Genomic DNA, 72,089 nt, shown 5'->3' with positions numbered 1-72,089 from the left:
GTATTTCTGAGAGCAGTCCTTGGCTAGAATAATGTAAAATTGGAAATCCAGTGATCTTTGGTGATCGATTTGGCTTTTATTTCCTCTCTGTAAGAAACGCGACAGCAAACCTGCCAGAACCTTCTGAGCTTTTCCATCTTCCCGCCCGCTCCCTGCCCCCGCACCCACCCCGACGCTTGGCCGGGGGCACCTGCGGGACTCCTAATCTTAGGCCTACGGTGGGCCCTCCTGGCAGGCACTACTACCTCCCGGGGTGTCCCCTGACACCTCTCACGGGTGCCGGCAGCATGGATGCCCCCTTGTCCCTGGGAAGTTCATAAGCTTACTGGGGAAATGGAGACCACAAAATGAAACCACTAAAGAGCAGTGTGGGAGACCGAATAGTTAAAGCGTATTTAGGTGGACCATTCACCACGGGCTGTAGGAGTTCAGTGGAGAGGCCACTGGGCATCTTCCTGGAAGCAGGGAGCCTCGCGTGGAAACATAACACGGGGGTCCCTAATTCTTCTGTTTTGCTCACCAATATTAGTAAAAATTGGGGGACACACCGTCCATAAATATTTGCTTATTAATAAATCCTCTACAAGTGTTAACATAATTAACAAATATCTCAAGGCACAAAATACACTAAAGGCAAGGTTCATTGTCAATGATAATGAATTATACATTGTTATTTTAAGTAACCGTCTTAATAATTTTTATTTTAATGGTTGGGGGCGGTTGGGGGGGGACTACCTTGTCAGATAGGATTTGATGACCACTGTTTTGTTTTGTTTTGTTTGTTAAATCAACACGCCCACTTTATCTCGGGGTAGGAGGTCCTTAGCTCCGTGATTTTCCAGTTGCTCACTTACGCTCCCATTCCGCCTTCTGCGTTGAAACTGCCGTCTGTGAAATGGGGCGCTGGAGCTTTGAGTTGTCTGAGTGTTCAGAAAAGTCATGAGCCTGAAGAAGGTTTTAGCCATAGGCAGAGAAAACACTAGCCCACTGAGAAAAGTTAAAGGAACAACAGAAGAGCAAAAGAGAGTTGTTCATGATCATACGTCACAAGTCATGCCTGTGAAACCGACCAGATACATACATAAAATCAGAGATTTAATGTTTTCTGCCTGCACGCAAATGATTGCTGTGTGCCCATGACCATCCGTCTCTGGAAATCCCTCCTGAATAAATGTGTCAAATTTGGATGGATAATTGAAAAAAGAAAGTACTTCCAGTGAGGCTTAAGAGCAAACTCAGATACCAAAGGCAAATTCAGAAAATAACCCACACTCCTTTAGAACCCTCAGATGTATTTCCGAAGAAAATGAATCTTCCCGTTTTACACAAGACGCCGATGGGCGCTGGGGTTGTCCACTGCACCCTGGCCTGGTGCTCAGGGCCGGATTCACTGAGGTTCCTGTCCCCTAGAAGTGGAGGAACTAGCAGCCCCTGGAAAGCTGTCTTTCCGGCTTTCAACAAGCATCACCGAGCCTTGAAAGCGACATACCCTGACTCCTGTCATCGTCCGTTGGTCACACAGACCAACCCTCAGCCAGCAGGAAGGAGCGTGCCAATCTATGAACACCAGGCGGTGGGGGTCATTGGGGGCTTCCTTGCGGACTGGCTACTACCGTGAGATAGGCATTATCACCACCCCCGTTTTATGGAGGAGGACACCGAGGCTCTGATGAGTCATTTGCTCAAGTCACTTAGCAGGGAATCAGACGCAGGCAGCGGCCCTGTCGAGCACATCCTTTCTGAGCTCTGCCCTGTACCCTGGCCTCCCCACAGGCCTTGTTCTAACTTCCTTTCTTCCCCCTGCTGCACAAAACATTGCGAATGAGATATATTTCCTTTGGCTTAGACCATTTTGAAAGTCATTGTTTCTTAAGGGTGAAGATTGGAGGGTTTCCAAAGAATGAAATATAATGAGAACATCTGTTCAAAGCCCCTAATATGTACACACTAATAAATTAATCAATAAAGAAAATATAACTCGCAGACTATGAATAACAAGACTATGGACCCGATTTCAGAGCCCAGTCTTGACAAAATGAACACAAGGCAACGTGTGCACATTCCATTAAATTCTTTTCCTTTGTGAGTCTTTGCATCAGGTGGTTGTCCCATGAGGCTGGGTGAGCTAAATTAAGCAACTGTTTTTGCAAAAATAAGTCTGTAAGATTAGACCTTAGGAAACAAAAGACGGAAAGAGAAGCTATACTTTGTATAAAATGTGTAACTGTGGGATAACAGTTTCCAACAGTATGCCTGGATAGCAGGCAACTTATATAGGAGAAGGATTGGGATTCTATATGACATATAATGTCACTATAAATGGCCAGGTGAAAGGTCAAGTTTTATTTTTCTTTTGTTGTGATTTTTTAAAACCAAATTTGTACTGCATTACCCAAAATAATTATAGGCCATTATTTTAAACTAGGTTGTAGCAAGCATTAATCAATAAAGACATTTTATGTTATTCAATATATTTTTAGCACTTTCTATGTATTAGGCCCTATTCTAAGTGCTTTAGGCAGTTAGACACATTTTAATTAATCCTGATAACAACCCTGCGATGTAGGTCCTATTACTTTTCCCATTTTATAAATGGGAAAACTGAGGCATGAGCCCTGCCCTGGTTTGGTAACCAAGTTAGTTAAGTTGCTAAGTAACCTAAGGTTAAATAACCAGCCGACAGTATGCAACTAGTCAGTTTCAGAATTGGAATTAAAGTCAGTCACTATGGCCCTAGAGCCTGGCTTTTATCAAGATTTTGCCTGCTACAAAAATATGGATACACAGTTTACGCTCTTTTGTGACTGCTTGGGCCCTCTTCACGCCTTCTCCCGTCTGTCCAGCAAACTCCTGCTCTCTTTTCGAGAGTCAGCTCAGGCTGACGCTCTGCTATTTCATCTACTGTGGCTTGCATGCAGATTCGGACACCTATTTCTTCATGTTCTCAATTATGTCTTGTGCATACTATTGAGACATTTGCTGTTTGTTTTTTTTTTTATCTTCTTAGCTTGTAGTCTTTCGTCTCCGGCTGCAGTTCTGTGATCCACTTCATTTCAGGAGTAGCCGCGGGAACCCAAGTCTCACCGATCAGAGCACCAAGGAGCCCCAGTTCAGAAGCAATGCTGTGAGCCAGGTCTGTCTAGTCAGAGGGAGCCCTGGAACATGGCAGGGACTCCTGGAGAGAAACATACCCGTGCTCATGGCAGGCCTGAAGTGCCTGCAGCCTTCTTATCTTCATGTTGATCCCAAGAAGGGAGCCAAAATGCAGAGAGCCAGAAAGGAACGAGACAGTGTCGAATATCACTGCTGCTGTCTTGTTTGAGCTTCTGGATCACGCCCCTCCTAAATTCAAAATATACACCCTTGGCCTTCAGGAGCTAACACATTCCTGTTTGCAGCTTACGCCAGTTGGATTTTTCTCTTATGTGTGACCAAAAGAATATTAACCAATAGATATATCCCACTATATGCCTACATGTTTATATCTATTTCATTATACCAGTGTGTCTCCCTAGTTGATTATAATAATTTGAGGCCAGTAGATGCTCAATGAATATTTGTTGACTGAATTTAGTTGAAAAGTGTTTTGGAGGGGACTGAGCCTTGAGCAAGGATGCTTTTAGGGAGGCTCATGAACTTGGTGGAAGAGATGAGCAAGGGGCCCAACCACGCTGAAGTGTGGGGTTGAAAGGGAAGGGACAGACATCAGACAAAGAATTAATAAGGCAGTGGTACGAGTGGAGCCAAATGGTATTTGCTTGGGTGCTACCTCGGTCTGTGTGTTTGTGTCTGTAGGTTTTAGCAAGCTTCTCTTTAGCAGCCAGCCTAAATTAAAATTTAATTTTACCAGCTGATTATTGCCTATCTAAATAACCCATCTCTTCCAGTTTATCACAAGTAGAAAAATTAATGTTAGAGAATCAGAGGCTCACATACGAGCAAATAAGCATGACTGTCACACACATAAGAAGAGCTCTTGCCCTGGATGGTGTGGCTCATTGGACTGAGCACTGGCCTGCAAACCAAAAGGTCACAGGTCCAGTTCCCAGTCAGGACACAGGCCTGCGTTGCGGGCCAGCTCTCCAGTAGGGCGTGTGTGAGAGGCAACCACACATTCATGTTTCTCTCCCTCTCTTTCTCCTTCTCTTTCCTTCTCTCTAAAAATAAATAAATAAAATCTTTAAAAAAACCCCAAACTTTTATTAAGCACCTTCAGACCTTCATAGGGGCAGAGCCAGGAGTCCAGAGGCCCACATGAGTCAGTGTGCAGGGACGGGCAGCTTTGGGACAATTTAATGGAACATCAATTATGAGAAAAGGCCCTGAGCAAAAAGGAGATTGGTAGGTGAAGCGGTTCGTGCCTTTTCTAACCACCAGCCGTGTGGACACCAAGAAGGAGACCCTTGGCAGGTATGAGCACCCTACAACCAGCTCCAGAACCCAGCCGAGGTGGGGAACAAGGCCCCCTTCCACTTTCATCACCTCACCCAAAAAAGGAGCCAATCCTATTGCGACTTAACATCTTAGCCTGCCGGGGGACAGGTCAGCAGGAAGGAGAGGAGCCGTGTGTTTCAGTTCTGCTCTCTGATGGTCGCTGGCCTGCAGACTTCCAGCTATGAGACGGCCTCTGGGCGGCCTATGCTTGGCTCCATCTTGGGGAGACCCCATTGCCCAGGATAAGGGTTCTAGAGCAGTACTGTCCAATGGAGCTTTCTGTGATATTGGAAATGTTCTATATCCATGCAGTTCATTATGGTAGCATCAGCACCAGCCATCTCAGGCTACTGAGCGCTTGAGATGCGCCTAGTGCAACTGAGGGGAATAAATTTTCAATTTAATTTAATTCATTAAAATTAAAATTGAAACAGTGACTAGTGGCTGCATACGGGATAGCACCGCTCTACAGTTTTTCTCTCTCCTTGTCCGCTCTGCCTTCCCCTCATTTTCCCACCCACCCTTCTCCCTCTTGCTGAAATAGCTCCTGTGAAGCGTGGACTTCCTGTTTTTGAAAACCCTCCCAGGGTGGGCCAGCCCCCTAATGAGTCGGGTGAATGTGGCCCCTTTTAGTGGAAGAGGAAAGTTTGTGATGATAAATCAGAAACAGAATCTGTAAGGAATAACCCACGGACACAGGCACACAGAAGGAGGTAGCACCCAAGCTGAGTGCGGGTTGGCCCCACTCGTACCACTGCCTTGTTAATCCTTTGGTGTCTGTCCCTTCTCTTTCAATCCCACTCTTCAACCTGGTTGAGTCTCTTGATCATACCCTGCACCAAGTTCGTTGGCCTCCCTAAAAGCGTCCCTGCTCTAGGTTCAATCCCCTCCCAAACACTCTAATTCATCCCATCATATGCAGCCATTTCAAATTATTACTATTTTACACAATTTCTTTAAACTGGTTACTTACCTCTTATTAGAAAGAAACTGTAAGGACAGGAAATGCATCTGTGAAAAGTTCAGGATCCAGGCTCCCTGGATCATGAGCTGACTCTCTCTTTTAGTAGCTGTAGACTTTTGGGTAAGTTATTGAATTTTTCAGTATCTCTGTTTGTTTCCTCCTCTGTAAAAAGAGATAATAATGCCCAAAGGATTGTGGTGAACCTTAAGTCATTTTTCTATGTAAAGCACATTGGATAAAGCTTGGCAAACGGTAAGCATTCATCAATTGTTCACTAATAATAGCTTAGCACCCTTCCTGGCACACAGAGGGCACTCAATAGATGTTTGTTGAATGAATGCCTTAGTGGGTTAAGTATGTTGCCACCAGGTGGCAGTAGTGCCTCATTTATAAGGACTGAACCGCTATAACTGGGACTATCAGAGTCATTAAAAGTCTTTCTTGAAGTCCCAGATGAGCAGTATGAAGAATGGAACGGAAACTCTGCTCTCTTCTGCTCCTCCTTTTCCTCTCATTTCTGCCCTCTCTGTACTGTAGTGAACCTTTTCTCTTTTCGCACTGTATTAGTCTGCTCAGGCTGCCATAACAGCAGACTGGGTGGCTTAAACAACAGGCATCTGTTTTCTTACAGATCTAAAGGCTAGAAGTTCAAGATCAAGGTGCCTGCAGGGGTGGTTTCTTGCGGAGCCTCTCTCCAGGCTTGTAGATGACTGTCTTCTCACTGGGTCCTCGTATGGCCTGCTCTCTGCCGTGCACAGGGTGAGAAAGCTCTTGATATTTCTTCCTCTTCTTATGCAGTCACCAGTCAGGTTAGATTAGCCCCCCTCCCATGACCTCATGTAACCATGGCTAACTCCTTAAAGACCCTACCTTCCAACACAGTCTCGTTGGGGGTTAGGACTGCCACATCTGAATTTTGGGGTTGAGGGAATACAATTCTGTCCCAACATCACCTTTATTTCTAATCTCCAGTCTTACACTTTGTACCAATGTGGCTTTGCTTTCTTATTCCCTAATATTCCCCATCCCTTAACCTCTGTATGGCTTTTCTAGGACTGGCTGTACAGGCTGTAAACTGAACACCTGTAGGGAGCGCCATTCATATCACATCAGTCGGCGTACATTTGTATATATTGACAATATTGAGACAGGTGAGAGGAACGTGTCTTGAGAAAGGGAAGTCTTTCTCTAATTCACACAAAATCCCCTCTTTTCCCTCCATTGTCTTCCTTTCCTCCTCCCCATCATTTCTTTGGCTTCTCTCCTTCCTCATTCTCCTGTTCAGGATGAACCTACTTCATGTTCATAAAGACATTACTTAATTCATCACGTCGCACGTTCGTTCGGTGCTTTGGGTGAGCCAGGCTCTGCATGGGTGCCAGATGGTGTACCCTAACCTTGCACCTTTAAACCAGTCAGTCCATCCACACCCAGGAGGCAAATACCTAATGGAATGAGACTCCAACATCCTTGGATCACTCATGCTGTACATTTATTTACCTTGGGGCAGACCTAGGACCCAAGCATGGAGGGGAAGAGGGAGAGGCCTATGAAGGGGGACCCCCCCCCAAAAAAACGGACCTTATGTATAAAAATTGTGTATTTATTCTCAAATGTTTCAACTTCACTCACCTTCAAAGTACTCTCCATTTCATGCATACACCTATCGAAACGTTTTTTCCTCCACTCACATGAGTTTTTGAACTGGTTGATTTTGATGCCTTTTAGAGCTTCTGCCATTTTTTGTTTCACGTCTTCCACACTGGCAAAACGTTTCCTTTTAAGGACTTTTTTCATCTGGGGAAACAGAAAATAGTTTCTTGGGGCGAGGTCAGGTGAATAAGGAGGGTGGGGCACGGGGGTCATGCCATTTTTGGTCAAAAACTGCTAAATACTCAGCACAGTGTGGGCAGGTGAGCTTGTGAATCACCCGTCATGAAATGGGCAAACATGTTGAGTCTTCAAAAAAGATTCACTAAAGCAGCACATAGCCTCTTACAGCAATGCTTGTACACTGGGGCACTGGTACAGACGGGTTCCTAGAACACTTGCCTACTTCACAAGGGGCCTGCCCTTCAGAAGATAATTCCAGTCTGGGGGAGTCCCCCCTCATATATTACTATAATATAAACTAGCAATTTGTTGAATACTTACTATGTTTGGCAAATAATTCTAATCCCTCTCTATGTATTACATTTAATCACCAAATCCACTACATTCTTATTTTGTAGATAACAAAACTAAGCTGCAGAGAATGTGGCAGAAACTCCTAATTGTTCCCTAACACCCAGTTTTTTCTTCCTTTCTTTAACTAATAGAAGCCCGTTAATTTTGACTGAGTTCCTGGCTGCCTTGTGGTTTAATGTGGCCATGTGACAACACTTTGGCCCATTGGATGTGAGTAGAAAATAAAAATGACGTCTGCAATTTCAGGGTTCTATTCTTCAAAGGAACCTGCTTGCCCACTGTATCCTCTGTTCCTTGTCGCCCTGCTCAGGCAAGGGCAGCACAGTAGTGAGCCCACTTTCCATGACAGCAAGGACGATAAGCTGGGGCAGAGCAGAATGCAAAGTAGAAGGAACACGGTCCTTAGATTAGCTTCTGGGACAAAGCCACACGCCTGCCCTAAACCTATCTTTAGAGTATCATGTAAATAAGAAACATCTGTCTCTGAGTCACTATATTTTGGGGTGCCTTTGTTACAGCACGTTGGCCTGTATTTTAACTAATATGGAGATGTAGAGTCACATGCCCAAGATCACACAGTTCATACGTGACAGCAAAAGGCTTTAAACTCAGCAAGATCTGAAACCAGAGCCCAACTCCTAACTACTAACTGTGTGATAGGGTCTTGTTCCTCCAAACATTCATAATCTCCAGGCTTTGATGGACAGTCAAGGGGGCCCTAAAACATCAATTGCACCATCTCATCACTCAGTACCTGAAAGTCCTCTTACCAGTCCCTTCTCTGGGGCTTAGAGATCTGGTTGAAATGTAAACACAATTTGGGAGGGGCAGCACAGAAAGGCCGTTATTACGCATGGACTTCTTGGTACAAGTTTTCTTTTGCTTCCCAACCCATCAGGGTTGAAATAGAGTGGGTCATGGGATAGATAAAATTTGATGGAATGTTGTTGGGAAGATTGGTGAAATAGAGTATGGAGGGTGCAGAGTATTGGAAAGAAAACAGAAGGATCTCTTGCTTTGGAGAAAGGTGTGGTAGACAGATTAAAACCCCCCTCCTCCAGAGATGTCCATGTCCTAATGCCGCGAACTGTGAATAAATCACGTTACATGACAAAAGGGACTTGTGTATTAAGGACCTTGAGATGGGGTGATTGTCCTGGATTGTTTGCGCAGACCCAATCTAATGCCAGGGGGCCTTACAGGGAGGCAGGAGAGTGAGAGTCAGAGACGGCAAGATGATGAGGGGAGCAGAGGTCAGAGAGAGAAAGGGAGAGAGAGAGATTTGAAGGCGCTACATCACAGGCTTTGAGGACGGAGGAAGGCGCCATGAGCCAAGGAATGTGGGCAGTGTCGAGAAGCCAGAAAGGGCGAGGAAATGGATTCTCTCCTGGAGCCTCCAGAGGAATGGAGCCCTGCCGACATCTCGATTGTAGCCAAGTCAGACCTATTTTGGACTTCCAACCTCCAGAACTATAAGAAAATAAATATGTGTTGTTTTTTTTTAAAGCCATCAACTTTGTGGTAATTTGTTAGGGTAGAAATAGGAAATACTGCAGGGAATGTGGTTGTCAGGGTCCTGCAGGAAACAAGTGGCACATGTACAGGCTTAAGTGACAGAGAATTTAATAGAGAAACTATGTTTTAAGGAGGTATGGGTAGGGTTAAGGGCACTAAAAAAAAAAAAAAAAAAAAAAGTTAGGAGGAAGCACCAAGAGGTTAACAACAGCAGGAAGCCAGGATCTTCCTGAGGCCTGAAGTGCACAGGAAAAAGAATGGTGTCACTAGGGACCAGGGAGAGCTGGAGTATGAAGAGGCCACCCGACAGACGCTCTGGCCACGATAGCCGGACTGTGGGTCGGGAAGATCCCCTGAATGTGTCTGTTATGTACAATGAGCTCCGATGGTTAAAAAATTAAAAACAAAAAACAAAACAAAAAACAACTTCTTTACAAAAGACTTTCGGTAGTAAGAAAAGATTCACAGTGAATTTTTTACTCAGCCTCTGAGATCAAACCAGATAATATTCACAGCTGTCTTAGCGAGGAAGGAACTCCATTAGACCTTCTTGTTTCTGTGTCTTTAACTCTTGTTATAACTTTTACTTCACTTTGAATAGGTGAAAATGCTTTCAGTGATTATGGCTTATGCTTATTTCAACAGATATTTTTAGTGGAAAAACATATATAAATGGATCACAGGGTATAAAAAGCAACGCAGTCACCCATGTGTGCAAAGCCTACCTAATGGGCCAAAGCCATAAGCTGAGCACCGCCACGCGCACTTCGGGGCAGTGGCCTGTATTTCAGGCGAAGTAGCAAGGGGAACATTAAAAGTTCCTCTAGTTTTAATATAGTGCTGCTTACCCTAATCTCACAGGTCATACCTAGAATCAACTGGGAGAACGTGCAAGGGGGAATGGGTGCTTTGATCTTTTCATAGTTTCCTTCTTGGTAAATAAACTTGTGTTTTCAAGCCAAATCCCATTTTGCAATTTCCTGCCAAATTCAGTTCTCTGGAAAGTTTACCTTTGCTTTTTCCACCTCTGCCCTCAGGCGTTCAACAAACACTTTACCTTTTTATTTTCCCAGATTTAAATGAAACATTTTAGAGGCATGAGGCATGTGATAACAGTCCGCGCAGCCTTCCCGACAGCAGGGCATTAATTTGGGCCTCTGCTTTCTCTCAGACTTTTCAGTTGCCTCCTGATTTATATTAAATACAGTTACATTTGAAGATTTAGAAGTAATCTAAGTGGAAACAGCTTGATTCGCTAGAAAAAATAATAGAAGTCAGAATAAAATAATTACCAGCAAATTGGAAGAACAGACTCAATTTTGTCACCAATAATTTTCAGAATTTGTCAGATTGTCATTTGTTATTATTCTGTTTCCACTTCTTCAGCCAAAACTAGTTTTAAGCAAATTTGAATCTATTTTTATAGATGAAGTCAATGAATTTAACATGATAGCCTAGAATATATATAAAACCCAGATAAATTACATAGCGAAATTCTGTTCATTTGGATCCGGCCCATATTTGCCATGATTTGATATGAGTTGGTTTAAAGTTTACCTTTCTAATCCATAGGGGAAAAGGTTTATTAGGAAAATAATATAAGCAAAATTTCAATCTTTTTAAGAAATCAAATAACTTTCAAGTATTTGAAAAAGCTTTGAGAATTTTAATTTGCATATAATTCTTTTGACAAATGATTATCAGTGTTCTTGACTTCACTGACATTTACATAGGATTTCGTACTTTACAAAATATTTTTGCTAGTCAGAATTTTTGTTCTCACTGTATAGAGACCTTTCAATCAACAAGTATTTCATTGGGCACCTATTATGTGCGAGGCTAATTCAAATGCTGGAAAGAAAACTGTAAGCTTAAACCAGGACCTATACCCAGGTTGTGTTCATTTTCTCACCCCTACCCCACCCCAGTGCCACCCTTCTAGATATTGAAGTTGGAGGACTTTTTAAGGACAATGTGTATGTCTTAATTCTCCAACTCTCCAGGATACCCAGTATCTAGAACTGAGTGTGGCACATAATATATGCTCAACAAATATTTGTTGAATGAAAAACTTCTGACTCCCAGCTCAGTGAGCTTTGGCTACAACACAGCTAACACTTATTTCAGACAATTGCTGAGCTAAGGAGTGTGTATTATTTAATCCTCAGAAGAAAACTGAAGAGGTGGATAGTACTATTATCATCATTTAAGAGATAAGAAAAATGAAACTCAGAGGGTTAAAAGTAGCTTGTCCAGGGTCACATACCTAATAAGAGGCAGAACCTAAATTTGGGCCCAGGAGTGTTTAATTCTGATTCCGATCCTTCACTACTACCCTACACCACCTCCATAGCAGACATAACCATCGACCAGCCATGTGCTAAAATACAAGGTCTACAAAGGCAGAGATGGTGTATTTGGCTTTGTTACAGAGCCTAGACTACTTGGAACACTTTGGTATCAGGTATACTCTTAAAACATACATATGTCCTAAGTAAATAAACAAATTATTTACTAAAAATGCTTTGATAGAACCTCCATTTGGTAACATGTTGTTTGACGTTTGTCCCATGACTGTTCACTGTTAGACTATTTCCTCCATCACTCCTGTTAGGGTACCTCTGATTTGTGTTCATCTTTTTCAAATAGGAATCAAAGAACAGGCATCCTATTCTTGTTCCAGAGTAAAATCTTGGTTGATCTAAACCAGGGATTCCCAAGTAAAAGTAGTTTGGCATGTCTGGAGACATTTTTGGTTGTCACGATAAGGGAGAGGATTATGCTACTGACATCTAGTGGGGAGAGCTCAGGGATGCTGCTAAACATTCTACAATGCACAGGGCCAACCCCCACCCCCTGCACCCCCCAGAACGACCCAGTCAAATGCCAGTGGTGCTGAGGATGAGAAGCCTGGGCCTAAGCCAACCACGCTGGTCTCACTTCTCAAGTAGTGAGTGGTTTGGGTCTGATCATGTGAAGTAACTCTGGCCAATGAGACAAAAGCAGAAATCTACTAGGGGAGTGTGGCAGAAAAGGTTAATTATTTCCCTTTTACTCCCCGCTTACTCATTTCCCTTTCTTTTTTCTATAGCAGCATTCCTCCTCTGTTGGCCAGGCATGTGCCCAACTGTATAGACTATACTTTGCAGCTGCCCTTGCTGCAAGGTGTGACCATGTGACTGAGTTTTGGCCAATGAGATGTGAGAAAAAAATGAGTCTAATTTCCAGATCATGTTTTTAATAAGGTGTTTGCTATTCTTTACTTTCCCTCTTCCCCCCTTTCTGTAGAATGAAGGTGGCGTTGGTGATCCAACTTGAAGAAAGAGCATGACTCCAGGAAATGGCAGAGAAACAAGAGAGAAAGCTTTACATTGGGACTGGTACAGGAGAGGTAAACAAATTTATTTCTTGTTTGAACTATCATATTTTTAAGTTCTTTGTTTTAGCAGCTTAATTTATATTCTAATATGGAATACTTCTGACTATAGTTTTCTTCTCAGATAAAACACACACACATACCTGCACACACACGCAGGAAAGGACTGCTTGTCCAAAGGATGCTATGTGGTTTGTGTGGAATATCTGGAGCCATGGCTGCCATCTTGTAACCATGAGACGGGGTAGCCCCAGGGTGAAAGCAGACATGCTAAGTGAGAATGGCTTGAGATGGTTGTAAGAAACCTGAATCTTTCTTGACATTGTTGAAGCATTGAATTAGCTAACTTTGCTTCTCCCCTGTTTCAGGACTTGTTAAGCAAATACTAAATTTTCCATTTCATTTAAGCCATTTAGAGTTTTTTTTAAATTGTAGCTCTATTCTGATTTCCTTTATGTACTCAAACATACAGATATCATGTTGTTATAAGTATGCTCAGACTTTTTTTTTTTTACTAATTTACATTGCCTTCCTTCCTACTTCCTTCTATCATGTTCATTGGAATCTATGAGGTTTCTATACCTGAAGTCACCAAAGTATGTTGGGAAAACAAATACTATCAGTCCCTTGTGGAAATGAGGGTGAAGGGCAGCAGCTACTGGCCCCTGTAATGCTTTCTGCTTATAGGAGACCCATTGAGCAGGTAAAATGAAGTTGAATGGGAAGCTCAGCTTCCAAGAAGTCAGGACTGCAGAGAATTGTGCAGCCTGGTATCTGCAGAGGCCTAAGGGATGCCATTCACATGTCAATGGTGCCCCCTAGCGTTTGATAGTGCACACCTTCATGAGTCGAGGTCATCGCCGATTAGAGGGTGCCCATGTTATGTAAGCCAATTATTTCCATATATTTTGCTGCCACTAGAGCCTCACTCATAGCCCTTTCCTAGTCATACTGTCCAGACACTCCCTGAAGCCACTAAACTCATACTAACAGGGTTGCAACGTGGGCAAACTCCTTAGATGAAATTGAAATGAGAGCGAAGGCTGTCGTCCGCTGGAGCACCTGTAAACGCTCTTTGTTCCCTTCTTGGCAGGTGATATAGAAAAGGGCCTTTGCTTTCACCCTAAGGGTTCTGCTTTTCACCATCTGTGCACCTACCGCTGAAGGGCCAGTGCAAAGGTGAATTTCCATTCACTTCCTGCCAGCATCTGGCCCCTGCTTTTGGACTCATCTTGAATTGTTTGCCAGACCAGCCAATTAGTCTCCTCGCCCTTCCTGAAGCTTCCCAGGAAGCAACATCCCCACCAGCAACCCCTCATTATCCCACTTCTTCTAAGCACTGTGCTTCTAAGCGCCCTCAGTTGGAGAGGAGCTAATGTACACATGACTCTTTAACCCTTCGTTGAAAGACTTCAATCACACACACACACCCCCGATCAACAACTTGATCCAGAATAGGAAACAAGATGAAAGTATGTGGCATTCAAGAATAGTTTAAAACATTCAAGGATAGTTTAAAAGTGAGGCATAGTTTCAGATGGAGCGTAGTTTAATGGTCTCATTATTTAAGTACAGTATGAAAGGAAAAACCCAGAGACTGTATTTTCTGATCTCCACTGCAGGACACAATAAAGATTTTTTCCTAATTCATGAATTTGTTAAGATGAAAGAAATCATCTAACAGTATGAAATAAAATTGTGTTAAGTTAGACATTTCACAAGTTATTCTTATTAGGAAAGGGTACAATTACATTGGCAGAGTCCTTTGTCCCCCAAACCCAGGGTGAATGGTTACCTTCCAGGCCAGGCCACAGAGATTTTTTTAGTTCTGTTCATAGAAACATCAGCCTTGTGACCGGTACTAGGGTTTTTCACCTTTCAGCATGTTTGCCTGTTGCCCAAAGCACACGTATTTGTTCAGGGCATCCATTTGACTACTGTTACTTCTCTGATCCCTGAGCGAAGTGTCCAGAGGCTGGACAGAGTGGCTGGCTGTTTCAGCTCCTTGGGCCATGGCAGTAATGGAGAGCTGTCTGGAGTGTGAGGGCATCTGTGTCCTCCACGTCTCCGTTGCTGTTACCGCAGCAACTTCGCTGCATCCTGTGTACAGGGGGAGAGGGGAGGGGAAAGGTTGACTTGCTCTTGATAATTGGGGTGGTGGGTAAGGCCTGGGCACAGGGCAAACCTCATGGTGGACAACTCCACCCTGAGAGAAGCTCGTTTTCACCTACATAACTGCAGGACTGTTGTACTTCAGTGAGTTAATATAAGGGAGGCACTTAGAATGCAGCCTGGTGTGTAGACCGCAATACCTAAAGGTCAGCGGTTCTCATTTGCATCTTCTAATCCAGTGCCTTGCAAAAACATGCCCTCCATAGGTGTCTGCTAAGTAGATGACTGTTAAACTCTGTGTCACCCTGGCAACTCAGGCTGTCTCAGGAGGATCTTCCTCTTGGTTCGTTCTTTTTCTTACAGCCTTTACGAAAAGGCGGTATTAGCTCAATAGCCTTGAACAAAGGGGACTACTCTTGCAACTCTGTTTAACGTGAGGAAGCTTCAGTTTTGTGGTGAGCTGCAAACCCCTGTCGGCAGCACAAGAATAAAGGAGGCTGGGCCCAGCTGGATAATAAAAGTGCTACAATTCACTGCAGGAAGTAGCAGCTGTCTCCAAAAATGCAGTTGCACCGGATTTTATGTACAATAAGGAGGGTTGGTCCCAGTAGAGAGGAGAGAGTCAAGGGATCCTTTGAGAAGGAACTAACTTTTTCTGTAAATCAGGAAACCTCAAAGGACTCAGTGGCCAAGGGGAAGTCGGCCCCTCCCCGCCGTGATTCATTTGCTCCCTCTGAACCCGGAAGCTCAAGCCCATTTGGGCACCTTTTTGGTGTCCCTTCCCTTCCCCTCTACCCCAATAATTTCACAAGACAGTCTTTCATGCCAGGCCGATGACCTCCTTCCCTGTTGTTTCACAGCCTGGCAGCTTTGGCCAGTTCTCCCTGGTAAGCCCTGCCCTGAAGTGCACCCTCTTCTGAGGACCAAAGATTCCTTCCATTTCCACACCCGTCTTTCCAGGACCCTTTCATTGAGAAACCTGTCCTTTTACAACCCAGTTAAAGATGTGCAGTTGGGCTTGTAAACCAGTCCGGTCTGTGGGCTCCAACCTCACGGAGGGAAGCCCTCCATTTTTTTTTCTGTTACTTTTCAGTGACAGTTTACATTCAGTATTATTTTATAATCGTTCCAGGTGTACAGCCCAGTAGTTCGAAGCCCTCCATTTTTGAAGAAACCAAAAATGAGTTGCTGGGAACTGACCACTTCATGGTTATGGGGGTTTCCTTCAGGGGTCATACAAAACGTTTTGGAACTGAATTGAGGTGGTGATTGCGCAAGACTGCAAAGGTATTAAATGCTACTGAATAGTATGCTTTAAAATGGTTAATTATATGTTATGTGAATTTCACCCCAATAGAAAAATTAAATGTTGGGCCAGATTCTCAGGCAAATAGGGTCGAGGGAATACTGTAAGTGCTGGAATGGGGAGATAGATAGCCAGGGGAGCCTGTGAGGCCCGCTGTCCTCTCTCCTGCAATTCTCAGGCTACGAGGGCAAAGCAGAAGGAGCACACGCCCAGCTGCACACTGGGTGTACCTGCTCTGATGGTCCAGGAAGGGCGGGGCAGAGGTGGGTGGCTCATCACTAAGGCATCAGCTTGCCATGGAGAGAGTTACCTGAAGGTGTAATTTTTATTGAAGGACGCATTTCTTTTTTGTAAAAAGTTTCTTTGGCTGGGTTGATGACAACTAGCCATTCGGGTTCCCTGCGTTAAATTGTTCATCCCGTAAGCAAACATTGCTCACCCTGACAACCAGCCCGTATAAGGGTTTAAAGGCTAATTACCAAATAAAGAAGCCAGCATTTAAGGAGGGCTGGTTTCCTTTCACTTCTGCCTTCAGCAGGAGCATCTGGAGGCCTCCTGCACCTGGGTTAGAGTTGTCAGAAAGTACAGGGTGCCTTGTTAGATTTGAATGTCAGGAAAAGGACAAATACTTTTTAAGCACAAGTATATCCCATGTAATATTTGGGACATAATTATACTAAAAGGTGTTCACTGTTTATTTGAAATTTAACTGGACATGTTGTATTTTTATTTGCTAAATCTGGTGACACTATGATGTGATCTCTGAAATTCTGGCTGATAGGGTTACAGACAACCGACAGGTTGTGAGTTCAGATAATAGGTGGTCTCCTTTGAGTCATGTGACTATCCCATCAGCCTTATCCCTGCAGATACCCGGTCTCCCAAATGATTGTGCAGCCTCAAACACCACAAGCTTGTTTTTTTCCTAACAAGGGGCCCTGGATCTGGTTTGTTGATCCCTGATGGTGGCAAAGGTAGCCCCTATGACTTAGACCAGGTGGGAAACAGCCTACAACATCGAACCTTCCAAATGGAAACAAGTGTGAGCTGATGGAGCGTGAAAGGGGCCAAACTCAGCCTCCTGAGCTCCTGGCTCCTTAAGGGGAGCTCTGTGCCGGCAGAACCCAGTTCTGGTAGAAACTTTTCCAAGAGTGGCTAGAAGTTGGTCATTCTGGACTTGGACATTCTTCTGCTGATTGTGTTCTTCTGGGCTATTTTAGGGCAATGAGAGTTCTATGAGGAAGGAGTCTAACCACAGTGGAAAGTAGACTTTTATAAATAGTTAACTCATATACCTGATTTTGCTCCCCTGGCTGCAAACTAGACAGCTATTATTTTTCTTTAATTTCTTTTCAAAAATTGAAGTAAAACTGATATATCACACTATATTAGTTTCAGGTGTATCACATAATAGTTCAATAGTTGTATATACTGTGAATGATCCTCACCATAAGGCTAGTTAACATCCATCACTGTACAGAGTTACAAAAATTATTGTTTTCTGATGATGAGAACTTTTAAGATTTACTCCCTTAGCAACTTTCAAATATGCAATCGAGTATTATCACCTATAGTCACCATGCTGTGCATTGCATCCCCACGACTTACTTATTTTATAACTGGAAGTTTATACCTTTTGACCTCCTTCACCCATTTTCCCTCTCCACTCTCACCCCAGCAACCACCGACGTGTTTTCTGTATTTATGAGCTCAGTTTATTTGTTTGTTTTTGAGATTCCACATGTAAGTGAGATCATACAATATTTGTCTTTCTATTCGGCTTATTTCACTTATTATAAGTGAAAATAGGTCAATGCATTTGTCACAAATGACAAGATCTTGTTCTTTTTTTAAAACGGGATAATATTCCATTGTATATATATTCCATTTTCTTTTTTTAATATATATATATTTAAAATATTCTATTTATTTATATTCAGAAAGAGGGGAAGGGAGGGAGAGAAATATTAATGTGTGGCTGCCTCCCATGCGCCCTCCACCGGGGTCCCAGCCCGCAACCCAGTCATGTGCCAGGACCTGGAATCAAACTGGGAACACTTTGTATACCATATTTTCTTTATCCATTCACGCATTGATGGACAATTAGGTTGTTTCCATATCTTGGCTACTGTAAAAAATGTTGCAAGGAACATGGGCGTGTGTGTGTGTGTGTGTGTGTCTGTGTGTGTGTGTTTATTTTTTTGAGCTAGTTTTTTAATTTTCTTTTGATAAATACCCAGAAGTGAGATTGCTGGATCATATGGCAGTTCTATTTTTAATTTTTTGAGGAACCTCCATACTGTTTTCCATAGTGGCTACATCAACCTGCATTCCCACCAACAGTGCATGAAGGTTCCCTTTTCTCCACATCCTCACAAATTCTTATCAGTTGTCTTTTTTGCTAATAGCAATTCTAACGGGTGTGAGGTGATATCTTATTGTGATTTTGATTTGCATTTCCCTGATTATTAGTGATGTTAAACATCATTTCATGTACCTGTTGGCCATCTCTATGTCTACTTTGGAAAAATGTCTATTCAGATCCTCTGCTCATTTTAAAAATCAGATTGTTTGGTTTTTTGCTATTAAGTTCTATGAGTTCTTTATATACTATTTTAGATATTAATACCTTATCAGCTATATGGTTTGCATATATCATCTCCCATTTAATAGATTGCCTTTTCATTTTGTTGATGGTTTTCTTTGCTGTGCAGAAGTTTCTAGGTTGATGTAGTCCCACTTGATTATTTTTTTCTTCAATTGCCTTTGCTTTTGGTGTCAAATCCAAAAGATTCTCATCAAGGCTGTTGTCTAGGAGCTTGCTTATGTTTTCTTCTAGGAGTTTTATGGTTTCATGTCTTACATTAAAGTTTTTCATCCATTGTGAGTTTGTGTATGGTGTAAGAAAGTGATCCAATTTTCCCAACACCATTTATTGAAGAGACTGTTTTTTCCCCCCATTGAATATGCTTAGCTCCTTTGTCATGAATTAACTGATTATACATGTGTGGGTTTATTTCTGGGCTCTGTTTTCTGATCCCTTGGTCTGTGTCTGTTTTTATGCCAGTACCATATTGTTTTGATTACTACAGCTTTGTAATATATTTTGAAATCAGGGAGCATGATGCCTTCAGTTTTGCTTATCTTTGCCAAGATTGTTTTGGCAATTTGGGGTCTTTTGTGGTTCTGTACAAATTTTAGGATTTTTCTGTTCCATTTCTGTGAAAAATGCCATAGGAATTTTGATAGGGATTGAATGGAATCTGTAGGTTGCTTTGAGTAGTGTGGGCATCTTAACAATATTGATTCTATCGATCTATGAGCACAGAATACCCTTTCATTCATTTGTGTCTTCTATTTATTTCATTAATGTTTTATGGTTTTCAGTGTATAGGTCTTTCACCTCCTTTGTTAAACTTATTTCTAGGCTCTTTTCTTTCTTTTCTTCCTTTTTTTTTTTTTTTGTGCATGGACAACCATTATCAATGCCCACTTGCCTCAGCTAAGACCTAGACTCAATGTTGAACAACAGAGAGCAAAGGTTGACTTCTAACCCCTGGAAATGATTGGCAAGACTGGTAATAGAAGCTCACCTCCACTTCCTCAAGCCCACCATTCAGCATCTTTGCTTCATTTGCTTAAAGATTGAAGGAATAGGAAAAAAAAAAAGGCTTGGCCCTTGTGGTGGGACTCACACCCATACTCATCCTACCCTGCAAAGTTCAAACAATCAGCTGTAGGCTGGGGTGGCAGTCTTGTCATGCATGTCTCCCTTGGCGGAGGCAGTCTGCCAGACCCCCTGAAATACACAATGCTCTGGCTCCCTCTCAAAAACACCGACATTCATTGCTGACAATGTCCCCACTTACCACCCGTCCCTACCCACCCCTTCCTGGAAAATGTGATGGAGGAGAGGTAGTGGGCCAACTCCAACACCACCTGGCCCTCCGCAGCAGACCTGGCCGCTGGCCCGAAAGCAGCCTGGCTCCGTGCACAGGCAGCTCCTCCGGGACGTGCGTTGGGCAGCACATCCTTATTCTCACAGCTTTAGCTTCCTGTGAGGCTATGGAGTCACCTCTGTTGGCTTGGGTCTCTCTGACCTGAGATGATATGGGAAACGGAGGCCAGTGGGTGAAATTGGGAGGCCGAGCTGTGATATGCCACTATCCAGCTTAGGGTGGGACACGTTGTCCCCAAAGAGGAAGGGTGACTTCCCACCACACCCAGCAATGGCACAGCCTTTTCAGGGGTACCGGGTCCTCCCCTTCTCCCCACGTAGCCCTGAAAATATACGCCATGTACTGTGGCCCAGTTGCCGTCGGAGGTAACCCGAACCTGGCCGAGGAGCTATAACACTCAATTCTTTGTCTACTGCTTCAGGAAGTCTTAGCTCCCTTTAGAATAGCTGGGTTTTGGAGACTTTTCAGGGGAGGGGGTGTGGGGAAAGTATAAAAGCATACTTTCAGAGGTTTGCTCACTCACCAGTGCCGTGCTGAAAACTCACGATGATTCCAGCAGCATGAACTGAAATTGTACCCTCAAACTGATTTTCACTAATCCAGAAATCTCGTAAGTATGACATGTTTTTCTCAAACAGTTCACACTGGAAGTGACTCTATCACATTTGCCTAGTCAGACACAACACCTGGCGGCCTCCGCCAGATCCCAAAGGGAAAAGACTGCAAACGAAATTTGGCTCACTCAACGTGGTCCTTGAAAAGACCAAACAAAACAAACACTTAAATAGTAGGAGAACCTGATGATAAGACAGACCTTCCTTCTTTCATGGACTCAGCGGAGCAACTGAATTTCCTGCTCACACACACTGTTTGAGGCCATCAGATTACTTAAGTGACACAAGAGAGGCTATTTCGTCTCAGGTTTTTCCCTCGCTGCGACCCTTTGTGGAGTGTCTTTTATGTGCCACTTGTCAAATTTCTCCTTAGCCTGGTCATTCCTCTGCTCAGGAAAGTTCCAGGCCTGACAGTCTCCTGCAGGCCTCAGTGTAAGAGTCCCTCGCTCAGAGAAACTTGTCCTGACTACTGTCAACCTTTGCTTCGCTTCTCCTGTTATAATGTCTTCCTGTTCTTGTTACCTCTAGTAGAGTATTTACCCCAATGACATTTTCATGTTTAAGTATGTGATGATGCATTTACCATATAGCACCTTCTTAAGCTATAAGCTCCATAAGAGTAGTGTTATGGATTGATTTGTGTCCCCTCACCCTGAAGAAAGATATGTTAATGTTCTAACCCCAGTGTGAACCTCAAAATGTGACCTTACTTGGAAATACAGGAGTTGCTGATGTAATTAGTTAAGCCGATGTCACACTGGAGGAGGGTGGGTTTCTTGTTTCTCATGTCAGTAATGCCTCCCTTCTGTAATTGTTCCCTGTCTTCTTATTCACATGGTGCAGCATTTCTTGTGACGCTAGGAAGCATCTCATATATTAAAAGCAATGCATTCTGAAATTGTGATATTTTGCAGGGCCAAATATACTTGAAGTGGCCAAGCACACACTAGGACCTTAATAAGTATTTGTTGAGTTGAATGAAACAAAACTTCTCAGAATATCACAAAGGTATGAATTCTGATATAAAACAGTAAGCTTTAGTTTTAAAAATTTGTTTAGAATGTAAGCAAAATGTGTCAATAATTGACCGTTCCTTTTAGAATGTGGTCAAAAAAGTTATGGCATGCTTCCCCTCCTGCCTCCTCCCCTGCTCTCCCTTCCCCTCTGCTCCCTCCCCTCCTCTTCCTTCCTTCCTGCATTCCTTCCTTCCTTCTTCTTAGGTTGATAGGACACCAGACTCAGCTAATTCTGCAGCTATGCTCTTGGCTGAGTTAAAAATGCATCTCCATTTTCTTTTCCAGTGGCAGGCAAGTATTGAGAGTCTCCACCTTTCATTTAATTCTAGGAAGCTAAACTCTTAAAGTTAGGGGGATATGTGTATACCACACATTGTCCTGGGTTTGTTTGAGGGATTCTAAAGCAAATAAGTTTTTTGGCTTTCAAACATACATGGCACCAAAGGAATGGAATTTAGGGTTGGCCAGGAGACGGATCAGACTGGGTATTTATTAATACCTGAGTGTGCCCTAGGATTAGGGTCTGGCTCTCATACTCCAAGACTTTCCAATTAAAGTTGGGAACACTATCCTGAGTGTAAGTTGCTTTTCATAGCTGCTACCGCTTTCTGCCAAGCGTAGTTTATGACATATTTTTGCCTGTTCTCAAGCAAATAAGAGTAGCCAACGTTTCTATAATACTGTTTTTCATGTTTTGGGCACCAGGCACCATTTTTCATATTAACTCGTTCAATCCTGACAACAAACCTCTTACGTAGGCTGTATGAGGGTCATGATAGGCATTGTAGCAAAGAAACCCTGAAATTGGATTGGCTTAGTCCAATAGAGGGTTATTTCTCACTACATACAGCTCATTGACAAGTGTCAGGGAGGAGGTTCAGGGTCCCAAACTCCTTTCATCTTGTGGCTTTCCTGCACCCTAAAACCCCGAATCCTTCTCTTCCAGCCAGCCAATGAAAACAAACATGGAGGATTTTCCATTGAGGTTTTTAATGGGTGGGGCCCAAGAGCTGTGCACATCTTTTGCCCGTGCCATTTGCCAGAACTCAGACTCATGGCTTCATCTAACTGCAAGTGTTGTTAAGAAATATAGTCTAGCCCTGGCCCATGTGGCTTGGTTATTTGGAGCGACATCCTGTGCACTGAGAGATTGCAGACTTACCGTATTTTGCCATGGATAATGGGCACCGATGTTTTTGACCCAAACTTTCAGGAAAAAAAATCTTTCATTTTAATTTTTTAATTCAATTTTTTATTTATATTTAGAAACAAAACCGATTATTGTGTTCCAGGGTAGTATTTCGCATATGGATATTGTTATTGCTTTCTTGGGTTGTACTTTTAACACATAAGCATAGATAAAAGAAGTAAAAACATTTATATAGATATGAAATTAGTACTGCCGATGTATAATGCACATCCTTATTTTGCCCTCAAAAATGAGGGGAAAAAAAGTGCACATTATACATGGGAAAATACAGTACATACCTAGGTTTCGGGTTTGGTCCCCAGTCAGGGCATGTGCTAGAGGCAACCCATCGATGTTTCTCTCTCTTCCTCCCCCTCAACCACCCCTTTCCATTCTCTCTAAAAAAATCAGTAAGTATATCATTGGGTGAGGATTAAAAAAGAAGAGGAAATATAGTCTAACTGTATTTACAGGTAAGAGAGGAAGTGGTTTTGGTAACACGTTAGATTCCGTCAGTGTCCACCCTTCAAATTACTTCACTCACCTAACCCTTCTTCCCACACAGACAACACACTTGTTCCCTCCCCAAAAGAGACAACCCAACGTCCCTTACAGCTACTGCATTCAGCAAAAAATGCAGGACCTTTGGGCCTTTGCCATCAGGATGGAGTGTTTGCTTCATTGTCCATTGACCTCTGAACTGAAAGGACAAGCCGCCTTCCCTGCCCCTTTCATATGCAATGTGAAGGGTGAGCAGGGATGGGATAACGTGATAAACATGCCCGTTTGGAAAAGGAAGAGTGGGAGACACGGGCAGACAGCACTGGTGATGACGAGGTTCCTGCGGGAGGTGTTGTACAGTGACCTCTCTTGCAGTAGGAATAAGTTCGCGGCTGCACCCTTTTTATTTTTCCCCCATTTGCCTCTCTGGGAAGAGTTTCCTGTTCTTTGCTCTCTGGTCCCCCTCCGCTCTCCAGAAGGTTCCTCCTTGATTGTTACCCTCTGTGTGGCCGCCTGTGAGCCTATGCTGTGGGCGTTAGGAAGCCTGTTCTCTCTGAGGATGGCACAGCTTTGGAAGTCCACTTCCCGCTTGCATGAGTTTAGAGACTCGAGGGTTGGCTCAAGGTTCTAACTGGCAAAGATCTTTCAAATCAGGCTTATTTTTAATTTGGTCATACAATTCCCTAAAAACCTAGAAAGCTCTAACCTTGACTTCCCAACAATATCATGAGCAAAAGTTCATACCCTAAGCTTTTTCCCATAGTTACTTTTCAAGCTTCATTTGTTTATATGCTTCCTCATTCATCTCTCAGTCTCTCTCTCTCTCTCTCCCCCCTCCCCAACCCCTTTCTCTCCCTCATTAATAGCAGGTGTCTCGAGACTGTCTGAAATAATAGGCATGGATGAGAAGGTCACATCCTTAATCAGATCTTCGTTAGTAGGCCTGAGTCAGAAAGGGCATTTGTCTCTCAAACAATATAGTTTTACTATTTGGATCCAGAAGTAATAGGCTTTTATAACCTGAGACCCTGTGTTTCTGGACTCGCCCTAGCCTCTTTCGTTTCTCTTTGCAAACCAGCCCATCTTTCCTGAACTCATCTTGACCTTGCTAAGAGCAGACTGTGCAAGTGACTGACTCCTCAGTTTTGTACCCTAGGTGCCTCACTCGCCTCACCCCAGGCCCTGCCCTGGGGAAGATCAATATCCTATTACTCTGACTCTTAACCACTTCCGCTAGAACTATAGGCTTAGCAGGCATGCTTACTGCCATTGAAGAAGACAGATATTTTGCCACTTTATAAAACACATTTCCTTTTTTTCTAACTCTTTATATCACTTTCCTAACCAATTGCTACTCGGCTGCTAAGCCAATGCCATATTATTTTAGGCTCTTGTTATGGCACCATTCCACCTCTGGGGTCCAATTTCTGTATTGGTTGGGGTGACATTAGATACTGTAACAAACCCTAAAATTTCAATTGCTTAATCCAATGAAAGCTATTTCTTGTCAGTCAAGATGACGTAGTCACATTCCTTATGGTGACCCAGGGCCTCAGGCTACTGCCACCTTGAGTTCTGCCACATCCTGGGACCATGGAGTCCTTTGCTTCTAGCAGTGGATCTGTAGACACACAGAGGATGATCCACAGAGGGTTTCGATGGCCAGGCCTGAAAGTGGCGTACGGCAGTTCCGGTCACATTCCAGTGGCCCAAGCTCAGCCACGTCCACACCTAAGGCAAAGGAGGCCGAGGACTATAATCCAGTCATGTGTCAGGGAGAAGAGGCGCCAGGCCCTGGCGAGCACACGAAACCTCGGGATGACCGGATACAGCACCATTCATGCTGAGTCACTGAGACAAGCGAGTCCGTTGTGCCTTCACAGCACGATGGTCTCTATAAGGTAGGGACGTTCCCTTATAGTGGTCAGGGCTTGCTTGGTCACATCCCAGGGTGAGAGGAAGGCCTTTGTTTTGTTTTGTTTTTTATCCCACTTAAGGACATTCCTTTTCATTGCTTTTAGAGAGAGGAGAAGGGGAGAGAGAGAGAGAGGGAGACATCAATAGATTGCCTTCTTGTACATGCCACAGCCAGGGATCAAACTTACAACCTGGGTATGTGCCCTCACCGGGAATCAAACCTGGGACCTTTTGGTCTTGGGGACAATGCTCTAACCAACTGATCTATACTGGCCAGGATAGGCCTTTGTTTTTAAATAATGGGTCACTGCAACCATCTCCTGGGGGCTATTTCTCCAGGGTAGAGGGAAACCTAGGATAAACTTGATGTGTACCTTGCCTCTAATTTCTGTCTCTGCAGATAACCAAGTGTTCCTCATCTGCCTCTGTTATTGACACAGCTGATGCCACGGAGCGGGCACTGGCAGACCACAGGGAAGATGTATCATAGTGGGGTGCATATAGGGCTTTTCTTCAGTCTAAGGGGCTAACCAGCCATTTCTTCAAGAATGTTGGGCAATAATGGTTCCCCCACAAATAGGACTTGAGTGCATGTCATTTGGGGGAGTGATTCCAGAAAGCACAATTACAGAAATGGGAAAATAAATCAAGAAAGAGAGAAAACCCAAAAGCAGGTTGGGGCAATAGGGACTCGGTCCCACAAAGGACCTTCAGAGGAACCACGAGGAAGGCGCCTCAGGATTGTCCCCTGGAATCCAAGGAAGCTGGGGCATTTTTCCAACAGCTCCCATGCATGTTAGCTAAGGATTGGCCCCAGGGGCATGAAGTACCCTCTCCTCCAACTGCAGGATGTGTTGACAAGCAGCCTAGTAAGCTCCTATCACAGGCGCGGAGGAAGACGTCTGGAGCCCCGTGGGATGGGAAGCTGTCAGCCCGGGGCAGGAGCTCTTCACAGCTGCAGAAGAACTCAAATGGGCCAGGGCCCACGGGGGACCTGCTACAGATGGAAGGGCACAGGCAGCAAGAGACAAATCACAGGCTCTTGAAACCCACCTCGCTGCCCTTGCAGGTTGTAGCTCTCCTCTGCGTGGAGCTGAACTCCACCTCCCTTGCGTGTGAGCTGGTATCAGCAGCCAGCATGGACAGAACATTCACTCTGCCTGGCACTGTACTAAGGGCTTGACATAAATTATCCCATTTCATATTCACTGGCCATCTACCAGGCACCTTGGGAGAAGCAAGAGATGAATAACACTCACTTCCTGCCTTTAAACACATTAAACTCTGGCAGGAGGGATAAGATGGACATGAAGATTTTACATAGCAAAGAATGGGATGGGGGCCGGAGAGTTTCGAGTAATTGTCAGGGCTCTGGGATGTGAAGCTGACTTCTGGGAGGTGAGTCAGGCATCCCTGAGGAAGGAGGAGGCACTGGACGCTACCCTGGAGGGGCGCATCAGGGGAGGTACGTTTGTGGACAAAGAGATGGAGAGTCTGGGAAGGTGGAGGGTGGGAGACAGGGTCCAGGGCAAGTAGGAGGATAAAATGGGCATTTCCCAGAAGCTGTCACAACGTGATCATAACCCAGTAGTGAGACAAATTTGCAATCTAGTTGCGGCACCAAAGGTAGAGGAAGCCAGGTCAAGCATAAAATGGGGGAATGGAGAATGTATCCAGGTGAAGCACCAAGCGTGTGGGAGAGGACAAGTTTTTGGGAGGGGCGAGGGATGGACGCAAGTGACTCAGAAATAATGCCATGATTGCCAGATGTCTGCAGTAATCCATTCAGTCACTCAATACATACCCCTCCTTGCTTTTGTGCACTCAACAACTATTTATTAAATGCTAGGTTCTAGGGCACCCACTTATACAGTGGAGGCACAGTGGAGTAAAAATCTGTGGCTTCATGGGGGAAACACAGACAATATCATATAGATAAAGTACCTCATATATCAAATGATAAGTGGCACGAAGACTAAGCAACTGGGGATTGGGGGAGGGCGGGGTTGTGGGCTGGAAGTGCTATCTGGGGAGAGAGGTTGGTATTTTTTTTTTAAATCCTCACCAGAGGATGTGTTCACCAACCTTAGAGAGAGAGGAAGGGAAAGAGAGAGAGGGGAAGAGAGAGAAACATTGATTTGTTGCCTTCCTGATGTACCTCAACTGGGGATGGAACCCGCAGCCTAGGTATGTGCCCTGAAAGGGCATGGAGTCTGCGACCTTTTTGGGGGCATGGGATGCGCTCCAACCAGCTGAGCCACCGGCCAGGGTGAGAGATAAGAATTTTAAAGAGGGTGGACAGGGATAGCCTCTGCTAAGAGCCAAAGAGCAGGAGGGAGCACATGGCTCCCTGAAAGAGCAGGGCAATTGCCAAGGCCCTGGCAGGAAGGTGCCTTGCATGGAAAGCGTGGGGAGCTCAGGAGAGGCTGGGGCAGAGTGAGCGAAGTGCGTGATTGGTGTGGAGGTCAGAGAGAGGAAGGCAGACCAGACGGGGAAGTTCAGTGGTTTCCAAAGGGGTGGCGTCATCTGACAGTGGGAGTTTCTGAAATTCATGGAAATGTTTTTGCCTGAATATTTACATGTTAAAATACACATTTTGTTATGGATTATGGTCTCTATTTCTGCTTTATATTTTAGATAAGGCATCATATTGTTCTTTTTATTAATTGAGTGTGGAGGGAGGTTATATGATCTATGAAATCCATTTCTGGATTATGAAGGAGATGTTATACAATATTTGCTACTACGAGGAGGCTTTGAGTCTGACAGGGTTGAGAGCTTCTGGAGAAGGGCCACAAAAGCTATTGTAAGGATTGGGGATTTGAATCCACAGCAGGATGGTTTGAGCAGAATGGAACAGAGGAATGCCATGATCAGATGTAGAATTTAAACAGTCTCACCTGCTGCCCTGCAGACAATAGACTGTAGGAGACGAGAGGAGAAGCTGGGAGACTGGTTAACGGCAGTTCCTACAGTGCCTTAGTCTTTCTGGGCTGCTAGAACAAAAAGTCATAACCTGGACAACTTATTAATAACAGACATTTATTTTTTACAGTTCCAAAGGCTGGGAAGTCCAAGATCATGGCGCTGGTAGATTCAGTGTCTGTGGAGTGTCCAGACAGCTCTTTTGGCTGTAACTTCACTTGGTGGAAGGTGTTATAGAGCTTGATGGGGCCTCGTTTGTAGGGAGCATTGATCTCTCTACAAAATTACCTCCCAAAGTCCCCACCTCCTAATACAGTCACACTGGACGTTTTGTTTCAAAGTAGGAATTTGGGGAGGACACAAACATTCAGATGCGGTCTGTGGGAACGGGGCGGAGATGATGGTGGCTGAATTAGGATGGTAGCAGTTGCGGGGAGTGAGAAGTGGATTATATTTTATTGGATTATATTCTGGATTGCATTTTAAAGCTGGGACCTGTAGGATTTTCTGACCGATTTGATGTGGAGTGAGACACAAGAGTCAAAATTGACCTTACACTTTTCACCCAAGCAATGAAAGATATCAATGTCATCAACTGAGAAGGGAATCCTATGAGTAGATTTTGGGGAAACACCAGAAGTTAGAGGACACCAACTCTGTGCCAGACACTATTGTAGGCACCAGGAACTTTCACGGGTCTGATGTTGAACATTCTGTAAAGGAGGTCCACCAAAGCTGACACCAGCCAGGCCCAGGCTTCTACGACATGCAGGATTCCAGCAAGAGTGGAAGCCCTCTGAGGTCAGGGGGCACGGTCTGGCATCTTGATCATCTTAGTCACCCACTTAGTGCATGTCTGGTAAATACCTGCACAGTGAAGAGGGTTCACTCTTTCTAATTCCCTGGGTGATTCAAATCAAAATGGAATAAAAGTCCACCCTTATGTGCAACCATAAAATTATTACTATACCTGTTTTGATTTTAGACAAAGGTTTCTTTCAGCTCATTCTAAATGTACATATAAGACTGCAGCACCTCCAGTCCAAGCACAGTGTGTTTTATCTCTGAAATGGATATTTGTTGAATGAATACATTTTTTTGTATTTTTAAAGAATTTTTATTTGGTATATTTTTATAGCATTGTAATCACAGAATCCATTTCATGTTCCCTAATTTTTACTTAATATTTTATTATTTATTAATTATTATGCACATATTTTTTGTTAATTATCATTTTTGTGCCTGTGAAGTAATCTTTTGTGTATGGATAAACTACAACTCCATTATCTATTTCCTCATTATTCAACATTTAAGATTCTTTCAATTTATCAGAATAATAAGTAAGACATTAATGAACATTTTCTCCAGTACCTTTCTTTTAGAGTTTAGTTTCTCCCAGTAAGGTGGTAAGATTTCTTGACCAAGGATTGTGGTAGGCATTATTAATATTTACCAACCTCTATCTCTACTCCTTTGGGGCATGCAGAAAACTTCATTTCTTAGTCTTCTTTCCATTGGCAGGGCCATGTGACTAGTTCTGTCCAATATAATGCGAGGGGAAGTGACATGTAAACCCTACCTCTCCACCACTCTGAGGTAGGTATGTTGAGTGAGCAAGAAGTGAACCTTTTTTTTTAGGTATATTACTAGGATTCCAGACTTAATTTGTACCACAACTAACCTAATCTATCCTGACTGATACATAGACTTTGAACCTTATTGTGGATTTAAGTATATATTGGATAATTGCACAATGGCTGGTATATAGTAGTTACCCAATAAATATCTATGAAATGAATTAATGGGACTGGTTGCCAATAATACAAGAAAGTACAAATTTTATTGCTGTATTAACAATGATAGGTTTATTATTTGATTGTTCTTGCCAATTTAATGGGCAAAAATATTGTCTTGGCCAACAAAAAATTGGCCAGTTTCTTTGCTTTATTGGTAAGGTTGAACAGTCTTTCATCTGTCATTAATTATTTCTTTTTTGCGTGTGTATTATTTGTTCAAAATCTTTCACTCATTCTCAATAACTATTGAATGCCTTCACTGTTCTAGATTTGAGGGCTGTAGTGGTAAATAACCTTGCTATTATAGGACTTCTATTCTAGGAGGGAAGAAAAGTGGCATTTCAATGCTTAAATATTTTAGGTAATGGTAAGTGCTACGAAAAATAAAGCAAGGTCAGTGGCTTAAAGATAGACTGGGTGTGTTCAGCATACGCTGGTCACACGGCATCTTTCTGATAACATCACTTTTGAACAAAGGAAATGAGCCTAGAATGTATTGGGAAAAAGGATGTTGTAGCTGAGGGTCGGCACATACAAAGGCCTAAAGGCAGGGACATCCTTGATATTTGGGGGATACAGCGAAGTCTGGCTGAAGCAGAGTAAGGAGAGAGGAGTAGGAGATGAGATTGAAGATGTAAAAGGCTAGAACATGCAGGACCTCCTAGGCCATTATTACGTCTTTGACTTTTCTTTGGAGTGACATGGGAGCCACTAGCGGCTTTGGAGCTGAGGAGCGACGTGATGTGACTTACTACCTAAAAGGATTACTCTGGCTTCTCTGTAGAGGAGAAGATAGGGGAGCAAGTAGGAGGGGACCAAGTCAGAGGTTATTGCAATATTCTGATGGCAGACGATGATACATTAGACGAGGGTGACACTGTGGATGAAGTGAGAAAGGGTCGGATTCTAGGTCTATTTTGTCATAGAACTAATAGGGTTTGATGATAAACGGGATATGGGAACAGGTGAGAGAAATGAAGGATCAAGAATGTTTCCAAGGTTTTTGACTTGAGCAACTGGAAGAATGTAGTTACCATTTACTTTATTGCTTTATTGAATTATATCTGGTGTTTTTAATGACTCTAGGAAAAACCACATCAGAAATGGAAGGAACAACACACTGGAGTGGACATAGTGCTTCTTTCCAGATTCAGGGAGGGACTGATTGCCTGGGAGCACCCATGGTCCGAGTGGGACCCCAGCAGCAGCGAAGCAGCTTTCGGTGTCTTCCCTGGCTCTTCTTGTCATGTCCCTTTCACTTCCGGAAGCATGGGCTCTGGCATGGCTGTCTCTGTTGGCATCACCAAGGTACTGAGTGGTATGCAGGTGTGCAAGATGTGGAAGCCAGAGGAGGTAAAGAAGCACAGGAAGGTGGCGCTCTTCCTCCTGAATGAGTACGAGAAGATCCTCTGGGAAGAGGGCCAGGAGATCCTGGCAGGTGACGTGGGACAGGCTGGCCATGACCCCATGCCACCTTTGTCAAGGCACTGCCTGACGAGGACTGCCACTATGCCTTCTGTGGCCCAACCTAGGAGACAGAGGAGAGCAAGCAGGGGGGCCTGGTGCTCATCTCCTGGACCCTGAGTCAGCACCCCTGAAGATCAGACTGATCCGTGCCAGCTCCCAGGATGCCATCAAGCAGAAGCTGAGGGGGATCAAGCATGAATTATAAGCAAACTGCCCGGAAGAGGTCCAGGACTGGTGCACCTTGACGGAGAAGCTGGGGAACAGCATCAGTCCTCTCTGCAGGGCACACCTGCAGGAACACCCCCCCAGCCCCCTGCCTGCTGTGCCTGGCAGCCCCAGACCTGCCCTCAGAGCTCAGGCTGCCCCCTCCCTGCCAGACCTGAGGGGTTTCCAGCTGGGGGAGGGCAATCCCTTTACCTTAGTTGGCTCGGCACTTCATGGACGTCCCTCCTCTCTCTGATGGTTCAGGCCTTTCTAAACCACTTGCGACCTTCTAATTGCTCTTGGGTTGAAGCGCACCAAGTGCCCCCACACACTGGTTAGGGAGAGTCTGTACTTTTTTCCCTGACACCCCTACCTGCCACTTGTTTCTCCCCTTCCCACGTTGCCAACTTCTAACCACAATCGTGACTCTGTGCTCATCTGTTTTGATCTGTGTAGAAAGGAAATATTGGGGAAAGGACTCCTTCCCACTCTGACTGGTTTCTCTTCTATTTTTCCCTGGTTTCAGCCACCCCTGAAAGCAGGATCAGTGAGGGACCTTCAATTAAAAAACACACAACAATTTTATAAAAACCAATGATGGTTGGCTTGCTGTGCAGGACCACAGTGATTGGTTCGGAGATGGGCACATGACCTTAGATGATCCAGTCAGAGGTCCAGGGCTTTTATATGATCATTTGAAACACCGTTTCCTTTTTCTGCTAGAAATGAACAAGGAAGCATGCTCTCTGAGGCTTCTAGAAGTCCTCTTGCTCTTTTGAGGAGAACTAGCCTTAAGATGAACTTGACATGGAAAGCAGAGAAAAGAGATAAAAAGCAAGCCGGGCCTTTTGTGACATGGCTGAGTCACTGCATATATCCATCCTCACCTGAAATCTATCCAGAGACTGTTCAGTTCCACAAGCCAATAAACTCCGCTTTATTGTTTATGCCAGTTTGGACTGTGTTTTCTGTTACTTGCCACCAAGCACATCCTGACTGATAAAAGCAGCTTTCCAAGTAAATGCTGTCCACAGACCGCAGGCAGAATGCTCTCACCACCTGGGATCTCAGAACACAGGAAATAGTCACCCCAGACAATCTGCAAACCATTTGAGACTGAGGATGGGGGGGAGGGGTTGCATCATGTTCTGGGAGAGGAAAGGCCACTTTCAGAGTGTGTGCTGTCCAAAATCCTGGGGAGGAGGATCCCAGGAGCTGTCAGGGCAGCAGGCGTCACCTGGCATCACAGGATCTCAGCTGCTCCCCCAGCAGGGAGGGCCGGGCTTTCTTCCTGAAGCGGAGGGGCTTTGGCAACTTGCTTCTAGACACCGAAGTGTTTGTGGTTGTAGTCACCACTTGCTGGAAGCATCGGGTGGAAACTGATTCTGAATGCAGAGTCTTCACAAATACCAACATCCTGCTTCGACATTTGTTTCTGAAAACGCTTTGGCGATCTGTGTTCCTTCCGACACAATTGGAGTTTGTGGTAAGCAGGCTGGGCTGTGGAGCCAGATTGCCTGAGCTTCCCTCGGGGCTCTCCAGCAGCTGGTGAACGCAAAGGAGCCTTAGGGCCGAGGTCAGCTGGCAGGTATGGACCCAGCCTCCCAGTCTCAGCAAATCCTCCGTGCGAGATAATCATTTGAGATCTTAGAGGACTACTGTACGGTGGGCTTCCTGGGGCCTGTTCTCCCCTAATTGTCTTGACTGTCATCGAGTTTGAAAGGAAGTCTAGTCTGGTGACCAAGAAGATCTGCAGTCCACAGCCAGATTGGAGTTTGAATCCTAGAGCCACTATCTTCAGACTGTGCAAGTTACTAAACTTCTCTGTGCCTCAGTGTCCTCCTCTGTGAAATGGAGATGATTAAAAAAAAGTATCTATCTCCTGGAGTTGCTTAGAGGATAAATGAGTCACTACAGACAGTCTTAGAACAGTGCCTGGCAGCAGGGAAGATTAGCTGTTAGGCTGTCTGTAACGTGCTAAAGAGCAATATATGGAGACACGAAAGGCAAAATGAGTTGGGAGGGAAGAATGCATACACAAAGCAGAGAGTGCCATGTGGTGTCTGACAAAAACAGAGAATGGTTGCGGTCCCCTTCAGTAGGGCCCAATCTTCTCTCTCCAGCCAGGGTGGGGTTTCTGGGCTGGAACCCACGAGGAGGAAGGGGAAGCCCAGCCACCTCCTTCCTGTTGCAGCCTCGTGGCTGGCGGCCAGGGTAGTTTTTCCTTTCTGCTGCACTAATCCTGCTCCTCGTAGTAACCACCGTCCCGCACTTTTTAACTTCACGAGCCTGTTCACATCTCTCTTTATTCGCCCTCCCAGCTCACAGACAGGGAGAACAGAGCTGCAACTTCCACGGTCTCCAAAAAACAGACAAACATCATGGATTCTTTTTCTTCCCTTCTTTAGATTTTTAATTTTAATATTTTCTAAAATTAAAGAATGCATTGCTACATTTCTCTTATGTTTGAATAATAATGGATAACTCCAACGGAGCACTACTTGTGCCAGGCACTGTATTAAGAACTTTGCGTGTATTATGCTGTTTACAACAACCCAGTTAGACAGCTATTATTCTTCTCCTTGTACAGATAACATCGCTGAGGCACGGTGATATGCTACGATTAGGTTTCAACTCAGGTAGCTTGGTTCTAGGGCCAACACATTTAACTACGATGTTAGTCTACATGTTCATGGTAGAATTTAATTATAATAGCAAAGCAAAAAGACGAAAAAGATTTACAATTATAATTCCAGCACTCAGATATAACTACTGTTAACATTTGGTGTCCATTAGCGGTCACAGATCAGGCAGGCGATGAGGGTAGAAGGGAGGGGCGAGTGTCAGAATTATTGGGGCAGCTTTTCAAATACACATAATGCTTGCGGTATCCTACCCAAGCAGGAGGATTTTGGAAAAAAGGATTTAGGTGACACTAATAAAAAGCCTCCCCTTCCTCCTTCTGTGTTCCAATGACCCCGCCCCATCTCAGTTGAAAGCCACTAGTGTATCTTTCCAATCTTTTTTCTATGCATAACTGCATATGCATGCATATAAGTATATAGTTAAAAATGACAAATCAAAAATCAATAAATGACAGTAAGAAAAAAAATAAAAGCACAGCAAGCAGGAGATGCCGGCACATAGTATGATCAAATTCCTAACTCCTCCGGATTCCTGCTGTTTGTGCCTCAAAGGCACGCTAGTAAGGCGAATACCGGTTTCCAGGTTGGAACCTGATAGGCTTTTTCAGCATCAATAGCCCTTCTTGTCAATTTGTTGTTTTGCGACTTGGCAGGTGGAAGTGGCCAAGTTCTTCTCCTGCCCAGGTTCTCCCAGGGGCCTTGTGTCTGGGCTGATTTGTGATTTACAGTCTTCCAGACACAGCCCCGTGCCAGGGCGCTGGACAACTGCCTGTGCTCACATCATTCCCCATTCAGGACGCCTGGGGCAAACCCACCAGGATGCCTGGTGTGTTCAGGAAGGACCCAGAACCGGAGCCAAGGAAGGGAGAGCCAGGGCCAGGTACTTCCTGTCTCTGCTCCCTGTAAGGGCCCCTCACCGCCCCTGTGACACTCCCTGGTGCTGACTTACTCTCCCTGCCCACTCAGCGGGCCCAGAGCTCTTTAAGGGCAGGAAGCAGGTCTGATTATTTTGTCTTTCTTCCTCCTTGTGTCTTGATTGCCTGGAATGGCTCCTGGAACAGAGAGAGCAGCTTCTTGTTGGTACGAATAATAGGTATAACCATAGCTAACTCCAAGGGGCTGCTCGGCTCCTCAAAGACAGACTAATAAGACAAAAGTTTCCCTTCCCATCTTCACAACAACCCCATAAGGGCGAGTCTAGATTCTACGATCCCACCAAGTCCCCCACCCACCCCATTGTAGAGCTGAGGAAATAAGGCAGAGAGAGGTTGAGTAACTTTCCCAAGGTCATACAGATAAGTGGCTGGTTGCAATCAAATCCAGGAAGCTGAGCTCCAGAGTTTAAATTCTTAATCCCTACTCGGTGCTGCTCGTCCCCCGCCCCCATCCACCACCACCCCAACCCTTCTCTCTCCTTCAATTCAATTGTCATAGCGATCACCTTAAGGTTTCACTTTATCACGTCACTCCCCTGATTAAGAACTTTCAAGGCCAGACCACCCATCATGGCGTGGCATACAAAGCTGCCTACAGTTGTCCCCATTCACCTTGCCCTAGGGATGTCACTTAACCTCTCTCCTACTTATGCACCTGACCTGTAAAAGGAGGGTAGTAACAGTACTAACCTCACACGGCACTCAGAGGACTCAGTAGTCCTCGACCAAGCGACTGCTTAGAAACTTAGAGCAAGGAATGGTAACTTTTTCTATAAAGGGCCAGATGCTTAATATTTTTGGCTTCATGGGCCATATGGTCTCTGTCACAACTACTTGGCTCTGTCGCTATAGTGTGAAAGCAGTCACAGACCACAGGGAAGAGAAGGAAGGTGGCTGTGTGCCAATTCAACCTTCTTATGGACACTGAAATTTGAATTTCAAATAATCTTCATGTGTCATGACATATTCCTCTTTATTTTTCCCCCCAACCATTTAAAAATATAGAAAGTCTTGGCTGGTGTGGCTCAGCAGATTGAGTGCCAGCCTGTGAACAGAAGGGTCGCTGAGTCGATTCCTAGTCAGGGCGCATGCCTGGGTTGTGGGCCAGGTCCCCAGTAGGGGGCGCATGAAAGGCAACCGCACACTGAAGTTTCTCTCCCTTTCTTTCTCCCTCCCTCCCCCTCTCTAAAAAAATAAATAAATAAAATCTTTAAAAAAAAATTAAAATATAGAAAGCTTTCTTAGCTTGTGGACAGTACAAAAATAGGTGCTGGGCTCTATGCGGCCCGTGGGCTGCAGTTTGCTGATTCCTACTTTGGACTACTGTCAGGCACAGTGGAAGAGCTTAACAAATCCAAGAGAAACAATGGAAAGTAAGGAGACAAAGCAGGAATTTATAAGGTGCTTAGTGAGGGCTTTGACATGCTGGAGAGGTGTGGATGGAAGAGACGGGCCAAATATGAGAGACCGAGTTGAGGAACCAGAATCTGCTGCACCGACTGGCCAGGCACCATTGTCTGCGTATCTTTCCATTCCATCTTCACACTAACCCTGCACCTTCCTATTTACAAAGGAGATGAAGGAGGTTCACAGAGGTTAAGTAACGTGTGCTGAGTTGCACAGCTTTTAAATGTTAGAGTCAGGATTTGAACCTGGTTTTTGTAGAACACCAGAGACCATGCTTTTCCTACTATATCATCATGCATTGAATACATATTTGTTGAGAAGCTATGTAGTGCAAGGTGCTGAGCTAGGCCTGGTAACACAAAGGTATAAAAAATTTAGCTTTGACCAAGTGAAGTGTAAAGTCCAGTAGAAGACCAGGCAACTAAGCAATTGTAGCTCAGGGTGAAAACTCCTATGATGAGAACACATGGATGGGTTCAGAGTTGAAGGTTCTAATCCACACCTGAAGAAGCAGAGAAGGCTTCCTGAAGGAAGCAATGTCTAAGCTGAAAATAAAGGTACACAGGCAAATACCCAGGCAAGCATGAAATGGAATAATAATACCAAGCTCCAATTTCTTGCCTGCTAACCATTTTGTCAGCTGGCACCTCCAACCTCTGAGAAATCTGGTTCTGAGCTCTGTGGCCTTTGATGGTCCAACCCCCTTCCCAGAAGGGTCTCGTGTCTTCTCTCCTTGGATGCTCCTACTTCCACATCTCTCATCCTGAACTCCTGTCAGAGTTTTGGCCCACAGCTCCTTGGAGACATGACTCAACCCCTTCTCTGTTTTCCTCATTACTTACTTCAAGTATTTCATGCGTTTAGTAAACCTGACCCAAAGTTTTGGTGTAAGGAGGGCATGTCATGGGGAGGGGTCACCCCTGGAGCGCAGGATTTCCGCCCTCTCCTGGCCCCCCACTTCCTCCGGGAGTGGCAAACAAAATCCTCCCTTTGTCTTGCTGGGAGTGTCCCCTTCTGGCCCTAAGGATCTTGGTTTCTACTTAGCAAAGTATTTTCTCAACAAAGACAGCTCTACCTTCCTAAAAGAAATTCTGATGAATAATGCATTCTCTTTACACATATATTGTCTCGTTGGATCCTCCTAGCGTGCCTCCAGAATAGCTGTCGTTGTCCCCACTCTCCAGATGAGGAAGCTGAGTAGCTAGTCCAAGTGATGGTGTCGAGAGTTAATTGCAGAATGCTCTGAATACAAAATCTCCTTTCTCAGCCATTCTTGATTCTGCTTTCCAATCAACACCACTCGGATTGGATCTGGAGAAGGGAAAGGAAGGGGAGGGGTGGCCTGGGAGAGAGAGCCGGGAAGGTGAACAGAGTCAGAAACTGGGTCCATCAAAGGCTATTATTTCCACCAGAGATGCTAGTTTCGGGTCCTGGGGCTCAGCGAAGGGGGAGAACTGAGACCTGGCTGCAGGCCCACCGGACCGCTCAGGCCTGTGGCTCGTTCTGCTGGCCTGGCCCGAGAACAGTCCTGAAAGTAGCACAGCAGTTCTTTGATAGCTGAGCAGACACTAAGGAGACAGGGAGAAGAGGAAACAGGAAATGAGGGGAGAGGAAAGGAGGCTGAAGAGAGACGGTTCTGTATTTAAAAAGGCCATTTAGATGTAAAGGGAATCCTGCTGGTGAAGCCAGAAGCTCTCGACAAGTTCACATGGCCACGGTTTGGGTCCAGCTCTTCAGGGAGCTTGGTTCCGAGTCAGGGAAATGAAGCTACAGTGAAGCCAAAATCTCAACCTATGAACCAAGGACTCTTTTTCAGCATCCAGAAGAATCTGGGGACAGAGTCACTAGCATAGTCTCGTGTGCTGCAAGCTTTGGACATCGTCCGCATGTGGGTATGTGAGAGCCGTGGCAAGCGTGTGCCCAGAGGAAGGCTGGGCATTCAGCGAGGAACAGGGAGCCACGCCTTCAGGAAGCCTTAAGCAGGAGCAGCAAAAATGTGCTTCCTCTTCCCTTCTCTCCAACCCTGAAGGTCAGTGTGGGCTGACCAGCCCTTCAGCACTTCCCCCACACCCTGTGGCATGAGTTCAGCTCCCTCACCCCACCCCGGGCTCACCGTCCCTCCAGCTGAATCAGACAGGCCACTGTTCCAACATCTCTCTTGACTGGCTCTCTCATCTTTGTACTTCTGCTCTCAAAGATAAAAGCAACCAAATGCCACTATCACAAGGGCAGACACTGGCTGTCCCCCAATAGGCCCATGGGGGTAGCAGTGGGTAGCCCTGGAAGCAGGAATTTCTTTTCAGCATCTAAAGCAAAGATTGCTCAGAACAGCATCTGGTCCTGGTTGGTGGGAACTGCTAGAGAGCTGCTAGCTGTTGTTCTTGACTCTAACCCAGCTCTTGGGTGTGCTAGAGTGAGCGAGTAAATGAATGATGCGGAGATTGCTGGAGCCTTGAAGGTGAAATATTTGAGAGGCTGGATGGGCCAAGTGCATGTTCAAAGGCCCAGGAGTAGGAATTAGCAAGGTGTCTGCAGAAGCGTGAGTGGACCGGGTGGAACAGAGAGCGGCATTCCTGCAGGCAGCGGGAGCAGGCGTCACGCTCCGTGGGCCTTGACTGCCCGGCGAGGCAGTTTGAACTTTGTCCTACAGGCAATGGGGAATTGGGTGATTTGAATTTTAACACAGACCTTATTTTGCTATCATAGGTAAAGAAAGACTTGGTACTTAACTGGACTCCTATAAAGTCAAAGACACAAAGTTCAAGCTGAACTCCTATGTTGCCCTTGGGTTCTGTGTCTTTTCCTCCCATCCTCCCTCCTCTCTTCCCAACTCCCCTCTGTCTCCTTTCTCTCCCCGCATTCCCCCGATTCTAAAGTTCTGTGCATGGTATCTTTCACATAGTTTGGAACTAATTACGATGTCCTGGGAATCATCACATCAATTGGTGAGAAAGTTGGAAATGTGACAAGTTCTTTTTTTTTTTTCTTTTTAAAGGAGGATTAGCCAGTTTATTGTACATTCTGTACAGAAGGGAAAGTGTCTATTTTCTCACCTCTGAGATTGTCCAATCTCATCTTGTTCTACCAGAGACCTAATTTATACGGTTGGGGTTGCCATGGGAGAGTCCACATGATAATTTGACTTAGCTCTGGGTCCCGCTGTCCCCAATCCTAAGAGACCAATGGTGTTCAGCTGGGGACCACTTTGCCCTCAAGGGACATTTGACAATGTCCAGAGACATTTCTGGTAGTCACAACCTGGGCGGAGGTAGGTGGTCTACTGACATTTGGTGGGAGGAGGCCAAAGATGCTGCTAAACATCCTACCGGAGAGCCCCCACCTCAAAATGTATCCAGCCCGAAATGTCAGTAGGGCAGAGGTTGAGAAATCCTGGGTTAGACCGAAACCTCTGACCAAGGAAGGAAATGGCATGGAACTGAGTCAGTGTCTGTGTAGAAAGGACAGGGATGGGGTGGGTTGACTGACCTGAGGAAAAGATCCACTGGGAGGAAATGTTCTGAGAGGGATTTGCCATCAGAGAGAAAACTAGAATCTTTTAATACCACTTTTTATGAGCAAATGCAGTTTGCCTGTTTTTAATTAGTTCCCCTATGGAGATACTACAATTTCAGTATATTGCCCCTAATGATAATTAGTCAACCAAAAATTTGCCACTAGAAGTCACCACTTGTCTGGTTTCTAGTGAAACCTGCTGTACTCATTGGTTCCGAAAGGCTACGAGCGTGAATAGTTAGCAGCTGTGTTTATTTGAAGTCCCTTGTGGCTTTGACTTTCAAAGGAAACAGGTTAGGAAGGGAGCAGGCACCAGACACCCATTTTGGTGGGTAGCACCTAAAACATTTTTCTGTCCAAGTGGTAGGTCATTGAACTTGATCCTCTTAGTAAGAGAGTGGTTAATTTTTAACTCAGTTGGGAAGAGTGAGGAAGACTCTCTGATCTTACTTGCTCTCTGGATCAATATGGTCTCCCACAGACGGGAGGCTCTTGCCTCTCCCCACAGGAAGCGCCGCCCCCCAGGCTCAGCCCCCCACCCCATCCTCTTCCGTCCGCTCTCATCCCCTAGGGCTCTCCTCCGGGCCCACAGCAGCAATCCGCTCCACGTGCCAGGGCTCTGTTGGGTAACGGCAGTGCCACGGCATTTCCCTGGTCCTTGGACTCTGCTGCTTGCCCGGAGGACCACTCCACACCCTTCTCCTCGAGACACCAACATCCCTTTCCCCATCATTCTGCACAGATGGCCTCACTTCCTACTTCCCTGAGAAAATGAGCAACTGAAAGAAATGTCCCCTGATTCTACCCCATCTCCCGGCATCTGTGTCCTTTTGCTTGCCTGTCTCTCCAGTTACCATGGTCAACTGAGTTCTGCCAGTGGTTTCACAAAAGCAGCCATGTTAAATAAATGGACCTAAGTGTTTCAATAAAACTTTACTTATAAAGCAGATGGCCAGGGAGTTCTGGCCTGCAGGCAGTTGTTTGCCAACTCCCTGCATCAGAGCAATGCTTTGCAAACTCTTTTGATTGTGACTACCAGATTATTGCTCAGTGGTTTAGTTCACTAGATGATTGTTCCCTGCCTAATTGCTGTTGGACTCCGCCCTGTGGCTGGTTTTGGTCAATGAGATTGTGGAAATGTACTTTCCTGCAGCTTGCCTTTCGGCCAATGGGATGTGAGGAGACACAAGGCAAGCAGGGGATTGAAATGCACTTATGGGGTTAGGCTTGCCCTCTTGTGCCTGTAACATTATGATGAGAAGAAATACACCCAGGCCCCACACTGAGCACGTGCGGGGCAGGCCTGGGACCAGTGGTGAGGAGCCAGGCGGGATTAGCCAAGCCCCCACTGACTCACAGGTGAGTGAGTGAGTGAGTGAGTGCTTTGCATATATTAACTCATTTAATCCATAGAGTAAGTCTATGAAGTATGTATGTATTCAGGTAAGGAAACTGAGGTGTTAAGTAATTTAAGTAATTAAATTAAGTAATTTTTTTCCCCCGGGCCACATGGCTAGTAAGTGGTCACAGAGCAGAGATTCAAATTTAGCAGATCTGGCTCTGGGCTCTATGGTTGACTATACTTTGATATTGTCTATTCTAATAGAACCTATTACATTTTTTAAAAAAATGAATGGCTGCAACCCACTAAAGTGATTTCATGACCTTATGATTTTAAGAACCTCCTCCAAGCAGTTATTCTTTGAAAGCAAGAGCTAAAAGCCAAAGTACCGCTCAAGAATCTTAAAGACCGAATTTCCCTCATTGGAGTGTGTTCCCAGAGCTTGTCATCGTTGTCTTCGCCCTGAGCCCCAAGAAAAAGCCCTCTGAATGTGCTCCTTTGTGCCTCCGTGGTGAGGAGCTGGGCAGATAGAATAACACAGGCCAGACGTTCTCTCCCCCTCACTCACCCACTTCCCCCCAACTCCCAGGTGCCGCAGAGTCAACAGGAATTCACAACTTCCTGACGAAAAAGAATGATTGTCACCAGCATTTCAGGGAAAGCAATGGCTGCCTCCTAGTGCCCTCTGGGGCAATTTGAGCTTTGGCCTCGCAGAGAAGAACTTGAGTCTAGACAGAAGGATAAAAGTCTGATCCCAGCACAGGAGTTTCAGAGGGGTCCAGACCATCCACTGTGTCAGGTAAGGGAGAAAACCTGTGACAGTATTAGAACTTGATTGAAATAGAAGCTAAAATTGTAGAATCACAAATTTGAGATGGAGATGGAACCAGTTATACTTCTCAATCCATTGTGGAAAGTATATAAAAGGACAGCCTTGGGCTGCAGAACGGCTCCTGGATTTTTTTTTTTTTTTCACCACAATAGAAAAAGTATTTTTCACCCTGGCCAAGTATCTCAGTCTAGAGTGTCGTCCCGATACACCAAGTTTGCGGCTTCAATCCACAGTCAGGGCTCATACAAGAATCAATCAATAAATGCAAAAATAAGTGGAACAAGAAATCAATGTTTCTCTCTCTTTCAAATCTCTAAACAAAAACTTAAAAAGAAAAAGTGTTTTTCCAGTTTTATTGAGAAATAATTGATATGCCTCACTGTGTAAATTTAAGGAATACAGCATGGTGATTCAACATATACATACTGTGAAATGATCACCATAATAGGTCTAGTTAACATCCACCATCTCATATAGATAAAAGAAAAGAAAAATATTTTCTCCTTGTAGAGAGAACTCTTAGGATCTACTCCTTTGATAACTTTTCTATATATCCTACAATAGTGTTAACTATAGTCATTGTGTTATACATCCCCAGTAATTATTAATCTTATAACTGAAATTTTGTACTTCTTGACCACCTTCCTTCTCTCTCTTTAATCCCTAATCCTTACCCTTTCGTAGCCACAAATCCGATCTCTTTTTTTTTATGAGTTTGGTGGGGCTTTTTTATTTTCCACATATAAGTGAGATCATACAGTATTTGACTTATTTCACTTAGTGTAATGCCCTCAAGGTCTACCCATAAGAAAAAAACATTTATGTGATATATGATTACAAGTCTTATGTGAAAAGGAAATAGAAATATGATGTTCATATTTACATGTGAGCCTCAACTCAAAATTAATATCAGAGAACACTGGTTTAGTGGTGGGGGAGAAGTTAAATTAAGGCAACTGAAAGTATGTAGAGAAGGTGTTTTATGTAATAATCTTTCAAAATTTCTCATGTAATCTAAATATTTTAAGTAAAAGTAAAAATTTTAAGTAAAACTGCCCCCACTGTCTCTCACCTCACAAGTGTTTTTTTTTTTTCAGGGATCCTTTAAAGTGGTAGATTAAAATCTTTCTATAGTCAAGAAATTGACAAAAGCCTCCCTTCCTCTTTTTTACTTTAAAAAAAACAATGGGACTTTGTTTGTATTGAAACTGTATTTTCTTTTTAAAAAAGTTTTTAATGAAAAACAGCACCTATTCATTTTTAATATTAACCATACCCAGAGTCTTTAATTTATGGTATTGAATTTCAGGGTCTCATGATGTTTCATATCTTCAGCTGCCTTTTCATCCCCCTTTACAGCAACCTCTGGGCCATGATTCTGTTTTATACCAATTGCAATAAACTCTAAGAGGAAGGACTGGACTATGGGTGGGGATCTTTCAGTTCCAGCCTACAGTCAGCTGTTGACAAATATTTGTTTCCTTGTTGTTCCTTGGACAATCTTTGTCCCAGGATCTAACTCTATAAATTAAAATTTATATTGTAGATGCTTTTTAAAAACTCCCATAAGACTCAGAAGAGAACGTGTAAAAGCACTCTGAGTGCCCATCAATCAATCATCAATCCATTTTTACCAAGTAATCATACATCTTCATTCCACTGAGGAAGACACCAGAATGGAGATCCCTGAATGGGATTTGAAAGACTCGCATGAGATGCCCGTCTTCTTTTTTAGTTTTGGAAATTTTTATTTTGAAGCTATTTCAAACTTATAGAAAAGTTACAAGAAGAATACAAAGAGCCCCTTTATGCTCTTCATCCAGATCCCCCAGTTACTAACAATCACCTAATTATATTTTCATTCTATCACTGTGTGTGTGCATTATTTTTTTCTGAACCATTGGAGAGTAAATTCAGACATGATGCCCCTTTACTCCTAAAAACTTCAGAGTGTATTTCCTGAGAATGAGGACATCTCCCATTGTGCGATTATAGTCCTATTTTCACATTAGGAAATTGAAATTGCCAGCATATTATTTTCTAATTTACAGTTCTCATTTGAATTTTGTGAGTTGTCCCAATAATTTCCTTTGTAGCAAAAACAATGGATTTTTCTGGTCCAGGATCCAGTCTAGAACCACAAATCGTGTTTAGTTATCATTTTTCTTCAGTCTCTTGTAATTTGTAAGTGTTCCTCAGATTCTGTTTCATGATGACTCTTTCTAAGAGTACGGAGTAGCTATCCAGTAGACCGCTCCCTGACTTGGATTGCCTGAGGTTTCCCCATGGTGAGAGTCAGGTAATGGATGTTTGGCAGGGTTGCCACAGAAGAGATACTGTCTCTTTGTAGTGCGTCCTGTGATGAGACACATGATGTCAATCTTTTCCATTCCTTGTGTTATTAATTTTGATCATGAAGATGGAGACTGCCAGGTTTCGCTATTATTAAATAATTATTTTTCTCTTTGTAATTACTAAGTAATTTCTCATAGACACCTTCTCATCAAACTTGTACTAGTTTTAGAATCCAATTGATGATTCTTTCTGAATCAATTATAACTATGACAGTTGCCAAATGATGATTTTCTTTTTTCAGCTTTATTGAGATAGGATTGACAAATAAAAATTACATATATTTACAGTGTCCAATTTGATCTTTTGATTCACGTATACATTGTGAAATGGTTAGCAACATTAAGCTGATTAGCATATTTAACTACTCTTTTAGCACATATATAATACATTATTATTAAATATAGTAACCATGCTACACATTAGGTCTCCAGAACTTATTCATTCATCTTATAACTGAAAATTTGTACCCTTCAATCAACATCAGTCCCCTATTCCAAAACCCAGCCACCAATAACCACTATTCTACTCTCTATTACTATGAATTAAACTTTTTTTCTTTTCTTCTTTTTTTTCTTTAGATGTCACAAATAAGTGAGATCATGCCATATTTGTCTTTGTGTGCCTGGCTTATTTCACCTAGCATAATGTCCTCCAGGGTCACTCATGTTGTTGAAAATGACAGGCTTTCCTTCTGTTTTAAGGCTAAATAATATTCCTCTGTGTGTGAGTGTGTGTGTGTGTGTGTGTGTGCGCGCACAGGATTGCTGGATGATAGGGTATTTTTATTTTTTTAATTTTTTTGAGGAACCCCCATACTGCTCTCCATGATGACTGTACCAATTTATATTTACACAGTGTATAGGGCTCACTTTTCTTTACATCCTTGTTTTATACATCACCAGCACTTGTTATTTTATTTTTTTACTTTTTGATAATAGCTATCCTAACAGTTGTAAGGTGGTATCTTTATTGTGGTTTTGATTGTATTTTATGATGATTAGTGATGTTGGGCATCTTTTTGTATACCTGTTGGCCATTTGTTTGTCTTCTTTGGAAAAAGGTCTATTCACGTTCTTTGCCCATTTTTAATTTTGTTTGAGGGGGGTGGTTTATTTGTTTTTTTTTTGCTATTGAGTTGTATGAGTTCCTTATATATTTTGGCTATGAACCTTTTATAGGCTCTATGGTTTGCAAATATTTTCTCCCATTTCATAGGTTGGCTTTTCCTATTGGTTGTTCCTTTGCTATACAGGAACTTTTTAGTTTGATACAGTCCCACTTGTTTACTTTTACTTATTTTTCCTGTTTTCAATGTCAAATCCAAAAAAATCATTGCCAAAACCAGTGTCCAAAAATAGTTTATTAATTCTGATGTCCATCCAGAAAACTCACCCACCTGTTTCCACTCTTACTCACAGACCCTTCTCTGAGTACCACTCCACCCACCCCCAAACACACACACACACACACACACACACACACACACACCCAGTTATATGGATCCTCCATTTCTGAATTCAGTATTGTGAACTATCTTGATTTGAAAATCTACCTATCCCCTTAAAAGACTTAAATAACTCTACATTATTGAAAAATTAAATATGTTCAGGCAATTAAGTACTATGAAGAAAATAAGATAAGAAGGGAGTAGGGCTGGGTGGGTGGAGGATGGACGCTGCTTAAGATGCTGTGTTCGGGCTTAGCCTCTCTGAGCTGAGACCTACAGCGTGAAAAGGAGAAGACCAATGACAATCAAGGAAAGAGGGTTCCATACCAAGGAAACTACAAAGGCCCTCAGGCAGGAATCTGCTTGTCTGAGGGATAAAAAGCAGTGTGCCTAAGGATGCTGAGATGATTCAGTAGGAGAAATAACAGTCTTTTCAACAAATGGAGCTGGACAACTGGATATCCACATGTAAAAGAGTAAAATTGGAACCCATCTCATACCATATTAAAAAAATTAACTCAAAAGAAATCATAGACCTAAATGTAAGAGCCAATATTATAAAACTCTTAGAAGAAGACATAGGAGTCAATTTCTATGACCTTAAGTTAAGCAAAGCCTTTTTGAGATATGACACCAAACTTACAAGCAACAAAAGAAAAAGTAGATAAATTGGATACCATCATGAAATAAGAAGATAATCCACAGAATAACAAAAGATATTTACAAATCATACCTCATATGGATCTAGTATCTATAATATATAAAGAACTCTGACAATGGAACAACATAGAGACAAACAACCCAATCACAAAATTAATCTGGATAGACATTTTTCCAAAGAAGTTAAGCAAATGGCCAATAAGCACAAGAGAGGATGGCACAACATTGCTAGTCATTGTGGAACTTAAAATCAGAACCATAATGATGTCACACAAAGATGACTATAATTTTAAAAAATTGATACAAATAAGCATTGACAAGATATGAAGAGATTGGAACCCTCATGAGTTTGTTGTTGGTGGGAATGTGAAATGGTGCAGCCACTTTGGAAGAGAGTCTGGCAGGTCCTCGATATGTTAAACCCAGAGTTATTGCGCAATCCATAAATGCTAGCCCTTGGTGTTCACTCCAGAGGACTAAAGACATGAGTTGACGCAAAAAATGTACATGCAAATAGTCACAGTAACATTATTCATAATAGCCAAAAAAGTGGAAACAACCAAAAATGCCCAACAATTGAACAGATGGGCAAAATGTGGTATATCCCTATAATAGAATATCATTTAGCTATAAAAAGGAATAAAGTACTGATATATGCTACAACATGAAAGAACCTTGAAAACATCACTCTAAGTGAGATAAGCCAGACATAAAAGATCAGATAGTGTATGATTCTGTTTACATGAAATGTCCAAAAATACGCAAATCTATAAAGACAGAAAATAGATTAGTCATTGTTAGGACTGCAGGGCGGATAGCAAGTGACTGCTAACAGGGACAGTTTTCTTTTCAGAGGGATGAAATGTTCTCAAATTGATTGTGGTGCTGATGGCACAACTCTGAATATACTAAAAACCATTAAAGTACACACTTTACATAGGTGAATTGTATGGTATGTGAATCATACCTCAATAAAGCTGTTACGTAGAAAGAGAGGAGAGAGGTGGGGAAAAAGAAGGAAGGAACAAAGGAGGAAAGGAAGACAGGCTAAAGCAAGGCACGCCTGGAGATGGGCATCATAGGGGATGAGGTGATTATGGCAGAGGGTAGGTAGGAGCAGGAGCAGAAGCCAAAGCAGTCATCACATTATGGAAGGACTTCTAGGCCATAATTCAGTTTGGCTTTTATTTTCATTGCTGTGGGCAGCCCCTGGAGAATTTTAAGCAAAAGGTTGATATGATCAGATGATAAAAAATAACTCTGGCTGTTGCTTGGGGATGGGTGGCAAACCTGGAGGCGGGAACTGAAGTGAAGAGAAGGCTCAAGTGAGAGGTTCTGTGTTATGGACTGGGTCATCGTAGTGGCCCATCTACAACAAGTAGACTTCATTTTCGTTCTGTCTTTGACCCACCCTCACTTCTTCCTACTGCTGCTTCAGCAGAGAATTTAATAAGATTAGCCAAGATCATCACCAGATATTCAGCCTATGCGGTATGCTTGATTTAGAAATGGAAATAGTCTACTCCATTTAAGAACTTTTTTTGAGGCAGGAGCAAGAAGAGCATGTGGAGAATGGAATTGTGGCTTTTCCCAGACAACAGCAGAAGAACGCTCATTGTCATGGTGCTCAAGGCAACTAGAATGTGGCCAACTGAGGTTTTGGGATGAGAAAGGCCAAAAATAAGAAAAAAATACTTTTCTTGATTTTTGAGTTTTAGACAGACAGGAAGTAACAGAGCACATTCATGATGTTTAGGAAGCAGACTGCAAGGGATCAAAAGGAAACACACAGCTCATTCTCATCACCTCTAGATTTATCTAGAGATTAATCACTAACACTCACATAACACACCCCACCGTGAGCACCGACTGGTTCTCCAGGAGCACCTGACTTCTCGCTTCTGAGGGGTTGATTAATGGTGTTGCCTAGAAAGTGTCATGTGACATGGTCATTCTGTTTTCATCTAAAACACCAGCCAAGAGGTACTCTTTTCACCAAAGTACATATAAACTCCCTTCTAGGAGAAGATCCAGGGGTTGTGGGTTCTGAGGCTTACCCAGTTTTGGAGAACATTTTTAAGGAAAAGAGAACAAAATTACAAGTACAAACTTAGGTATGAAATGAGTATTTACAAAATTTAAAATGTTGACATACCACAGACAGCATAAAATCCATTAAAATAACATTTTCTTTATTTATTAATTAATTACCTGAGACAAATTTTTTGTATTTAATATATTTTTTATTGAATTTATTGGGGGTAACATTGGCCCACAAAACCATTCAGGTTTCAAATGTACAACTCAAAAAGACATCATTTGCACACTGTGCCATGTGCCCATCGCCCCAAGCAAAGTCCCTTTCTGTCCTCATTCTGTCCGACTTTGCCTGCCTCCACCTACCCCACCCTCTTTCCCTCTGGTGATCAATCACCGCACTGTTGTCTGTATCTATGGGTAGAAAACTTGATGATACCATTTTTCTATACTGTTTTGATTGCACACTCTTTTACTTCTCTATACGACAACAGTGTTATAAAGTGGTTATCTATAGAAAATAGGAAGATAATCCTGTCTTTCCTTTTGCACGGTTGTTTTTTTCTTAATGTTGGTGGGTTAAAAATATTTCTTTCCACTTCAGGGTGTGGGGTGAGTTCTTCACGATCAATGCTTTGGTGATCTTCACTAAGTTCCTATTTAATAAATCTCACGTATTATTTGTTTGTATGTGTGTATCTGTTTATCCACCCACCTGGCTATCTATCTATCTTAGATGATACATAAAGATATTTTCTACTCAATGAAAAATACTTAAATTACTAAAGGTATGGTTGTGGTGCTCAAATGGTTAGAATATTAGTTAGGATTAACTGTTTGTCTACTGTTACAAAAAAAAGTCAAAAGTGTAGTAATGTGATGGGGTGCACAGTGAGGGTCCCCAGAATATAGGAGAAATTCCCCACAACCCACAACTGGGAGAAGAGGAGAGGATGATACAGCTTAAGATACTTTGCACAACAAAAGGCAAGTTAACAGCTGTGCTGCTGTCCAGGGCAAAAGGCATATGTGACTTTCAAAATGTAGTGATTCATGACATAGCAGGGGGAGCATATACAGCACCTACATGAGAGGAAGGAAGGTGTGATGTCTCTGTGTCACTGAGAACTCTTGCCCTGACTAAAGATGGCAGCTGAAAAAAGGTAAAAGATACACAGGAACTGGCAAAAGTAGCACATTATAGGAGGGGCCAGATATAAGGTGACACAGGAAGTTTTGGGTCAACATTTAAAATGAGGGCAGGCTGGGAGAGAAGCCGGCAGCCATGAGGAAGGAGCCAGGGGATTTTTGGCCATGAGGTCTGAGAAAGAAGCAGGCAACGGTGAGGAAGGAGCCAGGGGATTTTCAGCCATGAGGTCTGAGAGAGGAAGCAGCAAGCAGCTATGCAGTTGGTAGTGAAGTGGTCCACCACGCGGGCTGGTGTGTAAGGTAGAAGCCATGCTGATTGGGAGTTAGGATTCCACCATGCAGCCTGGGGTAGTAAGGAAGGCAGCCATGAAGGCTGAGGAAATGGTGTAAGGAGCGAGCTGATGGAGCTGTGGGGGGATCCAGAGAAGCTGAAGGAGCTATGTGGGAAGCGGCTGTGCCAAGCACAGATTCGTAAGAGGCGCCTGGAGCTGAACTGAAGTGTGACCAGGAACGCAGACTGCTGCTCCTCTGAAGGACATACAAAGAGGCCACTCTCTTGGGGCGTGTGCTTCCCTGAACTCCATCATGATCCAGTGTAACATGACGTGTGCTTTTCTGGACTTCTATTCAGAGGCTGAGGACAACGTACCCCAGATCCTGAAGGAGAGAGCTGCTGTGAGAGGATGGCAACTCTGAAACTTACAAGTGTACCTTCCAGAGGGGATGGAGAACTGTACGCGTAGCTGGCTCAAGAACAGATAAGGATAGGGGGAACTTTTGGGCATGTTTTTGGATTATAGCCTGGTGGGGAGAAAGGGAAGTGCTCGGTCTTGTAGGAGAACAGGGCTCCGAGCAAGAGTGCTCCCAGCCTCCCTGGAGGCTGGAATCCTATAAATAAAACCTGTTTCCTTCAACACTAACTGTTGAGTAATACATCAAGGCAACACGTGGACAGATCCTGGTTTGCTCAGCTACAGTAGCTTAAACAAGTTCATTTTCCCATCCTGTAACAGGTAAAGCATAAATAGTTCAAGGCTAATGTGGTGACTTCATGATATTGGAAATCCAAGTTTCTTCCATCTTGATTCTCCATTATCCTCAACAGAAGACTTCTACCTCATGATTAAAATATGCCTGCTCAGGTCCTGCCATCATGTATGCATCCCAGGAAGAAGGAAGACATGGACCAGAAAAAGCACACATTGTTTCTGCCCAAATCACTTTTGCCCACATCCCATCAGTCAAAACTTATTCCTTACCTCACCTAAGTGCACAAGATGCTGGAAAATGTAGTCTAGTGAAACAGTCATGGGTTTGGCTAAAACTGAGAAGCTATATTACCAAAGGAAGAAGGGAGAACTGGCTATTAGGGTACAGCCAGCAATCCTGTCACAGGGACCAAACCAGGTTAGTAGGACCTTGTGCAGAACTCTGCCTTTGCAAGGCCTATTTCTCATTGATGCACACCATTTTGTATTCACATCAATGATTTTACTAATTTTCTGTAACTTTTAAGAACACAAAGGATTTACTGGTTCCTGGCCTCTAATGTGAATATTTACAGAGGAATATATTTTAGCAGAGAAGCTAAAAACTCAATGGATGACAAAATCAATCTACAGTCTTGATCCCACATCGTGTATAAACATAAAAGAGTTAATGTCTATGTACGAGAGCCCAAGAAAACACACAAACTTGACTCCCACAGTGTATCACATGAGGCTTCAATGGATTGAGTCCTTTTCTATCCGCAATTTAGTAAATTCACTTGGAGATGGAAGGGATCATTTCTGGTCAATTCTAGAAATAGCAAGATCACATCTTTTCCATTCCCCACCTGCCACATTCAAACGTAGATGTCAACTTTGACATTAATGCAGTAATATACTCTAGCTACAAATAGCATCCCCTTGGAGCAAATTGAAAGCCTGGAACCATTTTCCCACCTTGTTTACTCTGGTCTGAATGGCCGGATGGGGTTACATTAAAGTGTGTGTTTGGTATCAACACTAAAGATCCCAGCAACTCATAACACAGAGCTCTAAACGTTCTGGTCAATACACGGCTGACTCGATGACCCGCAAGCATAATATAACTCACAAGTTCATGTCCAAGTTGCATGAGTAAAACAAATATTACAAAATTACAGACTAAGTCAAAATGACTAAAACCACCAGTTAATTTCATAATATAATCAATCAATGAAAATTCATCAAATGAGCTCTTTAGGAAACTATCATATATAAGCCCTACAGTGAAACAACTGAATTTTTCTCTCATCATTGAAGAAACTGTGTCTTGTGAAGACGCAGGCAGAAAGAATGACCAAACCAGGGGCTCAACAAGTCATCGTGTCCAGCACCCTGTCTGTGGTCAGGTTGAGACTTAATCTATTTTTAGTAAACTTGAGTAACGGGAATTGAACTGTCTTCCTCTGAAGTTTGTTCCAGGGTCCAATTAAGAAATGCTTTCGTATTCATAACCACCATTGTGCTGCAATCTAAGCCCATTTCCTATAATTTGCTCCTCCATGGAGATGGAAAACAGCTGGCCATTTTTCTCCTTGTGATAATCTTTTTTGTTCAAAGCACACTCAGTCCTCTTTTCCATGTTAAAAAAACCCAAACTCCTTGAGCCTGTTTTCAGAACACTCTTTATTTTCCAGATATTGTTGTGGCTTTTCTATGAATTTCTCCATATCTTTTTAAAATTTTTATTTATTTTTAGAGAGAGGGAAAGGGAGGAAGAAAGAGAGGGAGAGAAACATTGATGTACAAGAGAAACATCAACCGGTTGCCTCTTGCATGCCTTAACCAGGGGCCTGGCTGGCAACTCAGGCATGAGCCCAGACAGGGAATTGAACCGGCGACCTTTCGATCTGCACGGTGATGCCCAACCTGCTGAGCCATACAAGTCAGGGCTCCATGTCTCTTTTAAAGTGTAAAGCCCCCCTGGTCAGTGTGGCTCAGGTTGGGGCACATTTGAGAGGCAACCTAGCAATGTTCTCTCTCACATGGATATTTCTCTCCGTCCCTTCCCCTTGTTCTAAAATCAATAAGCACGTCCTCAGGTGAGGATAAAAAATAAACCGTAAAGCTCTACACTGTAGAGTCTTAAAAGGCCTTGCTCTGTCTGAGGGACCCTGAAGGATCCTGCCTCAGTCTCGGTATCTCACATCCTCAACCACAGGCCATGTTTAACTCTGAACTCCCAGTGGCCCTCAGGTCATCTGTCACCTGGAAGCCTCACTCTTTTTTCTCCAATGAGGATTCTGTTCTGCTCTTAGAAAACTACTTCTCTTATTTGTCAAGGTGACTTAGGACATGATTTTCCTCCTCCAAAATGTTAATGTAACCACCAAACCTAGTGTCCTCTGTGACCAATAAACACATTCTAAGTGAATGACTCCAGCCCCAGACACAGATTCACAGCCCAAACTAATGCATTTGAATCACCAACGATGATCTCCACTCACTGGCTGCTTTGGGGCTCAAACAATTCCACATACACATTTGGGTTCACTGGTTTATTGCCTGGATACCATAGAAGGAACAATAAAGACCCAGCTTTGGGCCAGACCAGGGTTTCTCAACCTTAGAGTATTGATATTTGGAGCCAAAGAATTCTTTATTCCAAGAGGCTGTCCTGTGCACTGCAGGCTGTTGGGCAGTATCCATGGACTTTACCCACCAGATTCCAGTAGCAATAACACCCCCCACATTATGACGATCAAGAGTATCTCCACACATTGCTAAATATCCTCTGGGATGCAAATGAACCCCAAGTTGAAAACTACTGTTCCAGATGTATGACTTCCATTTCCAGACAGAAAGTAAATTGGTTCAAGTAAATTAGCTCACAACAGGATCTCACACTTTACTACCCAGCATCCCAGGAACTGTTGGGCTGAGCACTCATCATAACACTGAGGAGGTTTTCCATAATATCTAATTGCATCCTTTGAGGTTAACATTATCACTTGCATTTTATAGATATGGAGTGGCTGAGTTGTGGATGTGGTACCACAAAGCTACGAAGGGGCCTATGTGAACTCGGATCAGCCAGGACCCAAAACCCCCTACTCTTTCGATGGTCTCATACAGCATCTTCTCTAGATGGGCGGGCGATGTGTAATTACCGACGTCATCTTTTTCCCCTTGTCCAAGATGGGGATTTCATCTCGCAAGAATTCTGTCGTTTTCTTTAAAGAAAATCAACGCTGGTCCTCTGAGGTGGCTGAGAAGGGAGTCCCCATGGAGAACCCCGAGCCAGCTTCGACCCTGAAAGATCGGGGTGTATTTTATTGGTGGAGATAGCAGTTCCCTCGTGAGCCTTAAGAAGCTCTTCTTTTTCCCCTTGTCTTCAGGGTGTCACTTCCCCTGGGTATTGTCTCTACTCACACCATCCTCATATCTACAGCCGCGTGGCCCTGTCACTTGAGGGCAGTGGCTCTGTAAGTCTTCTTCACCAGTTTTCACCAGAGTCAGCGGTGTTGGCTTACACTGGCATAAGATTTCGTAATTCCCAAAGCACTTTCCCATGTGCTGTCTCATCTGATTCCTGGGTGGTAGGATTATGAAGATGAGAAACGGAAGCCCGGGAAGGCCCTAGGTCACCCAGCCAGTAAATGGTTGCTGGCGGCGCGGGGGCGGGGCCCATAAGCCGGGGTAAGCCTCCTGGCCTCTCCTCCAGAGCTAGTTCAAGGGGGCACCTGTTTTGGTCCATGTGGCAGTGGTGTTCTTTTTATAAAATCTGCTCTTACAGAGGTTCACGGCGCCTTTTGTTTCACTGTTTCCCTCCCTGACCCCCACAGCCACTCCGTACTCCCTGGGTCTCCCCGCGCCTGCCTCAGTGGGCTGCAGTAAGAGTCAAGCGAAACACTGCACGTCAGCTACAAGGCCCCCCACACAAGAAGGGCATTACGACAAATTTAGTCTATGATGTGAAAAGGGCATCCTGTTCGTGCAGACCCTTTGTTCCGCGGATTTCGTTCCCATTGGCTTTTTCTTGCCAAAACCCTGAGCTTGAAGAAATGCACCTTCCTGCAGCCTGTTAGCTTTTATCTCGCTGATTTCTCTCCTTCCTTCCTTAGAACCATGAATGTTATCATTTGGTAGTCATTTCCACCGAAGTTCCCAGGAACTCTGCTTCAAAGATGGGACAAACGTGGATATGTTTAGGGGCTAGGCAAGACTCGGGAGAGAGGGAGCAGTTTACTATATTGGAGACAAAAAGGATTATTGAAAGGAGGAGATAAGTGGGGTCCCAAGAATAGGAGCAAGGACTCTGAGAGAGGGGTGGGGAACGGAAATATGACGGGTGTGGATGTGGACTAGTTGGAGATGAGGGGAGGATGCATTTCAAGGCCCTAATCTTAATGTGGTTGGAACTCAGTGAAGCTGGGTGTTAGTCAAAGCACTGGTTGGCTCAGCGGAGCTCAGCGACCCAGTGTAGGGTGAGAGGGGCAATCGGTGGAGTGAAGGTTGGTGGTTGGAGGACAGGAGTTGGAAGAGAAAGTTATGGAGGAGCGGAGCAGGGCACCCAAGTTCAAACAGATAGTAATGGAATCTGGGCTGGACAGGGAGGAAGTGAAGCAAAGAGGGCCAATAGACTGGGATTGAGTCCTAACAAGAAAGCTGAAAGGTTAGAATATCTGTGGTCCAGCCTTGAGACTAGAGTTGGAGGTTTCTAACAGAGAACACTTCTCAGAGGTGACACAGTCCAGGATATGGTGCTATGGGTGGGCTGTCTGAGGACAACAGAGGTGGGGCCCCCCACACGGCTGCGCGGACGTGCTTTTCCTTCCATGGCCTTGCTGGTGTCACACAAAATGGGGAAAACCATATGGGCGTGTCCTAGGAATAGTCCTGAATGATATGAGCTGCACCTCACCCCGATCCTTCTCCGCCAGCCCTCCAGCTCCCCCTCGGTCTTTGCCTCTCTCCTCAGACATGTTGCCTGTTTTTTACTCCACTTTCCCAAATGGACGTAACTGTTCCCAACGAAGATCCCGCCTTTCCATCCATGTGTTCCTACACCCCCAGGCATACCCTCCTCCGGGGACACCACCCCGGGGTAGACAGCTTTCACCCAGCTGACCTTGGCCTCAGGTGGGTTGTGGACTGGGCTCAGGGCATTGAAATTGCCCAGCCATCTAGAAAGGCTCTAAGGCAGCTTCTTCCTGAATGTGGGGCACTGATAGCTTACGATATTTTTTCCCCAACTGGACTCAAATTTCTATAGCAACCAGACAGGTAAATAAACAAGTGACGCCACTCAGTGTCTATGATAGAAACTTGTGGGGCCCAAAGCTGCCTTTCGGTCACACCGTCAATCTATGTGGAACAAGAGGACTCAACTCCACAATTGTTGCTGCAATGCAGGGCTGTGGGCTTAGCCTTGCCGGAGCTTTTCATCGTTCAAGAGAAGCCAGAAATTTAAGTTTAGAAATCAAATCTGTTTTTCAAATAGTGACAACTCATTCAAAAGACAATGTTCAGCACCTGTTGGCCACATGACCTCTGATGGTTGAATTTCGCCTGCGAGTTACCAGTTTGTCTGAGTGCCGGTGCGGACATGGTGGGGGGCGGGCAGGAGGGGGCTGGGGTGAGCCAGTGGAGGGGTTGCCTGGGAAGGATGCATTGCTTTTCCCTTTTCCCCACTTGGACTCCAGAAACAGAGCTGATGACAAATTTTAAGTTATTTTTTTCTCTCAACATTTTATTTCTTACTTTTAAGGCTTTGAAAAAGTTGGTTAAACACACACAGGCTTGGGTGGTATGTTTTTGGAAAATTGAGAGGTAAGCAATAAGAGGAAGTAAAGCTGCCCTGACAGAGCCCTCCACGGGGGAGCCCCACGACACTGGGCGGGGAGAATCAGGCAGGGAGCAGCAGGTGCCAGGCACAGCCGGGAGAGGGGGAGGGGCAAGAAGCAGCAAGAAACAGCTGGAATGGGGACTGACCCTGCGGAGGCCCGCACTAAATCACCAGAGAGGATGACCATGGACCCTGAAGCTGGTGCAGGCTGAGGAGTGGGGTGATCATCACCATGTGTTGCTGGGTGGAAAAGCAGACCACAAGAAAACATTATAGAACGATCCCTTTCATGAAAAACTAATAACAATTTATATGACTCTATGTGCATGGGAAAGTTCGGAAAAATATGTACAAAATACTAAATGTGGCCATTATTAGATAGTAGGATAGCGGGTGAGTTGGTAATGTTTTCTCAATACCCAGGAGGTTTGGGGGGGGGTGTAGTATTGTATCAGTGGGGTTAACATTCGGCATCTGCTACTTCTTTTCGAAGAGCTTTACATGTTTAACTGACCTGATCCTCGCTGCAACCTTTTGAAGTTGGGGCTATTATCATCCCCATTTTATTATCGATGAGGAAAAGAAGGTGTGAGGAAATCTAATAGCTTGCCCTGGGTCATACACCTAGTAAATGGTAGAGTAAATGGAGTAGGATTAAAAATGTTACAATTGTTTCCATAAAGAAAGATATTATCTCCATGTGTGAGTACATATTTGAAAATCTGTGTGATGCAGTATTTTTTTCCCCAGGTGATAGTTTGGGGATTCAAAATTTCTCACCTCTCCTAACCTAATCCAAACCAAAAGTTTCCTTGGTGAAATTGTGTGAGATGATACTTTCTGTTTTCTTCTCAGTCACTGATGATCCAGGCCCTATTCTTAGTCTTTACTTCTTTCCCATCCATTCACTGGATGCATTTTTATTATGTGTATAAAATCAGTATTTATCATATCAGTATTTACCTCAATATGCACTTTATTATGAAAAAGAATAAGTTAATGTTGAATTCTTACTATGTGTCAGGGACTAGACTCATATTACCTCTTAATTAGGTGCTCTGATTAGCCTACAGATGAGGACTATGAGGCACGGAGAAGTTATGTCATTTGGCCAAAGCCACACAGCAAGTAAATGGTGGATCCGGGCTTTGAACTCCTTTCTGTCTGATTCCAGATTTTATGCCTTTAGAGGTTACACTCTCCTGCTCGCTCTATTCATTGGCCAATATTGTAAGGGAATGAACAAGACTCCTTTGTCCTGGACCTCAGAGTACGCATGGACATCCTTGAGGCATAAGGCCGTCTGCCCTCCCCGCCTGGCACTATTACATTTGGCTAAAAACCATGGCAACCTGGAATAACCCAGGCCCCTCTGGGCCCTCTGGCCCACATTCTTGGCATGTTTGCCAAGCCACTATGTCTCACTTTGCTGATTACCTCACTACCCTGGTCCTGAACTAAGTCAGAAACTCCTTCTCTTCACATTTATGTATAAACCTTTTCAGTCAGTCAGTCTGTCAACATAAGTTTTCCTTTTGCTTTATTTCCCATTCACTTGCGTTCTGGCCCTGTTCTAACTTTCCGCGTCTCTTCTGGAGCTTGGTTTCCCTTTGGTCTAGGAAAGCCCAGGGCTGACTTTGACCAGAACCCCCACCCCCACCCCCCGGCTCACTTGGTCCAACAGCCTGCTCCTGAAGACGCTCTTCCCTTTCTATGGGACACAGCACCCTTCTCAGGTCAGACTGCTGTGGAGGAATTGGAAGCATGTTCTTCCCAACCACTGATGCAGGGAGCTGTATGGGGCATGCCCACTCCTTACCCTTCCTGCTCAAAGATCTAAAGTGCCTCCTGGTGCACTTGTTCTAGTTAAGGCTGGTCAGTATTGTTTAGGCAATTACAGCCCAGCAGACCGTTAATATTCTGGAGAAATAGATGGTGGTAACGTGGAGCTGCTTATTTAGTGGGTAGCCAACCACCTTCCAGAGCCAGAGTGATTGGACAACCCATTATTTCCCCCTAATTCTCTGGTTTTCTGTTCTTCTTTGGCAGGAAAAGGTATGCTCTTGAGGCTTCTTTTAATGGACCAAGAACATCTTTTCTTAGCCACGCTGTTCTAGATCTGAAAGACCCCCCCGCCCCGAGCTGATGCAGTAGGAAGAGAGATGATCAGGAGGCCAACGCTGTAGAAGTGGTTCTGTGGGTTAGCTGTGTGTTTTGAGCAGTCATGTACACCCTTTGAGCCTGAATTTCTTTTTCTGTGAAATGCCAGTGATAATCCATACACTAAAGTGGCTTCGGCAGCATCAGTTGTAGCACAGGTGTGCTATCCACCAGGCTTACTCCACCAGGCTTCCAACTTTGGAGACCTGTGCTGGAAAACCTTCAAGACGGATACCCTGGCTTCCAGGTGGGAGGTTAAAATCTTGAGGCAGTTGGTTTGGAGGGAAGAAGCAAGGCTGCCTCTGCCCCTCCCATTCATGATGTGGACAGTTCCATGCTCCTTAATCTTAACAGTGCAATAGAAATACAGATTCAAGATGCCACACCCGCTTTCCATCTAATTGCTACTTTTAAGTCCCTTCTGAATAGAAATTCTAAAATTGCACCAGAGTCTATTAAATTGCAATGTGAAACTGAACAAAAAATTTAGATAATACATATTTATCTAAAATATGCATATGAGAGATCTGTATGAATAGTCATAGTATTCATTCAAGTAGATATTCATAATGGTCACTTTATAAGAAGTAGACATAAATAATAAAGAATGTTTACAATGGAACACAGTAAATTTTTAGGCTGTTTCTCAGATTTGCTCTTACACTAATGCTCAGTAGAACAGAAGTGTCCCTGGTGTGATAAAGCTGAAGAGTGAGAACTTAGATCAGGAAGGAGTTGTCTGTCACAGGTCTATTGGGCAGGGACATTTTTGACTGCAAGTTACAGCAAGCCCAAAAAAGTAGCTTAAGGCATAACAACACCTATTATTTACTTAAGTAATCCAAGATTGATTTCTGTGCTTCAACAACAAAATCAGTCAAGGACCCAGGCCTTCACGTTCTTCCCTTCAACCATCTTCTGCAAGTTGCCCTTATATTTGTCTCCTCATATGTGCAAGATGGCTGCCACTGCTCCAACTATCACATCCCTACAGAACAGCATCCCCATCAAGAAGGAAGGAAGAATGGAGGAAAAAAACACAAAAAACCCTTTTTTCCTTGTGACTCTCATCAGGGAGGAAAATCTTTTCCAGAAGTCTTCAGTAGACATTGCATTATTTCTCATAGCTCAGATGTGGGTTACATGTCAGCTCTAGTCCAATCACGGGCAAAGGAGAAAGAAGCTTCTATTATGATTCATCTCTGGGGCAGGGTGACTCGCAGCCCTGGGTTGCTTTTGGGTGGACAACCAACAGCGTTAGCCACAACAAAGTAATGCAAAAGTGAGTTGACAGAAAACAAGGAATGTAGGTTAAGTGAAAGCACACACATTTTTTAAAATGTAAAGTAGATGTATGTTTTATTCATGAGCTAGAAAATAAGAAACAAATGTACAAAAAGATGTCCTGGGATATGCCAGGCAGAGAGTGCACAGATCACGTCTGCAGAATGAGAGTCTGCCTCCTTTGAGAAGGTGAGGATTTTGAATGGATGAGACCCACTTCAGTGGGACCCATGGAGACAAGAAAAGTGGCAAATAGCAAACAAGCTTTATGGCAGTATTGCTAGGAAAGAGAATTGCTATGTCCAAGCGACTAGTCTCTCAGAGAAGTGATCACCGTGGCGGAATGCAGTGAGCGTCTGCCTGGTAGCCATCTCTTTGAGGATATGCCCTCCCTACTTTGCATGTGAGACTCTGCTCTGCAACCAATTCTAAGACACCAACATCATGGCACCTAGGGTGGCTGAGTGATCCTCCTCATTTGGGCCAGTTGAGCTCTCTGTCCTGGGCATGTGAACCTGCAGCAGAAACACAGAGGGACACATGGCACTAGAGTCAAGTCATTCCATGTCAATGCCTACACAGAAATCCAGAAATCCCTGCTACTGGTCATCCTTGTCTCCAGTCATTCCTAGGGCTTAATTTTTCAGCTCCTCCTTACTACTCACTTATTCACCCCCAAAATATTTCTGAGCATACTGTGTGGGCAGGCCACTGTCCTGGGTTCCAGAGACAGAGCCACAGACAAGGATGACAATGCTCTTGCCCTCATGGAATGAGCTGTCTAATGAGGAAGACTAGTGACAAATTAAAAAAAATAAGTATACACTAGTTAAGCGTGGAGTGATAGAGACCAGCTGGGGAGGCTGCTTCTGACTGGAAGGTCTGGGAAAACCTCCACGAGATTAGGGTCAGCCTCTACTGCTGGCGTTCAGATGCTCCTAACAGGCACATGAGAGAAAGAAAACTCGTCAGACCCCACCACCGCCTGGAAACACCAGCTTCGGGATCTTGAGCCCTTCTTGCTCTGAATCCATGTGTCCAAACAATCTCTTGATAACTAATTTAACTTACTAAGAAAAAAAATATCTAGGTAATATATTCATACATATATACCACCAATGGAGTGAAAAGTTGTTCTGGATGGCAGATGGAGCTCATCTTGCTACTACATATTCATAAAGGAGCTTTCTGGTACGAATCTAACCTGTGTGAGACTGGGAAGGATGAGTCAGTTCTCCCAGAGGCTGATCTCATCCCTGAATGAAACGATGGCATCAGATGGGCAGAACTGAGAGACCAGAGCCAGAGCCTGGGTAACTCGGCAAAGGACCACAGCCTGTGAAGTCTGGCTCGGAGGCTTGCTCATCATATCCACCATCTTTAAAACTGGGGCGTAATTTTACAGTCATCCTGGTGTTCATGAGGAAACCTAGGTCTGAAGAGGTGAGAGCCGGCCAGAGGTCGCACCGCTAGCTAGTGTTGGGGGCCTGGCCAGGACCCAGATTTAACAGCTCAAGACGGCCAGGCCTCAGCATTTACCTGGGTCAGGAGCCCTGGCACTGAACCCCAGCTGCTGCCAAAGCAAAATAAAGCATCCTAAGCTAAAGCTCTTTTTTTTTTTTTTTAATTCAATTCGTGGTGACCGAGGACCTAGCATATGATGGGAGATGGGGCTGGAAAAGCAGATTTGAGCCAGACGGTGAAGGCCCCTGAATGTCTTGCTGTAGGATGTGGATTTGCTCTTAGAAATGGGAGCCACTGAAATTTTGTGAGGGAAGGGACGTGATCTGATTGGTATGTGTTTTAGAGACTCTAGTCCAGAGCAGGATTAGTAGGTATGCAAACAGTTTGGGCGAGAGATCATGAAGTCTCAAACTAGGGGGATGGGAACAGAGAGAAAGAAAAACATTTAAAAGGCAGGCACTGTAGTGATATCAATAGGTTTGGAGGAAGGAGGAGAGGGAGGGATCTAGTTTGGGGGTGTCCGGACAGAGGAGGAGAAGAAGGACCGGAAAAGTCGCGGTGGGAGTGAAAGGAACAAGGGGATGAAGGCAGTGAATTCAGTTTCATTTGTCCCCAGTTGGACGATCTGGGGGCATTTGTCAGTGGAATGTCCAACAATGGACATTTGTCAGTGGAACATTTACTTAGACGTGTAAGCCCTGGGCCTGTGAACCCACAGTTTGTAAAGTAGTTTCTGATATCACACAGAGGAAGGAGACGCTGTTTTTCGAAGTCCTACTGAAAACAAATGGTAGAGAGGACAGACGTGGGACAAAGCGGTTTAAATAAAGATGAATTGATTTTGGGTGGGGGCAGGGAGGATGCCTGGGACAGAGCAGAAGGAGGAGGAAGGATGCGACAAGAATTGCAGGAGGAAACAGGTTGAAGCAAGCCAGAAATAGACACGGGCAAGAGCAAGCACACAGGAAGGAAGGGGGAGATGTGAGCGGGTGGACAGGGAGAAAAGAGTGGGAAATGGAAGCTTTAAAGTATGGAAAGAGCACTCTTTTGGAAGGGCTACAGGACCAACTCTTTTCTAAGGTTCTTTCCCCCTTTTCTCTTGGAACTACTTGCCTTAGTTGTATCTGCTTGAAAAGGATTTTGTGACCAGGGCCCTGCCTGGATGGGGACCGGGGATGTGTCATGGTTCAGTGGTATTCATCACTAGTCTTTATAAAGACCACTTTTACCTTAAAAAGTGTGCTGGGAAAACATGGAAGGTATACGAGAGATGCAGATATCAGACCTCCTCCTGGTATATTTCTTTGCTGTTTTCTTTCTCACCTTCTTCTTGATTTCCCTGGTCAGAAAGTGCAGAGCTTCCTGTCTGAATGTTAAAGCCTCTGTCGCCTTGATTTTGTTCCTGGCTCAATGGAGACGAATTCCGAGTTGAAGACAAACAATTGTGTCTTGTGTATAGGCATCATGCCTTGAAAAGACCAAGTGCTTTTTTGAAAACCTGTCTCAGGGAAAATTCCCAGTGGCACAGGGCAGGAAGGTCAAATCCATCCTGGCAGGAGGAACTACCATTGCTCTGAGAATGTAATTGTCTTAAGTAAATGGATAAAAGTTAGGAATGTCTACTAAGAGAAGCAACGTTGATTGCAAAGAGAGAAACAGCATTCCACAGAACAACCTCCAGAGCTGCAATGATGTGAAACAAGCTGCTCACTACTCTCAGCTGGCTGCCTGGCAATTTGCACCTGGGATCACTGGCTGTCCAAGTCTCTTTCTGAATCACAAAAGCTGCAGCCTAAGAGCTTTTGGGGGTAAACTGACAGTACAGTGGTGTGCAGACACACTGCATGCCCAGCCTCCTGCCTCTTGCCTGGGTGAAAAACTACCTCTACTTCTCAAATTACTGCAGCAAAGTAAGTAGAGGTCCTCGATCTAGGAAACGGAAACAAAGTGTCTCTTGAAATTCCATTCTCATGATGGAGTTTACCTCTACTTATAAAAGGACTGCTGCTCCACAAGAAACATTCAAACAGTATCAGTCATGTGGAGACCAGCTCTCCCAGTTCCCTTGGTCAAGTCTCTGCAGAAATTATTTTCCAGAAACTGTGATCCTCTCCTCTCCTTTGTTCCTGCGTGAAACAGATACTAAACAATGTGTTCGTCATCAGCAATAAATACAGTGAGTGCCTTTTGTGTGCTATCCAGTTGGGCTCGCCACGGATGGGAAATTAGTTTTTAAAAGTCAAAGCAATTTGAAACTGACTTTCGTCTGGATATGTGAAGACATCTAGAAATGTTGTAAATTCAAGGTTAGATGTCACTGTCACAGGAAGATACTTTCTTTTTGCTTCTGAAAGTAAAAGTGTTTTAAGGATTCCCTCTCCACAATACTATTTTTAGAATCCTCTGTTAAAATACTTATTTAATTCATCCAAAACGTATTTGAAGGATGCACTATGTAGCTGGCACTGATCTAGATGCCCAATAATTCAGTGGTAAACAATAATAGTTATAGTTAGTATATTTGAGTATTTTCTATGTACTCATTGTGTTAAGCATTATATTGAAGGTTATATGGGTATCATTAATTTATTCCTAAAACCCTGTAATGTAGGTCCTATTAATGTTATTATAAACTATTATATAGTAATACTGAATTTTTTGCAATGAGGAGACAAGGACACAGAGAGGTTAAGGTGCTCGCCCCAGTGACGCAGCTAGCTAGTTGGGGAGCTGCGATTTGGATCCAGAAGTCTGGGTCCAGCGCTGGGCCTCTTAACCATCTGGAGAACGCTTGTCCCCTGGAATTCAAGCGCATGCTGGTATAGACTCCTTTGCAAGCACACAATGGCTTCTGAGGGGTCCACGCTCCACACATTGAGAGAACCGCTAGAATAGGAGAAAAATGGGCACTAGATTGAAAGTGAGTCCAAAGATCTGGGCTCAAAATGTCAGCACATCATTTAGCTTTTTTGAGACTCAGTTGTATTATTATTATGTTAAGAATAACACCCCTGATGGGAAGTCTCTATCATTTACGTATGTGAATTTTCTTTCTGGACTCTGAAGCACTGTACACCTACAAGGGGTTATGCCATTAATTGCTTTTGTCTGCAAGACTGACCTGTAAGTCTGTCTATCAGCCCAAACACTGCTGGTGATTTGGAGACTCATTACAAGGTGCTGTGGTAGTGAAGGTAGCCCAGGTTCGTGCCATGTGAAGTTGAGCTTCTATAGTCCTCCTTCATCTAAGTGTTAGCCATGTAACTGCAGAAGGAACACTTTCCAGTGGGGAAGGGAAGTTATATTCAAAGATGCTCAAATTTGAAACAATTAGAGTTGAACTGTCAGCTTCACTCTGGTTAACACCCATGGAAGAAATGGTCCACAGATCAAAGTTGAGGAAAATTTTAGCCAGTATCCACGTGGGACTAGGAAGTGTTTCTGTCAGTATCAGCAGTACTATACTCACCAGAGATGGTAGGTATATCCTTTGTTACCTACTAAAAAGGACTTTGAAGGTACTAGGTATTTTAAAAATCCATAAACCTTTATTCACATACCTTTATAAATTAACGTTGTTCTCCTCTTTCTAGTTTGGACAAGTTGCACACCTCCCTGAGCCTCAGCTTCCTCATCTATGAAATGGGGAAGTAATATTTACACTGCAAAGCTGTTAGGAGGGTTTGAGCTAATCCTCATTGTTCTAGTCTGCTCAAGCTGCTGTGACAAGTAATACCATAACCTGGGTGGCTTAAATAATAACATGCATTTCTCACACTTCTGGAGGTTGGGAGGTTCCAGATTAAGGTGTTAGCAGATTCAGTTCTTGGTAACAATCTCTTTCTGGCTTACAGACGGCCACCTTCTTGCTATGTCCTCACGTGGCTAGCAGAGAGAGAGAGAGAGAGAGATAGAGAGAGAGAGTGCTCTGCTGTGTCTCTTCTTACAAGGACACTAATCCTACCCTAAGGGCAATCCCCCTCATGATTTTGTCTAAACTGAATTACCTTGTCTAAAGACCCCATCTCCAAATATAATCACATCTGGGATTAGGGCTTCAAATTCAACGTATGATTTTTGGGAAGTCGCATTCAGTTCATAGCACATGTTAAAAAGCTCAATATAGTGACTAATAGGTGCTCAATAGATTTCCAGCTTTGGGGGATGGGCATCGGAATTTCCCCCTTTTCTCAGGCAGCCCTCGTTGGGCCCGGCTGCCTCTGTTAAGCTTCTGCTGCAAGGAGTTCATACTGTAGCTTGTAGCAAACAGCACAAGCATTCCCTGCACATCACTAATGTCTGGGCATATAGTAAAGAAAAAAAAACATTTAAGAGTTGATTTAAATATATTTCACCCAAAACTATATAAGCATAAAATTATAGCTAAATTCCTATGCAACTACAAAACCAAACTAAATTAAGAAAAACCCAAACCGGTGTGTGCATAATCACTGCAATTTAGCATAAAAATGTTCATGTGAACGGTGGTGTTTGCATGACCCTAAATCACTGACCACGGGGAGACTGTGGCTCTGGCCTCCCCCTGCCAGTTCTTTGGTGTGTGCCGTTCCCCCCCGCAACTTTTCTTGTTTGCACAGTGTTCTGTGACATCATTTGACTGTCATAGGTATTACTTATGAATCACTTAGAAATTCATTACACCCGTTCCTTTCTTATCAGCCCAAGGTAATCACAGTGGCACCACTTGGTGCCAATAGGACAGAGAATGCAAACACAGACTTGTTTGGGGTTAGGCAATCATCTAGATGATCCAGGATATGCTAATACTAACTTTTTAAAGCTCTCATTGAAATAAATGCATAAAATTATAGAATTGTCTCAGCAAACTTGTAGTAGACCTACAGAGATATCCTTCGTTTAAGAACCTTGATGTGGTCCTTAGAGCTGTGACCTCTTGCCCACAGACAGTCTGAGTTAGAGTTTTGCATTCCCGCACAGTCCTTGTGTGATCTCAGAGGAGGTCGCTCATTTAGTCATTCAACAAACATGCAGTGAGCACCTACAGCATGCCAGGTACTTTCCCAGGCACAGGGGCTATAACTGGATACAAGACAAATGACTTCAACTCCTCCCCAAGCCTAAGCTTCTGTATGTATAAATCAGGGATAATAATTGGACCTAACTGGAGGGTCACCAGAAGTGCAGGTGAAATGATGCATGTTGAGAAGGTGTGCTGAATTTCCCTGTTTATTCCCCCATTTCCACTGTCTATTCTTCTCACCCTGCTCTGGGCTTCTGATTGGGCTCAGCTATGAGACCTCTTATGGTAGAGATCAGAGGGTAGGAAAATGGGATTGGGGTACTTATTCCCCAGGCACCTTGCCTGCTGGACTCCTGGTAGCAGTAGCCACAGCTCCAACCATGACAGCCTCTCCTACAGCTTCAGCCCTTCCAGAAAGTGCTCCCCGCCCACAACTCCAAATCATCCCAGCAACCCTCTCCAGCTACTCCATTTGAGCAGCCACCAGGGAGCGCCCTGCTGGAACCCTGCTCCTGAGTCATACAGGAAGCATGGATTTTGTGTGTGTGTGTGTGTGTGTGTGTGTGCATGTGTGGAGAAACTAAAATATCATTTATTCATTGGCATTCAAGATCCCAGGGAAAGCCAGAGAGTTTATTTCAAACAAATATACCAGATGGACAAAAGCAGTACGAGCAAGAACGACCTAAGTGATCTTTCTGCTGTAGTATCATCTCAATGCAGCCTTTTCTAACAATGTATTTATCCAAAATATCACTACCCAGATAATAAACCACATACTGTGGTGTACTACATAATGAAACTAATTTTTAAAAAAATCACAGAAAGCACAAATATTATTTCACAAAGTTAAATATGCAAGAAGAGTCAGGGCATCTGTTTTTGTTGAATGCAGTTAAATTTGCCTCCAGTTGCCCCTTCCACTGCATTGGCAGGATGCATGGCGGCAATTCTTCTTTCCAGGGTCTCTCTAGACTATCGAACTGCACTGTCGGGGCTCCAGCATCTTGCTGCTGCTGCTGCTTCCTCACTGTCCAAGTCCACATGCAGGTCAGGCTCTGCACCGGCGTCTCCTCTGTGGGGGCCATGTTCAACCAGTGACCCAGGCTGAGGTTTATGGGCATGTGGGGGTGGATGTGGGGATTCCCGGCCTCACGGCTAAGTTCTAGAGCTGTGAGGTGCACGCAGCTGTGCACGCACTCAGCTCACTCCAGCAGTTTCTTTTCCACCCCGTCCAGCCCTTGAGGGCCCCATTCCTATGCCTCTGTCCCTGTAAACTTGACAGGGTCTCGTCACCTCCCAGCAGCCCCCTCCAGGTGTGCAGCGCACACACAACAGGAGAATCCTAATGTCTGAGAACGTGGTCAGGCTGCTGCCCAGAAAAGGCTCTGGAGGGACTAACCAGGGAGAGGGTTTCGACTACACAGTTAATTGTATTAGTTTGATGGGGCTACCATAACAAAGTACCACAGGCTGGCTGGCTTAAACAACAAAATTATTTTCTCCCACTTCTGGAGGCCGGAAGTTCAAGATCAAAGCACTGGCAGGCTTGGTTTCCTCTAAAGTCTCTGTCCTTGGCTTGCAAGTGCCCCCACTGCTTGCTGCTTCTTCAAATGGTCTTTCTTACATGTGGGCTCCTGTGGTCTCTTTGTGTGTCCAAAGTTCCTGTTCTCATAAGGACCCCAGTTAGATCAGATTAGTCCCGCTCTATGGCCTCATTTTAACTTAATGACCTCTTTAAAGATCCTATCTCCAAATACAGTCACATTCTGAGGTACTGGGCGTTAGGGCTTCAGTATATGAATTGGGTCGTGGGACGCAATTCAGCCCATATCAGGAAAGTATTAGTTTAACAATAAACTGTTTTGTAAGAGGTAGAAGGTGCCTTTTTCTAATGAGCCTAAATAAGAACACCATGGGGACTAGAGGTGGCTGGTGGCCCCTCAGAACTCAGCGGTTCCAGGCTGTGTCACGCGTGGGGCACAGAATCTTCTGCAAGGGCTGGGAACCCAGGCCTGCATCCAGTCTCCCTAGGGACATAGCCAACGATTCCTCTCTGGGAGTCCCACCAGCAGGCCAGCTGCCAGAGAATGGGGTTTTGTTTTCACTACCAAAAGGACTTTTTGACCGTTGTCCTCTTTTCAGTCTGGGGGACTTGCCCCATTCCCCATCTCTCCCTGTTTTGTCTCCCTTCTCTCCTCTGCCCTTCTGCAACATTCGGCACAATCTCCCCCCTGAGATTAGCCTTTTGAGAAAAGATAATCAGTTACGTTGGTAAAAGATAATCAGTTACGTTGTCTTCAGTCAACCTCAGCCTTTAGCTCTGAGAACCAACCTCTCCTTGCACAAGAACCGATAACCGCTTCTCTCTTGGAGTGGTGGTGGGGAGAGGCAAAAAGCAATGAAAAAAAAAAAAATCAACTTCTTAATGCATTAACCTGCCAGATCTAGAAAGACATTAACATAATGCCTGGCAGAGAGGGAGCTCAACAACGTGAACCATTATGGTTTTTATTACTGTAATTATTTCTCTCATCACAATCACATATGAAGCAGCAGTCACAGTCAATGGTCTGAGGGAAAAAACATCAAGAAACTGGTGTCTAAAACAGCACTGTTCAATAGAAATTTTTGCCAAAATGGGAATGTTTTCTACCTGCACTGTCCAAAAGGGTAGTCAACAGCCACATATGGCTACTGAACACTTGATATGGTGCCACTGAAAGTCCAAATAGCAAAGCATCTAGCTGCTACCATATTAGGCAGGGCAGATTTATAAGATTTTTGTAGCAGCTGACAATAGACAATGTCTGAGCATTTTCATTCCAAATAATAATACAATTCCCACTTTATTTTCATAGCCATGCACTGGAGTCCCGTTTTGCTTATTTATCCACGACAAAGACCGGGACTGCACCCCCACAGTTCCTACCAGCAAGCCAAAAAGCCTACAACAACATTTGGGAGCCGCGGTGGGGAGTTTTCCATGTCGCAAGCCTGACGTTCCCAGCTCATTCTGCACAGCAGAAATGCCGCAGAGTGATGCCATCCTCTCCCGTCTTCCGTTTGCAACACCCCCTCTCCCAAGCTTTATGTGGCATCTTAAGAAATGCAGTGGAATTCAAATTAGTTTTGTTTCCAAGTATTGCTACAGACCTCCACGCCACCTCTGGAGAGCCTCTGAGATGTTGTGAGGCACCACTCAGCCAGGGCCGGGAGCCCCACATTCCACACCCGCGTCCCAGCTGCCAAGCTCTAGGAAAGTCCTCTGAGCACAATTAGGATTTTTACTAGATGCCTTAATGGTGTGCCCACTGGAAATGTGTACCTTGGCACAACCGGGCCTCCAGGCTCCTGTCACCTTCTTACTGCAACCGTAATTGGACGTGAGCCCCTGGAAATTGGGCGCCTCTTATCATTATACTCTGCATGAATCGCTCCGTTCTGTGGAGGAGCAGGGCTGGCCTCAGACGCCTGCAGACTTAGCAGACTGCCCTGCCCACGCCGGACTTTCTCCAAAGGCCGGAAAGGGGCCGAGAATCTCTGCTTGGGCTGCTGGAATTTTCCCTCTCCTCATTCTCTGTCCTTTCCAAATTATATAATTTCCTTGGAACCGCATGTTTTTTTAAAGTCTCTCATTCACACACCTCTGCAAATATTCTCAAAAATAACGTGTGTGTCTGTGTGTGTTTTACAGGTACCCTTGGCAAATGCATAGACTCGAATGAGTCCGAGGGGCTCTCCCTGTGGGGAATGCTTCCCTGACTCCCCATCCCTTACAGAATACAGTACAAGCTCGTGAATAATAATAAATGAGGCCCTTTATGATCTGGGTCCTGCTTGCATTCATAGCTCCACCTCCCTCTGTTGAGTTTGCTTCAGTGCTGCTGAGCGGCCTGCAGTTCTTCAGATCAGCCCTGCTGTTTCCTCCCTCCATATATTTGCCTGTGCTATTCCCCCCTCACCCAGATCCCCCTCCTCGCCAGTCAGGGAACCATCCTTCCCTGGTACTCAGGCCAGCAGGCACCTGCTCTTGGAACTTTTCCTCTTCCTGTCTCTCATGGTTACTCCCTCCCTCTGTACTGCGTTGGTGTTCTTTCGTTTACCTATTTCTTGTGTTGCAGGCATCTCTCTCTATTGTCTTTTGTTTCCTTGCTCATCTTTCTCCATTACTGAACTGTGAGATCATTGAGGGTAGGTCTGTGTCTTGTTCACCTGAACTTCCAGAAGCAGTAGTGCCTGGCTCATCACCGCCAATCACAGCCCATTGTTGAACTGAAAGGAAACAAGTGGAAGAAAAGCATCTGATGAGAGATGGGTGTGTATTTCCCACACTACGTTTTCTCTTCTCAACAGAGTTTTGTTGAATCGATTCTCATCCACACAATTTTCACCTGCACATTTAAAGAAAAAGATGCAAATTACCTAAGAAATACCTTATGCCAAAGCTCAACAAATGGAATGAAGGAGCCAGCAAGGGAGGAAGGCAGGAAATGAAGAAAAGGAAACCTGTGTGGAAAGATTTATTCCAGGCCTGTTCCGAGGGCTGCAATTCCAAAGGACAGCCCCAATCGGCCTGGGCGTCTCCAGCCACTGATGCCCATCCCGGCCCAGCCCCGCTGTGCCTCACCTGGGCCCGCCCCCGGCAGCTTCTCTGTTTCTGCTGCCTTGTTGCGGACCACACACCGTGTCTCCCCCAGAGCCAACTGTTGAAACCCTAACCCCGGGGTGGTGGTATTAGGTGGGGCCTTTGGGAGGTACTTAGGTTTAGAAGAGGTCATGAGGGTGGAGCCCTCTTGATAGGAAAAGGAGAGAAAAAGAGACCGTAACTCTTTTTATCTCTGTCACGTGAGGACACAGCAAGAAGGTGGCCTTCTGCAAGCCAGCAAGAGGGTTCTTACTAAGAACTGCATCTGATATCACCTTGGTCTTAGACTTCCCAGCCTCCAGAACTGTGGGAAATACATGTCTGTTGTTTAAGGCCATGCAGGCTACGGTATTTGGTGGTAGCAGCCCCAGCTGACTGAGACACATCCCCCACTCTCCACTCAGAACCTAGTGTCAGCTCCTCTCGATACAGGCATACCTCACTTTATTGCACTTTGCTTTATTGCACTGCACAGATTTGCATTTTGTTTTTAAATTTTTAAATTTCTTTTTTACAAACTGAAGGCAAGACCTCCCACCAGCAAAAAGATTAGGACTCACTTTATTGCAATATTTGCTTTATTGTGGTGGTCTAGACTTTTCACCACAATACCTCCGGGTATGGCTGTACAAGTCAGACCAAGCCATTGCGCTTTAACCACCCCTGCTGACTTCCAGTTGCACTTGAGTATAACCCACGCTCCTTTCCACCGCCTACAAAGACCCGCCATGATCTGGCCGCCACCTCCTTTCGGGAATACTGTCTCCACCCTCTCCCTCTTGTTCACATTCCAGCCACATCACCTTCTTTCGGTCCCCGCAGGCTAAGGCCATGTGTGCTGCTGCCCAGATGGCGTTCCTACAGCCACTGGATAGCTGATCCTTAAAAGAAAGACATCCAGTCATGGAGAC

General features: G+C 44.3%; 1 pseudogene; it reads left to right on the top strand.

Moving 5' to 3' along the window:
* The first annotated feature begins 31,080 nt into the window (after positions 1 to 31,080).
* LOC129071312 (cofilin-1-like) lies at positions 31,081 to 31,738 on the top strand (annotated as a pseudogene).
* Positions 31,739 to 72,089: the final 40,351 nt, after the last annotated feature.

This window comes from Pteronotus mesoamericanus, unplaced genomic scaffold (assembly GCF_021234165.1).
Source record: "Pteronotus mesoamericanus isolate MK-2021 breed Mesoamerican mustached bat unplaced genomic scaffold, CSHL_Meso_final contig_263, whole genome shotgun sequence".
In the NCBI taxonomy this organism is placed as follows: Eukaryota; Metazoa; Chordata; class Mammalia; order Chiroptera; family Mormoopidae; genus Pteronotus; species Pteronotus mesoamericanus.
This window is presented reverse-complemented; position numbering and strand designations above follow the sequence as displayed.